Genomic DNA, 72,089 nt, shown 5'->3' on the forward strand with positions numbered 1-72,089 from the left:
TCATGTAGGATGCAGCCAGGGATGGTATCAGGCCTATGGAGACGTCTGTGTGTTGGCTTTGAAAGGGCATTATGGACCTGCTTCCTGATGATGAGGGGAGGGTGCAGGTGCTGTGCATGCACATGTTAACTGATGGGGGGACAGGAACATGATGTTTTCACTTCACCTGTCTGCAGCAGGTTGCCTATATCTATGCCGTATGTGTATGTGGTGTTATTAACCACTACTAAAGAGCAGGTTTGTGTGTTGCCTCTGGGATTGCAGACATATGTCTGGAAGGCCTAGTGATTGGCCTTGGTGGATGTGTCCAAGTTGCACTCAGAGACAGCCTTGGGGTAATTCACCTGTAATCTTATTTGCTTGTTCAGACCAAGGTGACATTGCTACCAATAAGGCACCTGCTCCTTCTTGTCCCTGTCCAGCAATTACTTTCACCTATTATGGTATTTGTGTATTGCTGCTATCCACCACAGATGTTTACCCTACCTTGAGGGAGATGATGCTGTTGTATATTGCTGAGTGCATACAGCTATGTAGGTGCTCACATAGTATTGTGGTGTGGGCTTGGACACTACTGCTAGTTCCAACTAATGGGACTGTGGCTGTAAAGCTACTTCTACCTGCTCTGAGGAGATTTATAGTCATTTGTGTAAAGCTTACTTTGTTTAACCCTGACGGGGGGGGGGGGCAGGGGAGATGGCGACTTGAACAGGGATAGCTATGTGGTCAGATCGTACCAAGGAGGATGACACTGTAGGAGTGCTACAATGGCTGCTCATATTGGTTAGGACCAGGTACAAAATATTTCCAGCTGTCATAGGAATGTTGACAGGCTGATCCACTGCATTGTCATTGATAAAGCCAAGGAATCTCTGTGCGTTCATGTTCAGGTGGCATAGGTCATGTACACTATGGCTGATTAGTTAAAAGTCCCCCAGGAGCAGGGTAGATGATCGAATTCTGACAGATTCCAGCAAGTTGTGATATGTGCAGTGGGTGTCCAGAGTCATGATTGGAGGTCTGTAGCTAGCTATGATTTGAGTAGGTGTTTTGTCAACTGTTAACTGCACTCGGGATGTCTCCTGTGTGTCATACTGTTTGGCCAGTCTGGAGGTGAGTATGTTTATGATAATGTTTAAAACTCTACCTCCTGTGGCTTTGCAGCCCTCCATTTGGGGTATAAACGTATGATGGCATGAGTAACCTAGAAAGGTTAATGTGTTCTCCACAGCTGCAAAGCAGGTGTCAATGACTGTACAAATGTCGGCATCCTACAGAACAAGGTACGCTTGCATTGACATAGGTTTCATGCTAAGATACCTAGCTCCTGTTAGAGCAAGACATCTGCACAAAGGCACACATCACTGGTGGGCAAAGGCCAGAAAATAGTGACACTTTATGAATCTAGCTGAAACACACTTAGTTGCCAGCAAAGACGGTTCCGCATTCACAGGTCTACTCTGCAGGATATGAAATCTGACATTCAAATGTATGCTATTATATTATGACTTCAGTCTTTAATGGGTTGCCAGTGATTAGCCAGACAATGCACAACTGTATGAGGCATTGACTACAAATATGAGGCAGACATGTGGTCAATCTGCAAAACTCTGGACAGTTGACAGGTATGGGCTCAGTATATAAGATATAGTTCAACACGCACTTCTGCACCTGTTGTTTACTATGCACATACCTTATATAAGTCTCTTACATATGTAAGACAAGCATATGTATCACAGTAGCATTCACAGGTGACATATGAATATTTACAACATCCCAGGTAGCTGGTCTATCAGTGTCACAGTCAGTATTGGACAACAGACACTCCAGTAGTAGTCATACATGAGCTGACCTTTGCTGGGGTGACTCAGGGACCAGAGCTGTGATCCATGTCACTGCAGACAGGGCAAGCAGGAATGGCCACATGTGCTAGACAGCAGCATGTGAGTCCAGCTGGTCTTGTTGCAACCTAGTGTTTAACTTCCTATTTCACATTACTGCATCCCCTCTTCTGCATTCCATTACAAGCATAAGTGATTGACATACCTGTTACAGTACATAAGAGTTTCCTCAGAATAATGCAGATATTTAGGTTTGTGTAGTCACAGTCTGTCTTTGTGTAGATGGGTTCAGACCTGTGTTGCATAGGCAGCAGCTTGCCTTTTGTAGGTAATCCACATGAGCAGGTGATGGCCTGTGCACCAATTGGTGCCACCCACTTGCTACTTCCATCCAGAACAGCTGTGTTGTCTTTCCATTAGCCAATGCCATAGCAACACAGTGCTATAATTGTCCTTCATGTGGACCTTGCCCCTTTTCCTTGCTTGTGTGGAGGACATTATGAAGGTGTGAGGGCTACAGCTTCACAGATGGTAGGTGAAAATACCTCTCAGAGAAAGACATGTGGAGACAGCCCAACAACATGGGGGGCAAAGCTCCAGAATTGGGTACAGATTATAAGTAAGTATTGCTTTTATACACATAGAAGATTGCTAGTGTGACTTGACATCTGACAGTGATATGTCTCTGACATACCTCTCAACTGTCCAGATGTCCATAGACTGCCCAGAGGTTTGCCTGTTATGTTTGGTCTGGTCCTCAGACAATTTCTGTTTTTGAGAAATCAGTAGGATAATGTGGGGATTGTAGTCAGTAAATGTTGACATGCATTAGTGTTTCAGACATGATATCCTTCAGGAATGTTATGTTACAACAAACCCTGTAACACCAGCAACTGTTTCAGTTTGTAACACCATTAGGTGAGATATGTCCCTCTTTTTGGCCCTCTGTCCTCAAGTATGTCAGGCTTTGTCCAGATGTCTTGCAGTAAGAGGTTCAGAGGTATGGTATAACATTATTTAGTGACTGCACTCCTGATATCATCCCAGTGACTTAGCAGACTCCTGGAAGTGGTATGCATCAGTGGCCATAAATATGGTCCCACACCCTGGACATTCTGTAACAATCTGTACAGTTGAGAGTTATGTATGTCTGGTCATTGTTAACAGACTACCAAGACTGTGTAGCAGTGTTGTGTGTAAATGTTTGCTGTGCTGAGTAGGGAGAATAGCAGATGTGAGTGTCATAGGTCATTTTCTAGCTGACTGTGCATGCTGCTACAGTTGCTTGTGGTCTATCAGGTGTATATGTTTGTAGGGGCAGATTGAGAAATGTTCTGTAACACATCAGGATTCCCAGTAGACTATGAGTTGGGGCAGTATATGTCTGTGTAGTGTATGACTAGCAATCAGGATATGTTTGCTCAGTCATTATATTCTAGACTTCATTTGGGGTACTGGTATGTTGCTGTGACTGTGGTGCAAATGGTTGTGGGTGGACAATTTCTCACCAATGTCTGCTTTTCCCTACAGTTCCATCCCTGTAGTGCATGATATATTTGGAAATACATGGGTAATTCCCCAGAGCTGATTTGAAGTAGTGCTGTGTTAGTCTTACTGTGGTTCAGAATGTGCTGGGAGAAATTGTCAGCTCTCAGTTTTTTTCTCTTCTATTACATGACTGCAGTCATACCTCTCCACTGTCCATATGTCTAGACACTGTCCTGATGCATGGCTCATATGTTTGGTCTGTTCATCCTAACAGTTGTGGGTTTCTGACAAATCACTGGGATGATGTGAGCATTGACATCAGTAAATGATGACAACCATTTGTGTTTCAGTCCTGGAATCTGTCAGAAAATATAAATCAAACCATGCTACTTTAGCAGACTTCTACGTGTATAACAGCCATATTTCATATAGGTCACTATTGTTTGATCTTTATCCCCCCACTTTGTCAAGATTTTTGCAGATGTCTTGCTGTAAGAGGTTGTTTATATATATATATATATATATATATATATATATATATATATATATATATATATATATATATATATATATATATATATTCACACACACACACACACACACACACACACACACATATTCATATTTTTATATAATATATATGTATGTATATATATATATATATATTTTTTTTTTTTTTTTTCCCCCTTATGTTAAATGACTGTATTGCATGATATGTTTGTAAAAACATTACAAATTCCTACAGCTCAGATGGTGTAGAAGAATGTTGCTGTGATTCTAGTGCACAGGGTCCTGGGACCAAGACTTGGTAGTGATGACTTTTTCATTAAAGTTAAATGACCATAATGTGTGATATGTTTGTAAAAGCATTACAAGCACTCACAGCTCAGATGTTGTAGTGATACATTGCTGTGACTGTAATGCACAGCATCCCAGGTTTGAGACTTAGCAAGGCTGATTATTTTGTTGCTGTGCAGAACAAGGGCTGATGGACACAGAGTGATTAAAGCACTTTTAAGCAGTTGTAAGTGGGTTTGCGTGGTTTTGCACTAAGCTAAGTCATGCTAACAGATGATTAAGTCCTCTACATTTTACTAATCAGCGCTTACTCCCACTTACACCTGCAGTAATTTTAATAAAGGAAAAGAAAAAAGGGTGATAAGAAAGTGGTGAAATGGGGGCATGCAGGGGGTAAAACACTGGGAAAACCAGCTAGGAATGTGCAGGACAGGTATAGGAAAGGACCATAGCTCTACATTTCTTCTACAGCAACAGCTGTGAATAATGTGTAGAATTTGGAATTTACAGCCTCACACCCCATGGGGAATGTTGTTGGTGACAGACATTTGAAGAATAATTTTTGGGTAGATTGATTAATTTCACTGTACATGGGGGCAAAAATGTAAAGCTATGTATGGGCCAATGATTTTTTTGCAGGCCAGATAGCGTTTTTTTGAAGGTGAGAGTGGGATGTTGGGAAAGGGCTGTAGGTATGTTTGGGAAGGTAGATTGGGTAGGATAGGCTGCATTTGCAGACAGACAAGACACAGAAGACAGCAGACAGGGGTGGTATATAACACTTGAGGGGGGTAAACACCTAGGATGGGGAGGGTGGTTGGGAATCAGAGACCCATGAGCCCCCAAATGGATACAGTGGGACTGAGGTCCCCACTCATAGGCAGTCACCACTACACCTTCATGGCCCTGAAGCTGACTATGCTGGAGGCTGGACAGGAGAGGCAGCCTGCCCCACGAGGTGCACCAGAAGGCCCTCCATCTGACGCAGTTGTCCATTCAACTCATTGCAGATGATGCTGTGCACCATACCCCAGAACTTGCGGTGGGTGACGGGGGGGCAGATGAGGCAGGACAGGCAGATCCTCTGGGATCTGCCTTCACAAACATGCTATTGTGTTGAGGTTATCCAAGATATATTGGTTAGTTATGAACAAAACATTTCAAAATTAGTTATAACAGCATGCATGGGTGTTCCAATTAACTCAAACCAGCAGATTTGAAGCAACTGCATAGCAAACAAAACACATGCGTAAATGGAACAAAAGTAAGCATTTTAACAGCATGCAAGTTACATTGAATGCAACAGGCCACCAATAATAGTATTTGAACAAGGTATATTAATATGCAACCAAGTAAATATATGAACAATAATAGAATGCATGTTCCAACAACAGGTTTTGAGAACAACCTACCTGTAGTATATGAATAATAATTATTGATGCAGATGAGGGATGGGTGGAGAGAAAAAACTCCATTAACAACTATATAGGCTTCCATTTTTCACAACAGTGCTACCCAATACTCTACAGGTCTACCCTCACTTTACATCTACTTATGGCCCATAGCTTCTGTAGCACATACATATCCATTAGACTGTCAACCTGTAATGGTATGGGGTAGACTGGGAGGACAATGGCTACATTACTGGATGGGGCTTGTCCATGTCAGGGTTACATAGTTGACAGAAAAGGGGGTACCCTGCACTGATGTTTTGTGAGTCTGCTACTGGCATACTTCCCTGGATTCCTATCTGTGTCAAAGTTATTGGCAGCAGTGACCACTAGCATTGACAGTGTGACACTTGAGGGACATGTATCGGGGAGAATGCATTGTGTATGTACCTATCCTGCTGTCATTTGCAGGCATATGGGTTTGGACAGTGGAGCAGTTGTACACAGTGTATTAGTATACCCTTCATACAGCTACTACGCACATTTCCTTACCTGTAAGACCTGTGGAGAAAATATCTGTTAACACTTTCTTTTTCTGAAAATATTCAGGATTTCTTTAGTGTATATATGCACACATATCAGTATCACTCCCTGGATTCCAATCATGTCTGGGTGTGCAAAATTAACAACTAAGCTATTTCTCATCACATTGAGCTACTGGGGAACTGCTGTTTCTTGTTGACTGATTTTTGCCTATACTCTCTTGGTTAGACAGTCTGACCTTGTAATCCTGAGGTTTATGCATAAGAGGTAGTGTACTGTGTAGTAAACCTTTGAAATAATATGATCTGGAAAGCAAAGGTTAACACAAGGCACTGTAACAGGGGACACACTATAATACATTTGACATTAGTATTCAGGGTTCAGATCTTAGTGCATAATATATGTCATATTTCATGTATATCTTGATTTACAGCTCCACAATCTACTGTTATGCATAATAGCTGGTTATCAGAACAACTTCTGTTAATTCATGCTGTCAAAGCCATATTTTTTGTGCAGAACCTGTACACATTCTATTTCTACAACATACCAGAATAAACACAACAGTTGGAGGTTTAGGATTTTATTATACTTATATGACACAGTTCTTTACTACTGCATATGCTGTAGATCACTATTAGTCTGGAAAAACTTTAATCGTTAGACACAGAACACAGTAAACAATTTACTATTTCTTATTTATTTCACTATATACTGCAAGGTAGATCTGTACTCACCAGACTGTCAGTGTAGCCTTGTCAGTCTGTCCGCATGGGCCTCAGCATTGCTAGTCCTCTACGCTGCAGCTGTAGGGGAAAAATCAAACATTATGCATACCTGTCTATCACATACTCAGGTTAGAATCTGGTACAACTATATCTGAGATACTTACAAACTACTGGAGCATGGTTGTCCCAAGCATCTTCAATTGCCCACTTCCTCTGCTTTAGGTCAGCATAGTGATGCCGTACCTGCTCACCAGTCCAGAGGATGCCAGTGGCACTGTTGAGATTGCGTGCCAGATGGTGCCAGGCCTCTGCTTTATACTGTGATCCCTGGTACTGGTACTGGTTGCTGCAAGGAGCCCGGCCATGACTCTGGACTCCAAAATGTCCCAGCGCTGCACCCAAAAGTGCGAGCCCTCACTAACACCTGACATAGTTTCTACTCAGAACAAGCTACAACAGAGTCTGGCTGTATTCCCACCTGCACTGTTTAAATAGGGTATTGGACCATTTTGAAAATGCTGAGCTCAGCTGAGCAGTGCACAAACACGCTAAGTTTGTTTGAGCAGTGCTTAAAGGGGTAATTGTTGAGCACTGCTTAAAAATGCACAAATTCACATAGCTGAGCTGACTGCTGCTTAGCATTTACATCTAATCAATTCTTAAACTGGCTAAGTATAGCTGAGCACTGCTAACCATTGCTCACGTTTCAGTTTTTTAAAAATATCAGAATAATGACTTAATTAATCATTACTGACATATTAGTAAGTGTATATGATTTACTTTACATGACTTCCCTCTGTGTGCTTTCTTTACATTACCATGGGGTGTGACTATACTGTATGGGACACTTGTGTATACATGGATGATTTCACATGTTATATGCACTCACACTTCCATTGTAGAATAGCTACACTACCCTGGTTGACAAATATAAATTACTACATAATTTAAAATAAAAAAAATAATTTTAACCCTGCTTTCCAATGTAAAAATAAAATGCCTGTCTTGGTACTTGAGCCGTGAATGCCTGTATGTAAAGCCAGGACTCTAAAAACTACACTATCGCAGCATTAGGATTTTTGCTGTATATTTTTATCTCTTATGGGAAGTTTAAGCAATGCTATCCAGAGGGCCATAATACACAAACCTGCTCAACTACACTTAAATATACTTCAGAATGGAAAAAAAATAAAAGGGATACTTATAAAACCACTTTATGTCCATGCCTTGTCAGTCACAGTCAGGGCAATTGTAAGGGGGCACATAGGGACAGATTTTAAATATTTCTCTTGCAAACTTGGAAAGTTGATAGACTAGTAGGTTTTGCATTAGCATGACTTTTTCGATGGATGTGGAGTCTTAAACACCAATGTTTGTCATTACTTAGTGACTCCAGTCCTTTGCTATGTGCCAGGAAGGGAGAGATATTTGGAGGAACACACCAAAAACATGAGGCAGCATACCTCTCAACGGTACAGATTTTTCCAGAATGTCCACCTTATTGCCTCATAGGTTTGGTCCATTTCTCATGTGACTCTGGTCTTCTAGCAAATCATTGGCAAATCACTCAGGGTTTAAGTCAGCACATAATGACAGACATTTGGGTTTCAGGCTTCATACCCTTCAGGAAATCTGTGCTAATGCAAGACAAGTTATTCTATCAACTTTCCAAGTGTATAAGAGCAATATTTAAAATGCGTCCCTATTTTTGGGGCTTTCTCCCCACACTGTTTATGGTTTTGTACAGATTTCTTGCTCTAGGAGGTTGAGAGGTATGTGAGGCAGGCATCTGGGCATTCTGTAGAAACCTGTACAGTTGAGGGGTATGGCTGTATGGCTCTTTTGCAATGCAGAGGGTGCATGACAGTGCCTGTCACACACCACCTGCATTGCTTCTTTTTGGGATATCTGCTTTCAGTGTCCATGGACAATGAAAGCACTTGTAAAGTGCCATACGGCACTTTGACAATGCAGAGGGTGTGTGACAGTACCTGTCACACACACCCTCCATTGCTTCCTATCCAGACTTCCTGCTTTCAGTTTCCGCGGACACTGAAAGCAGTAGCAAAGTGCCATACAGCACTTTGACAATGCAGGGTGTATGTTACAGAACCTGTCACACACCCCCTGCATTAATTTCTTGATCCCCTATCTATTTTAGTGTCTGTGGACACTGTTTTACTATTTTATTTGATTTCAGTGTCTGAGAACACTGAAAAGCTTTTAAACAGTGCAGTACAGCACTTTCTGAGTACAGGAGGCATGTTAGATGTATGTGCTCTACTTAAACACTCCCCCTGCACTCAGTAGTGTTCATGTTCTTTTAGCCTTAGCAGTAGCGCGCCTTCATGAATATGTAAGGTGCAATGCTGTTAAACCTAAGGGTAAATGGAACAGTTTGCTCAGTTTATTGAATCCTGGGGCTTGTCTATGTATTTTCACAGGTAGATATTAAATACTGCCAGATTCCAGCAGTGGGTATTTTACCTGGGATAGAGTCAGATGACAAGAAATTATGTCATTCTGCAAGCTATCTCAGCAGTAATATTTGAGATATTAATTAAAAAACTATCTGAGTGAGACACAAGATTCTGTATTCTGTCTTTGACCTGACAACAACAACAAGAGAAGATCCATTCACCACATCTGACTTGCTCTGCAATTAAGTTTCTAGGGGATAGTATCTCTCTTAGATATAGTCAGGAATATAGCAAAGCTTAGTTTAGATAGTTTTCTTCATTTATTTGAGACTGTCCTGCAATGTTGTTTTAAATATTTCCTGTGATTTTGAACTCTGATGTCACAATAAATATATACTTAGTATTGTATTGTTCTTTTATTTCTTGTTAAATATATTTAAACATTTCATAGTGGCTGATCTGTCTAAAGATATTTAAGTTCTGAGAGTAGTTGCATATTTATTTGGTAACACTCTTGGACACTCCTAATAGGTTCATAGGTTCATAGGTTCATACTAGGCTATCTGCCCGAGGGCATTTACAAGCCTAGCCCATCGTTTTGTGGCTTACGCCACCCCTTTAGTATGGGGAACTATACCCATTATTTTGCTGTGCCTCTGTCGAGCAGTGACACTGAGGTAATCCCTGGGGTATATCTGCGATCTCCCATCCATTGGTCAAGATTTCTCTTGAACAAGGCCAGCGAGGTGCTCTGCCTCACATGTACCGGGATTTTGTTCCACAGCATAGGGAGTCTTTGGGTGATGAATCTATCCCTCCAGCACGTCCTATTAATAGCTGTGTCGAGGTTTAAGTCTCCCGCCCTTGTGGCTCTGATGGATCTAGATTTTTTGAGGTGAAGCATATTCATCAAATCTGGGTTTGACATGGCCTTGTATGTTAGGCAAAGGTCACCTCTGAGCAAGCGGTGGCGACTGAATAGAGCTGGAGTTCTTTCAGTCGGGCAGCATAGGATAGATTTTTGAGACCCTTTATCCTTTTGGTGAGGAACCTTTGTGGCCTCTCCAGCTGCTGCAAGTGTCGGGTCAGATACATTCCGAATGGGGCATTGTACTCAATCATTGGTCTGATGAGTGATGAGTAAAGGGAGACTATAACCTCCCTTGATCTAGATGAGAATCCCTTCATGATAAGGTGGGCAATGTAGAAGGTCTTCCTAACTACTTTAGCTACATGGGTGTCGAATGACAGACTACTATCAACCTGGGTCCCCAGGTCCCTGATAACTTCTTCTGTGCTCAGTGGATTGCCACCTATTTGGTAGCTAGGGGTAACCTTGTTTTTCCCGAAGGGTATGACTATGCATTTTTTGGCATTTAACTTTAGGCCATGGCTCTGGCACCAGTTATCCGTTTCTGTGAGACCCTTCTGAAAGATATCTGTGTCAGATGTGTTTTCTACTATGGCCCAGTTTGCAGTCATCTGCAAACTTTGTCAGCCATAACCCTCCTGTGTTTGCTTGTACTTCGGAAAAGTAGATGCCAAACAAGAGTGGGCGCAGGACTGAGCCCTGTGGGACACCACTTGTGACAGGCTTTGAGTCTGACATGGCGCCAGCAACTCTGACCCTGTGGGTTCTGTCACTCAGCCAGTTTGCAACCCATCTTGTGATGTATGGGTTAACATTTAAGCTGATGAGTTTTTCAATGATACCCGAGTGGGGTATTGTATCGAAGGCCTTAGCCAGATCGAGGTAGGCTGTATGGACTGCCTTTCCTCATCAATGGCTTTGGTGACTGTTTGAAAAAGTCAACCACGTTTAATAGGCATGATCTGCCTTTGACAAAGCCAAACTGGGTTGGATCCAAAGTCTGCAAATTCCCTATGTCTTTATTTATGAGGTCCATTATGATCCTCTCCATGGCTTTGCAGATAAGGCTTGTCAAGCTAATGGGCGGTAATTTCCAGGGTCGGTGGAGGCACCGCCTTTGTGAAGTGGGACCACAGTTGCAGTGCGCCACTCCTGGGTACGTATCCAGAGGTAAGACTTTGATTAAACAGCTGTCCTAGCTGTGGGTTTAATTCCTCATTGAGTTCGTGGAGCACACAGCCGGGGACACCATCAGGTCCCATGGATGCTGTGTTTTTGCTTTGGAGAGAGCAGTTCTCACTTTGGCGCTGGAGATGTTTGGGGGCTGCAATCGTTTGGTATAGATATCTCTCCTTTTGGGGAGAAGTTTGCACTGAACCTGTCAGCCAGTATGTTGGCAATGTCTGTAGGATCAGTAATCTTCACATCATTTTGAACTAGTTCTGAGCATATCTGGGAGTTTCCTCCTAGGTTTCTAACATAGCTAAAGAAGGCCTTATGATTGTCTTTTGAGTCTTTAGCTATTTTTCTCTCGAAATTTGCTTTGGATGATTTTATGAGAGCTCTTAGTTTTTACTTATAGTGATCAAGGGTGTCTTACCTTTTAAGGATTTTGCTCTATCTTGTAGTAGCTTCCTCCTTTTGTTGTAGAGTTTGTTTATGGCTGGGGTCCACCAGACTGGACGCTTGCCTTTGGTACAAAGAGTCTTTGTTTTGCTTGGGATTGCCTTATCCATGCAGTCCTGCAGGTGCTGGTAGAAGGCATTTGTAAGTGATTCAGCGGCTTGAGTACTGTTTTCCGCGGCTCGGGGCCTTAAAGGAGACCACACTAGTCTTTAGAAGTGTGAAGTCGGCTTTGAGACGTTCTTTACTGTGGTCTTTTTATTTCAGGTGGGGTGGGATGAGGACCTCCAGCGAGATTAGTTTGTGATCTGATCTCACCAGTGAGGGGTATACTTCGGTGTTGAACATTGTGCTCCCATGTTCGTGATGATGAGATCAAGTATGTTATCTCCTCTTGTGGGAATGGTGACTAGTTGTTCCATGGCATTTGAGTTTATGAATTCCAGGAACTTTTGGGCTAGGGTGTTTGGGCTTGAGTAGTGTTCCCAGTCTATATTTGGGTAATTGAAGTCACCTAGTATGATGGTGTTTGGTGATACATTTATCCCCTCTAGTGTTTTCAGGAAGGCCATGTGAGGTTCCTGAGTTTGTGAGGGTGGCCTGTAACATGCTACAATTTGCAGAGCAGTCTTGCCTACGGTTAATTGCACCTGGATGGTCTCCGATGCATCATGCGTTGCCACCAGTCTTGAGGTGTGGGTGTCCTTGATGAATATGGATACCCCCCCTCCTTTCTTGGTATTTTCCTGATTTTGGGGCCGGAACGCATGATATCACCTTGCTCTTGGTCAAACTACCATTTGTATTAATAGTAACATTACACAATAAGATTGGACACCTTTTGTTAAGGGCCTTAAAGTAGCTGATAAGGAGCTGGCTGGTGGCAGTGATAACTACCTTATAGTCTGGGCAAAAAAGGCCATAGCTAGTTAACCTTGCCAGCCTTTCCCAGGTGTGTGTGCATCTGTGTAAATCAAATCTCAAAGAGTGTGTGTGTCAGCTTCTTGGGCAGGGACATGAAGCACTGGTTGGACAGATAGGGTGCTAGAGGTCTTGGCTTGGCCACTCAGCTGAGATTTCAACTCTATAGTTGTGCCAGTGGGGAGTCTTACTAGGGATCTGGAGAAAGAGGGAGAAACATTTTTCAGGAGGAGTAGATTTATACAGTATTAATATTTTGGATGTCACCCTCTATAAGAATTTTGAAGAAAGGCAAAATGAATATGACATTTATAGAACTGTGATAAGATTTTTATACATGGTGCCTTAGAGGATCCCCATTCTCTAGAACAGGCTCCCCATCCATGTGAAGTAGAAAACATCTGTAACCCTATTGAAGCATAACCTTGACTAATGGATGGGAAATCTGATATTCACCCCAGGTCTTCCCCATGTCTCTGCTAGACAGAGGCAAACAGTAATGCCAAAACTAACATACCCCTCTCCCACATAACCTCTAGAAAGTTCCTAACACCCCCTCTCCTAATAAACACCCATGATACATAGGGATAAATTGGGTTGAATTGCATGATTAGGCTTATAAAGGCCTTGGTGGTCATTAGCCTAGTATATACCTGTGAATCTATCAGACTATACTTAAAGGTCCTCTTAGAAATAGGGCTTCCCTTTCAGCTCAACTGTGCAACACTGCAGGTGACAACTGAGGTAAGGAACTATGCTCTGACAAAATGGAAGAAGGCTGATACTATGCACAGAAATGTTCACTTCTGAATCAGCCCTCGATATGTCAAGCCACAAGCACTACCAAAGCATCTTCAAATGCAGCTGATCTGAGTGGAAATAAACAAGTCTAAGGCTGTAACAAAGTAAGTAGTTAATCTAGATGCTCAGTATATGGCAATATCATTAATAAACTATTCAGACACCATGTCAGGACAGAGGTGTGCATTTTTTAAATGAAAGTTTTAAATATAATTGTGACAAGTTGTTAACATATATGGTATCATGCCACACAGTCACTAAGCTATTTATGCAATAGTAAAATTAAATTTGAATTAAAGGATACAAATTATTTTTGGAAAAAGGAGGGGTCACATAACAGTACATGTGATGAGTGTGGTATACTTTCAAGAGAAGTGGTCACATGCCATCTTACACCAGTTTTGTAAGACTTTCATTGGGTAATACAGATGTTGTTGCACAGGTGTAGCAGAGAGTGTGAGGTGGCCCACATTATGGCATAGCATCAGGAAGAAGAGAAATATATCACATAGCAATTCATTATAGCAGAATGTGCACACACATTGCCTGGTGTCCAGTAAGTTGGACACATATATCATTAAATAAGAGCAAAGGAAAGTATAAGAAAGTAGTAATTCACTAATATAACAATCAGAGGTATACAGAAAAGGCAAGCAACTTGGTATCAGTGGAGGGGGGGAGGTGGAACACTTTTTTTGTTGTAGGTTACATAGTTTATATATGAAAAAAGGATGATAGGAAAGGTGACAGGGAAACATGTTTAGAAAAGGTAGGGAGAAGAGATGCTAGTAAAGTAAATCCACAGATCTCATCATGAGGTGCTCCATGCCAGCTACCAAATGGGTCAAATTCATATTGATTGCCACCTTCAACAACAGATCCACTGATGGGTGCATTGCAGCAAGTGATCAAGTTAGGTGGCCTATTGGGGACAGTTTGGAGAAACCATCCCAAGACCCTGCCAGCTCTACCACCTACTGGAACAGCAGACAATTCAGGAGGGTTCCCTATTAGCTGATCAAAGACGCATTCTTTCGAATGCATCTTGATCGAACTTTATAGCACGAAACGGCAAAATACCAAGCGGCATATAAGAGAATTCTTTCTGTAGGAAAGAAATCACTTGGCCGCCTTTGGTATTTTACCTTCTTTGTTACTGTATTTTGGTCTCAGAGTTGGTATATTTAAGTGGGGGGTGAAGACCCCCCCACATTAGAAATAGTTTGTGGTGTGCATGTGTTGTGTGTGTGTTTCTCGGAACAGCAATTTTTTTTTCCCTGGAAAAAAAAATCGCTGTTCTGAGTGTTTGAGATTGTAAGCTTTCACTTACATGGGGTCGATGAATCAGCTTTCGCTTTTCTAAGTGTTCGCTGATTCAATATAGATCCTTCAGGAGTTGGGGGTGAGGGGCAGCAGTGGATGATGTGCTTAAAGACTACTGTGATCATTTTGATTTGTAAGAAGGAGATACAATGGGAAGTGTTCCATAAGTAGAAATGTTGTAGAAATAGCATAATATATATAGTACAGATCAGCAAAGTCAAATAACATCACCATGTTGCAGGTCTTTCTTACTTCCTGTACCAGCCAACATGGTTGACCTCTCACTCTGCCTTTGTTGAAAGAGAAAATCATGCATCAGCGGACAGATGCAATTATAGGTTGTAGGTGACATATGATAGAAAGCAATGCAAAGCTGCTAGCCCACAACAAGCTACTAGGTTGGAGAAGCCTAATGTGATACCCATACCCTTACAACACAAGAGCTACGTAAAGCACCCCACACATCCCGTCAGTGCCACGCCAGCATATTTTCCCTGAAAAGTGGCCACTAGCCTTGTGGGACAAATCTGGCCAACAAAGGAAAAATAAAATAAATATATGTGTCACAAGCACTGCCTGCAGTACACATACAATCCTTAACATTAGGCTTCTGGTTACAGTCTGGTGTATGTCAGAAAGAACAGACATTATTAGAAATAGTGCTCTGAATGACAGTAATAACACATTTTAGAACTGCACATTGAAAGAAAGCGCAGATAGTAAACACTTAATATACCAGTTTGGGAGTGCTTGCATAACCAATGCTTCCCACTGTTGGAGATCTTCAGGGAGGTGGCTTTGCATGTTATCATACTAATGGATGTATTGATAACTGGTAGTGGGGATTGCTTGCAGCTCTAGTAATGACATTTGCCAGATCATGGGATTGTACACCAACCAACAGGAAGACTTTTTTTCACACTGAGTATTCCCTTGATTCAAGACCCCCACCTCATCCTCCATTGACATGAATCTCACCAAAGTTGTTGCACTCCTTGGCACCTGTGCACATGTTTATAGCTGTGACCCGATTCATACAGCCTCCTGTGTGGTATACATGGAAATGTCCATATTTCTCAACTGTCCAGATTTTCACAGAATGTCCACATTTTTTACTCATATTCTTAGTTTGTTTCTCATAAAATGTTTAGTTTTCTGGATATTTTTGGCAAATCAGTGAAGACTGAATTCAATGAATAATAACAGGCATTTGAATTTCAGACTTCATATCCTTCAGAAAATGCATGGTAACAAAAGACCTTTTATTCTAGCAACTTTCTAAGTTTCCACAAAAAGCCAATAAATCCCTGGAACTGGAACAGAAATCCAAGCAAAGAACAAACAACTGACCAGGAAGCCAAAGACCACAGCAAATGAATTCAACAATGGCAGAAACTACTCCAATTCGCAGTTGTTGTGAAGATAAACAATCCTTTATTGGAAAACCACTGCAATTCATGATTAAGCGATTTCATCTAAACATATATTTCTTCAGAACCATGAAAACTCCTCTAAACTCTGAATTTAAAAGCTCAGAGAAGTAAAACCACACTTCCAGGAACTGCCAGTCAATATGCAGGCTGAACAAATCCCAGGAAAGATCTTAAAGATGTACACACACCAAAAAACACTTGCCATATAAAACCAAGTATAAATGGCTAAAAACAAATTTAGAATGTCAAAATACTACAGAAAGACATACCAGTTTTAAAAAAATTGCTCAGACTATGTTGGCTTTTCTTTTTAAGTTCACTAGCAATGGAAATATAGTTACTCAGTCCAGGTGGATTTGGAGCATCTAAAGCCAGTTGCCAATACATCTCACGATGTAGAAGTCTGTTTTCCCAATCGCCAACAAAGGCACCTGCCCCCACCTGTTCATGCCCAAAAAAAGTGAACTTCTTGAAACTGGAGCATGTACAAGCATGCCTAGTCAAAGCAGTTTTCATGTCCCTTTTGGATATACTATAATAGTTTTGGTATATCCTTTTGTTGAGTGCATTTTTAGTCTTATCAATATAGAAGGCAGGGCATGACATACATTTCACCAAGTAAACTAACCTCTCTGATCAGCAATTGAACTTACCACAGATGTTCATACTCCAAATTTTTTTTCTATTAAGTCACCTTCATAGCTGGTTTCAATAAAAGTGCACTGATGGCATCATCAACATTTTGTCATAGTCCAAGAGTCACTTTGTCTGGAAACAACTGGTTTCTCCAATAGCTGTTTTATGTTAGGCTTGTTCTTAAATGTGATTGAAGGGAAATCAGAAAGATTTTGTTTGACTCCCTCATTACAGTGTAAGATGGCCCAATTTCTCAGCACCACTTTTTGGTTGTCTTTAGAGTCCAGTGAGTAATGTAAAACCATACTGGTTTGGCCAAATGTATCCTTATTCTCATTTGTCTTTTCTCTCAACTTAATATTATCAAGGCCATACCTAATAGTAGGTGCATACATATTGTGTCTGTCTTCCCACAAATCTTTCTGAAGATTATCAAGAAGAGTTTCAGGATACCCTTTTTCCAAAAACATAGATTTGAGGGTGTCAAATTGTGTTAAGCAATTGTTATTGTCATATATCAGGTGAGAAATCCTTATACGTTGGCTTTTCACAATCCCCTTTTTTGATGGAAAGGGTGACAGATGGTGTACGACAAAAAAGAATTACAGAAGGTGGGTTTCCTGTAAATCTGTGTGTCCATACCAGCATACTTGTCTTTCTTGATTTCAATGTCCAAGTAGTGGATCTGAGCTGGGTCAGCATGGTGGGTAAATCTTAAAAAAGTGGTACTAGACTGCAGTTCATCCATAAAAGTATCCAGTTTTATCTCTGTACCTGACCAAAGGATCAGTAAATCATTCAAATAGCGAAAATACCACACACATTTTTTGAATAAAGGTAGCTTGAACAAAGTCATGAGTTCCTATCTCAGCAAGACAATGTTTGCAAAGGTGGGGACACATACGGCCCCCATTGCTACGCCTTTCAGCTGTTTGTAAAATTCCCCATCAAAGGTCAAAAAATTATTGTTCAATACAACCTCCACAAAATCACCAACCATTGTGTTGTCTGAAAGTGTAAGAGAACAAAACAGTGTAAGAAACTTCTCTGTGTGGAAGATTTTCAGTCCATATATTTCTAGTTAATCACTGTATATTAATCAGATCAGACAATAGTAGAAGAAGTAGTCTTTGTTTTTGGACCCATTACACTTTAGTGGGTTGTTTTGAGACTTCAGGGATACCATGGAGATTACTTGTTTTTTGTTTAAAGTGTAAGAGAACCATACTGTGTTACCATTTCACCGAACCATAACAGACCTTCCTCATGGGGAATCACAGTGTATAAATTCTGGATGCCACAAGTCACAAGCCTGCCAATATACCAAAACATTTGTACCCATAATGTGTGTTCAGGCTGTTCTTAAAAATAACTAAACTAGTGCTTGTTTTAATGTAATTTGGAAGTCTATTCCATGCATCAGCTGTTCTCTTAAAGAACCAGTTGGTACACTTCTCATTCCTACAGAATCTTCTATATCAGTGATAGCAAACCTATGACACATATGTCAAAGATGACACACACCACAATGTTTTGGGTGACATGCCAGTGATCACCAACACCCGAATTACCAAAGACACTGCATTTGCATTCATTGCTCACATGAAGTGCACTGAATTATTTTGTGTCAGGACCTTCTGACATGCCAAACCCAAAAGGTTCACCATCACTGTTCTACATAGTTTTTCTGATGATTCTTTACTACCTTTTGATAACTCCAAACATTCACAGAGGAAGTTATTTTTAAATACCCTATATACCTGAATAGTCTGCTCTTAAATATCTATATGAGACAGCGTACTAGTCTTTCATAATGGTTTACATTTTCACATCCATGGATGCCCTTGATATATTTCCACTGTACTCTTTCCAGTTTACTCATGCTTGTTTTCTGATAAGGTTTCCATATTGTTTTCCATACTTAAGTTTGGGTCTAATGTAACAAACAATGACTTCATCATTTCTGATTTCCTAGACTTTTTAAATCTTTTTTTTTATAAAACATATAGTTCTATAACTATCATTAACCAATTGGTTGATATGATTAGAAAAACTCAAAGATATATCTTCTCATATACCTAGGTCCCTAAATAAAGCTACAGTTTCAATCACTGTATGCTGCAGTTTTTCCAGTAACACATCACTCTAATTAGTTTTATACAGTGACTGTTTTGCTTTCACATAACCTGTTACTAACCGTCTGTGCCTTAGTTTAGATTTCAGTTTAGCAGAATTATCTAGCAACAAATTAAACTTTATATCTCCATGATCACTGCACATCAACAGTGGTAAAACTTGACATGAAGTAACAGTCATTTCTTTAGGAGCACAAACAAGGTCTAGTATGTTATGTTACGTGGTAGGTTTGTTTACAGTCTAAAGCATTTGCTGTTCCTGAACATACATTGTGAATAATTTCCTTTTCTAATTTGTTGAATCAATATTATTCCAGTCTTCTTCTTTCGGTGTTTTCCCAGTTAGGGGTCACCACAGCAGATCACCTGTCTTCTTATGATTGGCAGGAGAGTTTTATGGTGTCGAGTTGCCTGCCTAGTGCCCAACCTTCCACAGAAGGCACACACATGCACACACTCACGCCTAGGGCCAATTTAAAGTGTCCAATCCACCTACAGCATGTCTTTGGGATGTGGGAGGAAACCACAGCACCCAGAGGAAACCCACATGACTACAGGGAGAACATGCAGACTCCACACAAAAGGCACCCCAGCTGAGGATCGAAGCAGAGAACTTCTTGCTGTGAGGTGACAACGCTAACCTCTGCACCACTGTCACCACCCAATTTCTGGCAAATTTAAGTCACTAGCCACTATTATTCTTCCCATCTGTGTTGCATGTGTGATAAAAGGAAATATTGCCAACCTAGCTATCTGGAATTTTGTAAATAATTATATTTCATTTGTGAATATTAATATGATTTATATAGAAGTGTGAAAGAAGGAGACACTGTCAGCCCAGCTATCTGGAATTTTGTAAATAACTATATGTCAGTTGTGAATGTCAACACAATTCATATGCTTGTGTACAAATGTATTAGAGCTGTATGTTATGTGTATATCAAACTGCTGGTACAGAAGTGTGTGTGTGTGTGTGTGTGTGTGTGTGTGTGTGTGTGTGTGTGTGTGTGTGTGCGTGTGTGTGTGCGTGCGTGTGTGTGTGTGTGTGTGTGTGTGTGTGTGTGTGTGTGTGTGTGTGTGTGTGTGTGTGTGTGTGTGTGAAAAAGGTTTGTACATTACTGAGCTTGATTAGAACAGAAATGTATATAAACTACTATACCTGTGTAAATGTATATGTTTTAACATTAGGAACTGGAACTCATAGGGTTAACTTGCAAAACTTCAGGAAATAGTTGAAATTAAATTATTTTATAACTGTGCCATAAAAGACAGTTTCAATGCAGCAAGGAGACATAATGTCTAGCACTAAGGAGCCTTCTGCATTGTATTGTAAGTGTTTTATTGTTTTATGTCTCCCAGCAGCTGCAAACATTTGAAGGTTATGTATTTTTTCAGGGGATGCTAAATGCTGGAAGTTTCTAGCAATGGGGGTTTAGCCAGGGATAGTCAGATGACATCAGCCCCAGGATTCATGAAGCTTGCGCCAGGCGCAGGCATAGCGTAGGCGGTATAATGCCAAATATGGCCGAGCAATTCAGGTATGATCCAATTCCACGTGCACTACCGGCATACACCAGATCTGCGCAGCCCTCAGCTTAGGTATGCTAATCACCCCATGTGCAGTGCCACACCATGCAAATGAAGGTACATAGCGATACATGAAGTGGTGCAGGCATAGCGTAAGCCCACAGAAATGTAAACCAAAAAACACGGTTTACATTTTTCCAAACAGAACATCGGAGCTATGAAAGCGGACCAGACTCATGTATTACAAAGTTAACATATGTCAATGGCTAAATATGCAGCCAATGGCATAAGAAAAGGTGCAGAATACCTAAAAAACAACATTTAATGTCATGTCCACAGTAATGCAAAGTACAACCACAGGGCATGTGTGCGCAAACGGGAACACAAAGAAAATATATACAAATGTCATAAAATCGCAATGTAATACAAATCAGGATTTCACCATAATACTCAATGGTATGCATGGTACACCACAACCAAGCTGCAAGGGTTGCTAAGGGTCTGTGACAGTGTTTGGCGCGGTAACTATGAATTAGTAGTCAATGCCATGCAAATGAGGCTGGTAATACTGAATCGCAAACATCCCGCCAGATTAAGGATGTACCATACAGCGCAGTGCTACAACACCGAGGAGTGGCTCAGAGGTATACATGACATCAGCAGTGGGGTGTGCCACCGTAGCTGTAAGCACATTGGAGCAATGCAAATCTAGCCTGGCCGTTGCTAAGCAAAGCCGCAGGACAGGGGTGGGGAGGTAGGTATAGCATCGTTTAGTTGAGTGCACATATGGTGCCCGAAAGTGCATGTGTACGTGGATGAAAATGTGCCTGAAACCCGGTAAGCGGATGCACGCGCTGCGCACCATAGCACAAACAGGAAGGTCAGGGTAAGAAAATAAGGAAATGCTGCAGTAGGATAATTGGAGTACAACTGAGCAATTAACACCTATTAACTCACAGTGGGCAATCGACGGCAGCTGACAAGTCTGCTCACAGAAACCTGCAAAACAGGATAGGGGAGGTGTCAGATTGCAAAGAAAGGAAAACTGTCATAGCAGAGCAAAGCAAACCTGCAGTAGACCAGCAATAGAACACATTACTCAAGATAAGCCAAGTCTAGGAAAGTACAAATGAAAGCAGGCTGCTGGATGCATGCCAGAAAATGGTAGGTGAAACGTGAAGAAATGTAAAGGGAAGGGCAAGAGGTAATCCACGGCAGCCAAATGTAATTCAACACCAAAGGCACTACAATAGTAGTTCCTGTCATAAAACACATAAGATACCCTGTAGCTACGATCGTACACACACACCCTATGACATCATTGGTGTTCACAGCACAATAGTATAAAGTGTGAAAGCACCCTACACACACCTGTGTATTCCCAAACACTGCACCATAGGTGTAAACATATGGGGAACTTTTAAAATGTACATGTTGGGAGCTGCCATAGCTGTGATTCATCACCATGTGTTAGAGACTGACGGTGTTGTGGAGGATGATGCTGACAACCACCGCAGGCCTCGGAGGAGGAGAAAAGTGTTCAGACCAAGGGTAACCTACCAGGGGCTACATGATCTGGAGATAGTAGAGTGTTACAGGGTGGACAGGGACATCTTACAGCAAATTGTTGAGCTGTGCCGGCCACACCTGAGATCCAGATACAACAGAGGGGAACCCATCCCAGTGGACATGAAGGTATGTGTAAGCTTGCGAATACTAGCCACAGGTACCTTTCAAAGGCCAACTGGAGATATAATGGGGATCTCACAGGCATCAGCATCCAGGGTACTACACCAGTTCCTGGATGCCATGTTACCACATGCCAATGAGCATATATACTTCCCCCGAATGCAGGAGGAGTTGGCCAGCAATATGCGTCACTTCCACCATGTGGCACACTACCCGGAGGTACTGGGTGCGATAGACTGCACGCACATACATATCAAGTCACCACCCAGTGAGCATGGTAGGCGCTACATAAACAGCAAGGGATTTCACTCCCATCAACTGCCAGGTCATGTGCAATGCCCAGGGCATTATCATGGATGTGTGTGCTGGCAGCCCTGGAAGCTACCATGACTCGCATATCTGGTATGCCTCACAGCTGTATCAGGTATTTGTCAGGGGGGACATCCCACATGGCCACCTTGTGGGTGATGCTGGCTATGCACTGGAGCCATGGATGATGACTCCCATCAGAAATGCACACACACCCATGCAGGAATGCCATAATGAAGCACACGCACAAACCAGAATCATCATAGAGCGTGTGTTTGGGATGCAGAAATCAAGGTTCCGTTGCTTGGACATATCTGGTGGAGCCTTACAGTACTCTCCAGGCACGTGTGCCCACATCTTCATAGTATGTGCCATGCTACATAATATGATCCTGCGGAAACAGCTGCAGCAGGGACAAAATGGTGAAGGCCCTCATAGCCCACCGCAATTGCCAAGGCCATCACAGGCACAGAGGGATTCAGACCACGAACACCCTGTGCCAGCTCCAGTAGGCAGACGGAGGCATGCCAAATATGTCTATGCCTTGGCAAAGAGGGAAAGTATAGCACATACTCTGGCAGTGTAGGCCCCTATGGACTGACACACCTCTCCACCTGCACACACAGTAAAATGAATGGCACACACACACACGACCACCTGTAAATTGTAATGTATAGGTGGGCTACTGTGTGATTCCCACATAGGCAGCCCTCAACCATTGTACACACAACAGCTATTGGAACAAGGAATGTCAACACCTGAACAGTACACACACCTATCAGCATGTGTTGGCACTGTGTGTATAAGTTCCCAGGTACATCGGTAGGTACACGCCCGATTGTCAGAGGCCATACATCAACCACAACATAGAGTAACCAACTGTCGCTCAGTGGAGCAGAGGCAATTGCGGGATCCCATGTTTGTAATCACTGTTCCCCAAACAGTCTGCATGGATTCCCTGGTGCGTTAATGAGGGGCTCCACATCATGTAATCATGGATGTCGTGTCAAGGCATGGGGTGTACCCATGACAGGTATCTGTCACCCCAGCATGCTCCACCTACGGTCGTTTGAAGGTGTAGCACATTATAGTGTGTGGCTCACTGTGATATACATATCCAATGCTGGAGCACATCCATTACACATCACATGGACATACCATTAATAGGACTCTTCCATATGTAAACTAACTGAGTTACCCATGTGATTGCAGTATGGATTAACAGCCATAGTATAGTCCACATACAAAACGCCATAACATGTATGAAAATCCTGGATGCCCAAGTGGTAAATGCAGTGACCGTCGTGCATGTTCCCGGTCCCACGTCCTGCAAGGGATGTAACGTAATCCTGAAGGCACGAATAATGCATGTCGGATGCAGGTCAGCAGATCATGTTTAGCACACGTTAGCGGGAATATGCGTTGCCCAGTGCTGGTAAGCGTCATTTAAATATGACTATACGGATATGCATGAAACAGGGCTAAGCTTCTCTGAATATCGCGCAGATCACAGTCAATGATGTCCAGAACAGGTGAAACCAGCATTATTCACCCCTGTACTAATAGTGCCTGTTCTAAAGGGTAAAACGATCACTGCCAGGAGTAGAACACGTAATCATGTACACAATCACCTAACACTATGGTAGCCAAGATGTACCTACGGCAGGTGTGTAATGTGACAGGTTCAAACACAAACGTACGGAGTCCAGGAAACAGTATATATATATATATATATATATATATATATAGTTGGGAGGGTGACCTAATGGTTAAGGTGTTTGCCTTGCAAGCACAAGGTGCAGGGTTTGAGTCTCACAAGGGATAATTGGCTAGGCTTAAAATGGCTCACAAGGGCAGTTAGCTTAGTACTAATCTATGAACCTATGAACCTATATATATATATATATATATATATATATATATATATATATATATATATATAATACAGATAGAAAGGGTGATAGAGAGATATATGTTGATATATACGGAGTCACCGATATCTGCAAATATATAGATAGGTCAACGACATGTACACAACCATGGAGGTACAAATAAATAGGATACTGCCAACTACGGAATGTGTCACATACCGACACGCATAACCACGAGGCTGAAAGACCTAAAGAACACAGTACTGGAACACTAGAACCACAAGTAATATTATCATGATATGAAGGGACATTTAGTTACTGCTGCCGGTGTTGCGGTCCACGTAGGTACTGTGTTCAACTGTGTTTGTGATTGCCGTAGTCTGTGTATGTGTGTGTTGAGGGTGCCATGTGCGTTTCTGTGTGACTGTAATGTGTGTGTGTGTGTCTGCATTGTGTGTCTGTTAGTGTTAACTCGGAGGTAGATCATCACGGTAGGTGTGGTTATAGCTAGCTGTAGGCATACGGTTACCACCTGTCCCACATTAGGAGGGACAGCCCCTCCCTGGGCAGTTGTGTCCTGACATAAATCATTAAAAAGGGCAAATGTCAGAGACTGTAGGACATAATTATGTCCCATATATTATGTAATAGTTGCATTAAATAGTTATGCCTGTATGTAAGAAACGTAAATGATACATGAAATATGATAAGTAGCCAAAGTCCTACAAGAATAAGTATGTATTCAGGGTAAAAGTATGTGCTATCCTGTGTACTGACCATGGGTATGTGTCGGCCTGTAAACACCGATGTGTGTGTCCTGCAAATGTCCCACTATGGCCATTTGAAAAGGTGGCAACCCATGCCAAAGAGGTTCAGTTACCAACACAACTGCAATGAGTGCAAATATCTGGGACAGAAATACACTGGACAGCTGTCATTTAGTAACATTCCTTTACATATCACTGTATTTCTGGAGGTATGGAAGTATCAACCTCACCTGCATACTATATAGAAACCAATTAACAATGGCCCGATATATATGCCCGTAACAAAAGTCTACTAACTGATAGGTCTTTAATTAGGGAAGGAGCCCACACACATATATGGAATATGTAGAAATGCAAGCCCCACAAACCTGTATATGCTACGTACACCCACCTACATCCCCCACACATGAAACTATAGCAATACAGACTGTAATAACAGCACAAACATCCACTCACTCAATTACATCTGCAGAAGCGTTAACATACCTTGTGAGAGACACATTTTTAAAGGCGCCATGCGAAATCGTAGCCGTTGTATAATGGAACAGACGGCGATGTTACAGGTTTTGTTTGCAATAGTCCCTTAACAGATGATTGAGATGACAGGTACACTCACATGTAGAACCACATACTCTAGCCGTCACACACAATCCAGGGGGACATGAATCCACTATATCCGTGTCTCTACACATAGTTGCAATTACACACAACAAAACACATACAGGCCATCTCCCCGAAGGTAGGGCAAATGGGCAATGCCCAAGTGGAGAATTCAATTATACCCCACTGTTGCTGCATAGTTGGCGAATGGAGTAGCTGCACAGCTGATGTGCATGTAATAATTTTCTCAGGAACACCAATTGGCAGCAGGAAACCACATGTTGCAGGTATCGATGTATATAAGGATGACTTGCCAGACATTCAAACCGTATGCTCATACCATAGAACTGTTTAAACAGTGTAAGAGAGATAGTTACAAAAGTTCGGAACGCTAACAAGGTATGTAGAACACTCAGTATGTTAGTGTATGTATAGCCTGTTTTGTATTTAATTAAAAGTGTCCGCAATGCATAAAGTGGGAAAAGGTATTATGTAGTGATGTCTTGCTGAGCATAGTAACGCTTGTAGAAATTGTGTGTCCTGCAGTGGGCCACAAGGTAAACATCACAGACACCACAAGGGATGCTAATGGAGGGCTTTAAACAGAACAATTCCATACCACCCGCCATCAGTGGTAGGGTATTTCCAACAAGTACGTGCCATATCAGTGGATAGTATATGTTGATATACTGTCACAGTAGGCATGTGCATGGGCATATAACGACAATGACATGCCTAAGGTGGTCTTGCTGTGCAAGTATGCTTTGCATTATGGGATAATATGTAAAATATGTGTAATGTACAGTATTGTAGGTAGATATGTCAGATATTCTACACAGCATAACAGTCATATCATGCATACCAAAGGTATCATCTATTGGCATATACAATATACAATAACAGGATACATATGGCTTGTAGTCACAGGACACTGTAACAGCATGATAGCTAATCGAAATGGAAGAGCTACTCAATTAACCATGCACAAAGGACATGTAATAGCTTCACAGGTTCATAGTGGGGTACTATGCTGTCTGGCAAGTCTATTTGTAAGCCCAACTACAGTGTTTACACCAGCGGCACCTCTCTAGGGTAGTGTCCTGTCTGTGAACAGCAGAGCCATGTGTTACCTGCACCTCTGCACAGTACAGCCACTGCAGTGATCCCTGGCGTACATGTGTGTCTCCCATCCACCAAGTGAAGTATCACATGAACAGTGCTACTGAGTGTTCCCTGCGTGATGTACAAAGAGAATCATGTTCCAAAGCATGGTGAGTGTCTGGTTTGGGAATGTAACCCTCAAGCACATCCCACTCATCGTTGCGTGTGTGCACATATCCATGAGCATGTTGCTCTCAGTGGCTTTTGCTTATGTCGCTTATATGGAGTATATCCATGAATATTGTTGTGGACATGGGCCCTGTATGTTCAGCAGAGGTCACCCCTGAGTATGCAGTATGCAAATGTGTACAGTCATGGTGTCCGTAGTTCTGCCGCATACATCAACCTTCGGAGCTCAATAATCCTCATGGCGTGTTAATGCTGTGGTATGTAAAGCCATAGCTTTCTGTAAGGTACACCCTAAACAGGGTGTTGTACCCTTGAATGTGTGTATACATCAGGAGTTCAGAGGTACAATGGGTGCCTATGTTCCAGATACAAACCCAGTACAGATAAGGGTGGCCACGTAGAAGGATATCCACGCCACATTGGCAATATGGTTATCAAAGGAGTGGGTGCTATATACGTGTGTACTACGATCACATACAATGTGACATGTATGTAGGGGACTACCACCTATGTGATAGTCAGTGGGTGATTGGTGTAATGCAAAGGGGATGTTCATGCACCTTGTGTCATGCAGCTTGAGGCCATAATATTGATATCAGGTATCCGTCACAGTGACACCCTTATGGAGGGAGTCAGTATCAACTGGTGGATCAATCATGGTGCTTTGTATGCAGTTGTCTGGAAAGCTAGTCAGGGAAAGTCCCTCTGTGCTAGCCTGTACCTCAGGGAAGCATATACCGAACATGAGGGGCCCTATGACTGAGGACTGTGGTACGCCAAGTGTAACTGAAATACAGTAGGGACTATGGTATGCTACCCTCATTGAGTGGGTCCTGTCCATGAGCCACTTTGCATAACATCCTGAGACATAGGGGTCGATGTGCAGGTGGATGTGTATGTTGTCAATACCAGAATGGAGAACAGTGCTGAAAGCCAATGAGAGGACAATGTAGGCTGTGTGGACCCCCTTACTGTCATCAACTACCCTGGTAACTGTATCAAAGGAGTCCACCAGGTGTAGGAGCCATGCTCTGGCCCTGACAAGTCCAACCTGGGTGGCATCAAAGGACTGGAGCCCACCAATGTCTCTGTGAATGACTTCCATGATGACGTGCCCTATAGCCTTGCAGAACAGTCCAGTCAGGCATATAGGGCAATAGTCCCTCTGGTTCATTGTGGCACCACCTGTGTGGAGTGTGATAACTGTTGCTGTGTGCCATTCAGGGGCCACAATGTCTGATACAAGGCTATTACTGAATCTGGTGGCCAAGTGGGGAGACATGACGTTCAGAGGTTTGTGTAAATCACAGCCTGGGATGTTGGACGGTCACATGAAGTCAGTGTTCCAGGCCTTAGAGAGTGCAGGTTAGCACTGTGTAGTTGTGACCACAGGGACACCGCAACGTTCCTGCATGGATTGTGGCCCTGTAGGGAGTGAGAGGGTGTAATGTTAGCATTGAACCCATCAGCCAGGATGTTGCCAACATCACTTGGTTCTGTAATGTTCCTGAGTAACTGTCGTATGTCAGAGCAGATGTGGGTATTGCCATTGACTACTGACATACCTCCATAATGCCTTGTGGTACACCCTGGAATGTGTCACAGTAATGTTTACGTAGCTAGGTTTGGAGTATGTGATAAGGGATCCTGTAGCCCTACTGTGGCTGACCAGTGAGCTACCCCACCCATGGGATTGTACTCCACTTTGCAACAACCTCCACCTTTTGTTGTACATTATGTCTATGGAACTGGACCCCCAGAGTGGTGTCTGTTATCTGGTGGGTACCATCATGGCTCTGTTTGGAATAGCATGATCCATGCAGTCGTGTAAGTGCTAATGAAGTGCACTGGGGTATGTTTCAGCATTTGTATGTGCATTGTCCATCTGCACGGGTGTCATGACATTTACTACTGCTGTCATAAGATGTCTGTAGTAGGCGTTGTAGTAATCTTGTACTGTGTATGCCGTGAAGGGTGTGGTGCCAGGATGTGAATAACAAGGGTGATTAGCATATGTTCGGAAACCACCAATGAGAGGATAACCCCAGGTGTGGATCACCAGTCACATGTTGGTAGTGTCCATGTCTAGGATATTGTTGGTCTTGGAGGTGGTGTGTATGGGTTGATCCAGCCGAGTGGAGGTTATGAATCCCAGACAGCGTTGGCCTAATGTGTCGGTACATGAGTGGCTATCCCAGTTAAGTGTGGGGTAGTGTCAGTCTCACATCAGTAGTACCTGTCTGAACCCTACTGTCCAGTACACCAAGAAATGAGGGCTGGTAACCGTGGGGTATGTTGTTGAATCCGTAGCATGTTACAATGTGTATAGCAGTTCTGGCCACAGTTAGTTGCACGTGGATCACCTCTGATGCATTGTGCTAAGTAACTAGCCAGGAGGTGTGTACAACATAGTGGAATATGGGAACACTTCAGCCATGGGTGTTCCGGTCCAGGTTACATGACTGAAAGGTGTGGTCTGCATATACATGACTGAAAGGTGTGGTCTGCGTATAACCTGTCAGTGCAGGTGTGCTCTGCAGAGCCTAGAGGCAGGTCCCAGTCACTGCAGTGATATTGAAGTGGTCCATTATAAGGAGTGTCTTGCCTGTTGTGCGTCAGAGATGAAGATGTCAAGCATCGAGTCACATGACCCCATGTTTTGCTTGCCTGTTCCCATTCTGGTGGTGAATGTTATTGGAAACTGTGCAAGACAGGCAGTATAGGAGCAGCAGGAGCCTTACACGTTATCTGTACTCCCAGGGCTGACAGGTACAGGTCATCTATGCCAAAGCATCGTGTTTTGTTGACCATGTCAGTCAAAGCGGACAGATACTGGATGCCTGTGGAATGACAGCAGAAGCATAGGCAACTGTTGAAGTGAAACAGTCAGTCATTGTACAGTGGTATCAAGTCCGGATGAATGCATAATGCTCCCCAGGGCTTGGCCGATACCTTCAGGGCTACAAGACTGGTGAGCTATTGCATGTCCTTGCACATGTAGTCTGTGAAGTTGCATCTCAGGGCAGTCACACTAACATGGAGAATGACAGTCAAATTGTACCTGCTGAGGTGTGGCATGGGTGCATAGGTTATGTTGCAGAACCAGTTACCCAACAGCTAGATGTAAGCGACTATAGCCTTGTGTAGCTTGCTGAGTGGGACATCAGTGTGACCGCATACAGAGTCACCTATGACTGGTGTGTTGTGTATGTTATAACACCCTCTTGGCTGCTTGTGATGGGCACACATGAGTCTGTGGGCTATAAGTTATTGTTGTTGTGTTTGGTGATGGGGGCTGCCTTTGGTGCCTACACAGAGTATGGAGAGGTTCTGCAAAAGTTGCACTCATACTATGTGTGGCCTGTGGTGGTTGAGATCTTGTGAGACTATGTGATGAGTGGGGTGTGTTGCAAATGTTACACATCCCCACATGACTGTCAGGTTCAGTCTGGGTTGGTGAGAGCATCACCCCCAACATGGCTACATATGTGCATCTCCCACAGGCTATAGTGTCGTATGTTGGGAGGTGAGCATTAACTGTGTACATGAGACAATTGCTCTTTTGCCACATGTACGCCATATTCATCATATAGACAGGCAATAGCACTGGTACGTGACAGTTGGACATGCCTGTATATTCAACCATGTCTCACAAGATATGTGAGTTACGTGTGTACAACAGCTGTTGTACTGTAAGCAAGCTGGAAATGTAAGGACAGACAGTGTACTTGTGAGAAATGGTTTGGAATGGGTGCTATATTAATTAGTAGCTCATGAAGTGCTCACAAGTTCTGAACAAGTGCTGAGCATGAAAATGCAATACAGATAGGGTGTTGGATAATATCAACCCACAAGTGGTGACAACAGTCATAATTGGAGGCACTGCACTATTACCCTGCTGAGTATGGTCTGCAAGTCCATGAACCTTTATCAACGTAGATGTTAGCAGTACAGACGTAGATGACAGTACGGATGTTGGACTACATGTACCGTTGTATGTCACAGGAGTGTTCTACCAGTGGCCTGTTGACAGAATCAACACTACAAAATTGTCAGAGTGACATGTGCATATCACACCAGTGGCAGCTACAGTAAAACAGGGTTAATGTGTTGTACTCCCCCCTCATTGTAGCCAATACCACACAGACAAATGTGAGGCATCTGTGTATGTAAGGATGTGAATGGCCATGACCTATGAGCAATAGCTGTCTCAGTGTTGTGGACAACATACAGAATGGGCTTTGTGGGTGCGGTGTGTGACATATGTGCACAATCTGACAGATGATATTAACATTGTCACCGCTAGGTGAATATCCCTGTACCCATTAACTACCACCTAAGCTGCGGTCAACATTATGGACACTGTGTAAGGGATAGTGCTGTGCAGTTCACCTCCCTGAGTTGGTGACATCTCCAGGCCTATTAGGTAGTCATACGAGGCACCCATGTCATGACAGGGTGCCATCCATGAGCATGAAGATCATTGAACAGGCATACTCAGCACTCGGGTGACCAATATTGGATCAAATATCACCTTTAAGGGGTATTGGCCATGTGTGGATGAGCGATACCAGCCTTCACAATCCTCACCTCCACTATGCAGCATGCTGGCTACCTTGCATAAAGACATGTGCTACACTATGATGTTGGACATGCTACACGTACATATCCTGATCTGAAAGACATACGTCATGGACAGCCACCATCCTACTACTAGGATCGCCACATGCTGGACAGATCCCTGTGCCATACATATGACATACTTCCGCCATACCATGCAACCCTGTCCATCAAAGCTACACATGTCATCTCTGTCATACATGGTGTGATGACCGCATGGTAGATGTATTATCAACTGTCTGGCACTGATGCACCTCGCGATGGCAAAATGGCTGTCGGATACAGCTAGGAAACCTTGCCCGTACATGCTATAGTTTATAACCATCCCTGCGAATGATGTCCGGGTAGCCATTGTCCCATGTCTATCACATGTGCAACACAGGCGATCCGTGGCAGGATGTTGAACTGCTGTACAGTGCCGTGTAGATGTATATGGCAAAACACATGCATGTAAAGGTTTCCATGCATATGTGTGCATTGTCACTGCTCAAGTCTATTAAGGCAGTGTATGTGTTGATATGTGACATATACACAGCATCAAGGTCAACAGCATTACTGTGGATGCATCCAGGCACGCGCTGATAGGTAAGAACACCAGTGCAGGCAAACAGACATGCCCACATCAAGACAGCATTCACATGGAGTATGAACAATGTAATGCGGTGACACACATATATGGTGACGATATCCAATGCATAACGGGTGTCACATGTGTATGACACAAACATGTCAGTCATGTCAGTGTCATGATGATTTGCAAAGATAACTGTGCAGATGTATTAGATTTAATACAAATGTATGTGCAGCAGTATCTCTCTACATCTCTGTGATACTGTGACCTGTCACTATCATTATGTCTTACAGATAATGCCTCGTTCACGCCTGCCAGCGTACAGCCACCAGGAGGATGATGTCCTCATCCCGTACCTCCATGAGAACTATGAGGTGTTGTTCAGCCATGTGCCACAGCATGCCCAGCAGTGTGATGACCTGTGGCAGGACCTTTGCAGGAGGGTTAATGATGTGGATGGCCATAACCGCACCTACCAGCAGGTGCGCAGACACTGCATGGACTTGATACGACATGCAAAACAGAGTGCCACTGCAATCGCCAGGGAACAAGGTGGAACAGGTGGTGGGCCACCAACCCACCCCCACTCACACCCACCGAGGAGCTACTGGCCAGTCTGGGGACACCCTCAGAACAGCATCCGCAAACACTAGTTGCCATCGTGGAGGTGGGTGTCTCCCAACCAATGAGCTTGGAGTTGCCTGGTAAGTAAGTACTGCACATATGACTAATATATCCCATTTAGTTGCATGTATCACTGTACATTATGTAATGTAACATCATATGCAAGGTATGTTTACACACATGCTGCATACTACAGTATGCTACCCTGTGTATGCACACATGTGCATACTATATGCTATTGTACAGGCAAATGTGTTAACATGCACAGTGCACCCTGTGGCTGTCATACAGTCATGGATAATGTTCAAACTGCTGTGTCACCCCTATACAGGTACCTCTGGCATGCCACACAGACATCAGTCCATTGCAGTTGAGACTGTCATCAGTGTCAGGCATGTTAAAGCATAGATCTATTTGCTATGTGGCCAGTTAGCACTTGTACACTTGATGTTTGGTCCAGTAATGATATACAGGTCGCATCTCCCATCATTCACACTGGCTACCCATGTGCAATATATACAAACGAAATGATACACCGACATGAAACCACAGTATCTGTCATTGCTACATGTGTGGACAGCTGTGCATACAATGGTGGAGGTGTTGTATAATGTAGGCATATGTACTATACATTGGAACAACACATGTGTGGTACGCAAACAGTACCACACAGTGAGCTGGGATATGGGCAGCCCACAGGGGTCACCATTGTGTTATATGCCCCTGCAATGGGTGCACACATTGTGATGTGCCATCTGACATGTCCCAGACACGTAGTGTTCTAGCTGCAATATTGTCACACTATTCCATAACACATACCCCACATACCAAACATACAACCCGTTGTCTGCATAGCCCTGTGGATGGTGACATATCTGACATCTATGGGTGTATGTCATATGGGACAACACAGACATGTGAGATAGATGGCCATCACAAACATTTGGCCAACACATGTTCACACATGGCCATGGGGGATGGCCAGAGATGTGTAGCCACACAGTAGATGTGATGTGTATACACCCTGTTGCACATTGTTCACACATGGTCTGATTATAGCCTTAGTTGACTGATTATACAGTTGATGTGGTACACTGGACATCATAAAAGCCTGTGCACAGCTAGTGGAGGTGTCACTTAAGTCTACCATATAAGATGTGTTGAACATCACGACTGTGTCATAGCATGACAGTAGTCACCTGTACAGCTTCCAAAGACACTGACACCACATCAGGCCACAGATACTGTACATTTACCTTGCTGCTGTAGGACATCACCATTAGCTGTGCACCTCGCGTGTGTGGTACATCAATGTCATGTGGGACATGGTGAATTGACAAGTCTGCCATGTGTGGACATGGTTACCAGGCAGCTAGACTCTGTAGTAGTTGTGCAGGGGTGTCATCTGTAGGTCTTCCAGTGACCTGTCACATGACACAGCATGGTTTGGTGTGTATAGACCTCAGCATAGTGGGTCACAATCCACAGTTATGTCATGGGTATGCATGCAGTTATGGCTATGCAATGTGTGCATATTACGCACTGTATAGCAATATAGATGTCTCATGATGCCATGCAATGGCACAGTGTCTGTACTTCACACTGTATAGCAATGTAGACGGCTCACACTACCCTTCCATGCTCATGCACATTTGCTAAACATGCATTCTATCTGTAGGGCATACAGACAACACTGCAATGTGATGCCCATTACAATGCTGTACATGTGTCAGGACACCATTGTGTCAGACATGTATGCATGTTAATGCACATGTCAGCAGATTACATGTCAAGGTCACTTAGTGTATCACGGGGATGCATGCTTACTAGCATGATTGTGTGAACTGCATGGCTGCTGATATGGCACCTGCTTGCTGTTGTGTGCAACCCAGGGAGGTATGCTAACTAACACTATTAATGTCTGAGCTGCATGCCATCTGATGTATCACATGCATGCTGCATGCCGTCTGTCAAATCACATGCATGGTGTGTCTGTGTGTGTGTGTGTGTGTGTGTGTGTGTGTGTGTGTGTGTGTGTGTGTGTATGTGTGTGTGTCTGTGTGTGTGTGTGTCTGTGTGTGTGTGTGTCTGTGTGTTTGTCTGTGTGTGTATGTCTGTGTGTGTGTGTGTGTCTGTGTGTGTGTGTGTGTGTCTGTGTGTGTGTGTGTGTGTGTGTCTGTGTGTCTGTGTGTGTGTGTATGTGTGTGTGGATCTATTGTAATTTAGAGTCTTTCTTTGCATTCACAGGTGATGTAGGTGCGTTACCCTCCTGCGGTCCATCTGATGTTAGTGTCCCCACAGATACTAGCAGTGATGAACATATACATGAGGTACAGGCAGGGTTGTCAGGGGCTGAATCTGTGCCAATGGTTGCCATCCCAGCTATGTCCCCCTCTTCCCCGCACACAGTTCTGCTGACAACACATACCGCAACACCAGTGGCCATAGAGGAAGGACAGTCAGCGTCTGTTAGCGTGGATCAGGAACATGTGGTGGCTACAGAAGGTGTGTCTCCACACCATGGTGTCAGTGTAATGACTGCAGATGTGCCACACAGGCATGTGGCCAGTGCTGCTTGTAGGAGGACCTCTGACAGACATGCACCTGCAGGACAGAGCACAGCAGCTGGTGTCAGCAGATGCATGTTCCAGACTGTAATGGCAGCACAGGCACGTACTGAACGGCAGAACAGAGAAGGGCAGAGGCTGCAGAGGGCTGCTATCCATACTCTAAATGACAACATCCAGGCATTGGCAAATGCTCAACAGCAGATTGCTGATGTTCTTGACAGGTGATTGGGTGACATGGTCGGAATCCTTGACTGTGGCATGGCAATCCACGAGCGTGAGCTGTCTGCGCTGGAACATCTGGTAGGAGTGAGGCATAGGCCATGTGGATGTAGGCCAGCTACACCACCTAGTGCAGGTCAACGTGAGCGTGCCACCTCATATGCCCGCTCCCATAGTGCTGGTAGCAGTAGCAGTGCAGCTGGTTTTGCGCTGTCCACACACCAGGACACAGCAGGCCACGTGGACGTGGCCCTGGATGTTCCCAGTGGGGACACGGTTCCAGTGGACATGTGTCATCGGACAGTAGCCAATCTGTACCTCCGCCTGGTAGTGCCCGTGCAACCTCTGGCAGACACAGGTCACGTGGCCATGGCCGGACACAGTGAGCTGTACATCCTGGTCTGTACAATCTGGAGCTGTCAACAATACCACTGTGCAGGCCTCACAAAAGGCAGAACTGTGTGCACACATACACGCACACAGCAAAAACATCTGTAGGGCACTGCAACACCCACATGCATAACGACCACACATGTCCAATCAGATCACCGGCCCTTACCCACACACATGATGTCATCCATTGATGCAGCCTATGCCCCTGGCAAACATTATCACCCTGTGCATATGATGAAGCCTGTGCCGCATCCCTGTCATCCACACCATCGGTGCAGGGACATGCTCAAATGGTCTGATGCACAGGATGAACAGAATAGAGAGGGAAGTGTATATTACATTAGTTGTGTACTGTTGACATGCACCAGACATACCATGTAGTACAGGTTTATCATGCATTGTTATATGTTCACAGTATGTGTCTTGGTAACAACAGTAACAGCATGTTGGTAATGATGCCCTGGTTCCCTCCTTATGGTCTACTTGCATGTGCCAACAAGTAGCGGTGTTTGCAGTTTCCCATGTGTAAATGTGGAGTACTCACAGGCACGTATGGCAATATCAGCATGCTATACTTAGCCTCAACCCGATTGTTGGAAAGGCTAACATACCACAGATGTCCACACATCTACTGATCCAGAAGCATGTGGGCTGTTTAATAGGCTACAGTGGCTAGAGACGTGACATCCATACCAGGTCACATCACAGGTATGGTGACATGGTGCGGGTGGTGTACACAGTGGTCCGGCTGATAATAACGTTAGAGGCCACTTGATAGCATGAGGCCTCACTGTGTAGCATGCCCACACTCATGGGGTCAACGACACTATAATGCACACTCCATAGTGTTGAGGTGAGGACCCCTGCCTATGTGGTAATCACCCTCACAGTACTGAGCACCCACACGACACGACACAGAGAATGAACATGTACAGGTAGCCAGTAAGGCTGAGACCAATGGCATCAACAGGGTAGTAGACTGCATCATCATGAGGGGTTAGGGATCCTGTCTGCTCTGTATGGTAGCATACACCTTCACTCCATGCACCAGAGAACCATACATACATACACGCACACACACACACACACACTGTGGAGTCCACAAATGTCATTCACATATGGATAGCTGACATGTGTTTGATACACACACCACCCCTGCCTACGTCATGCTTTCCACACTGCAGTATGTACAGATCTCTACAACAGTGTACAGGGGTGTGTAACAATTGGGATGTATTCCCCACCATATGTGGCATATATGGTCACACAAGCAAACACACATGGCAGTACTGTGAATGATACACCTGCTATATGATGATACGTCTGACAGACAAGCAGCAGTATTGGCCGCATTATGTGTACCAACGCTACCTCTGGCAATTGTGCTGCTATATGCACATGGGAGGATGTAAGTGTTACAGGTGTCAAGTGACTTACAGTCAGTAACAGCCGACTGCTGTGTAGGTTTTATGTCTTCACCGTCAAGTAACAGTAACATAGCGTACTGTCTGCACATGTAATGGTAGGATGGTGTGTGACACACCTGTGAGCCGTCCCCAGCAAAACATCCATCTGCAAAGGTGGATCACCACTTTATGTACACACATCCATCCATACCTGATGTACATCCTACCGTACTGTCAGTATTTCACCACATACAGATGTCAATGATGGTGCTGCATTGCAACTGCATGTTGTAGTTAGGCACAGATGAATTACATACATCAGCTACTGCACATGCATGGTAGCTGCATGCACACCACTACATGTACATGTGTGTTGGTCCTACATGCCTGTCATGTAGCCATGTTTGTATGCATTGCAATTTGTGGACATGTGTGATGACATACATAACAGATGGACTGTTGTATGATATGATGGGTGTCATGGGTAACTAGTACAGAGGGAATGTGTCCTCGGTCAACATTGCTACCTCATGTACTATTAGCATTCAACAGCCATGGACCTACCTTCCATTTGCATGCGTGTGATTGCTGTAGCCACTTGTCTGCACGGAGGACAGCAAAAGCTATGCTATGTACATATGTGTTGTGTGTGTGTGTGTATGTGTGGTCCATGCACATATCCACTGCGATTACATGTATGTCATATCCAAACATGTGTGTTCTTTGGTGTACAGCGACATTCATCTGTCACAGCTGTGTAAGAACCAGGGCCCCTGTTATGTGTAGAGCCGACCTGGTCATGTACAGTGGTATCATTGCATTGCATAACACATGATGGAACCCTGTCAGTACATGTGTAGTCTGCACAGTTGCTGTAGACCTATGTACAGTCCACTGGTCATGAGTCACACGGTGTTGTGGTAATGTATGGCTGTGTGTTGCTGGTCCAATGACATGGTAATGTCTGAGGGCTACATAGTAGACTGTGGCATTTACCTCTGTGATCTGCACCTGAGACATCTGTGATGGCTCTTGAGTGTGTACTGGTCAGTACATGTGAGTGGCCTTCATGTACGTGGGGACAGTAACACCATACTGTGCCCTTCCATGTTTAGAATCCGTGTGCATGCAAGACAGCCCTTTGCTACTGCTAAGTGTGTGAGCATGCCCAGTATGCCGTTGTGTAGATGGACACACAGTACATTCCAAATGGACGTGTGATACTAAGTGTGTGAGCATGCCCAGTGACACCTTGTGTCGGTGATGTGCCTCTGTGTATGGGCATGGCCATTGACATCCTGTATAGCGATGGTGGTCATCCAGGCAACAGATGTCCATTTTCCACGTCAGGATGGATGCCTACATTGAACACACTGGTTGACTGTCTTGAAGGGTGCACTGTCTCTGGCGCATCTCGTATCTATGCAGTGTTGTAATAGTGCTCCGTAGATGGGTAGTTGTCCCGCTCACATCACTGCAGTGTGTTTGTCTATGTCTACCTTGGGGCAGTAATATGCTTTTAGACTGCTCACTCTCTATACATTCCCTATCGGCGTCTTTGCCTTTGCGGATGATGTCATCCACCTAGAAGTATGCCTCTGGGAGTGCTGTGTTCCAGTAATCTTGAGAGCGCATTCTGTAACTGCGTAATGCTGTAGTGTGATAAGGTAGTTAGTTGTATGTTCAACTCCCAGCCCTGCCAAGTGTGTGTGTGTTTCCAGCTGCCTGGGGACAGAGTAATGCTTTTAGATGGCTCACTCCACATACATTCCCTATCGGCGTCTTTGCCTTTGCGGATGATGTCATCCACCTAGAAGTATGCCTCTGGGAGTGCTGTGTTCCAGTAATCTCGGTAGTGCATTCTGTAACTGTGTAATGCTGTAGTGTGATAAGGTAGTGAGGTGTATGTTTGATTCCCAGCCCTGCCAAGTGTGTGTTTCGGGCTACCTGGGGACAGAGTAATGCTTTTAGATGGCTCACTCCACATACATTCCCTATCGGCGTCTTTGCCTTTGCAGATGATGTCATCCACCTGGAAGTATGCCTCTGGGAGTGCTGTGTTCCAGTAATCTCGGTAGCGCGTTCTGTAACAGCATAATGCTGTAGTGTGATAAGGTAGTTAGGTGTATGTTTGACTCCCAGCCCTGCCAAGTGTGTGTGTTTACAGCTGTCTGGGGATAAAGTAATGCTTTTAGACAGCTCACTCCATATACATTCCCTATCGGTGTCTTTGCCTTTGCGGATGATGTCATCCACCTAGAAATATGCCTCTGGGAGTGCTGTGCTCCAGTAATCTCGGTAGCGTTTTCTGTAAGTGCGTAATGCTGTAGTGTGATTACTCATAGTTACGTGTGTGTTCAACTCCCAGCCCTGCCAAGTGTGTGTTTCCAACTGTCTGGGGACACAGTAATACTTTTAGATGGCTCACTCCACATACATTCCCTATCATCGTCTTTGCCTTTGCGGATGATGTCATCCACCTAGAAGTATGCCTCTGAGAATGCTGTGTTGCAGTAATCTTGGTCGTGCGTTCTGTAACTGCGTAATGCTGTAGTGTGATAAGGTAGTTAGGTGTATGTTCGATTCCCAGCCCTGCCAAGTGTGTGTGTGTTTCCAGCTGTCTGGGGACAGAGTAACGCTTTTAGACGGCTCACTCCACATACATTCCCTATCGGCGTCTTTGCCTTTGCGGATGATGTCATCCACCTAGAAGTATGCCTCTGGGAATACTGTGTTCCAGTAATCTCGGTAGCGCATTCTGTAACTGTGTAATGCTGTAGTGTGATAAAGTAGTTAGGTGTATGTTCGATTCACAGCCCTGCCAAGTGTGCGTGTGTGTGTTTTCAGTTGTCTGTGGACAGAGTAATGCTTTTAGATGGCTCACTCCACATACATTCCCTATTGGCATCTTTACCTTTGCGGATGATGTCATCCACCTAAAAGTATGCCTCTGGGAATGCTGTGTTCCAGTAATCTCGATAGCACGTTCTGTAACTGTGTAATGCTGTAGTGTAATAAGGTAGTTAGGTGTATGTTCAACTCCCAGCCCTGCCAAGTGTGTGTGCATGTGTTTTTCCAGCTGCCTGGGGACAGAGTAATGCTTTTAGATGGCTCACTCCACATACATTCCCTATCGGCATCTTTGCCTTTGTGGATGATGTCATCCACCTAGAAGTATGCCTCTGGGAGTGCTGTGTACCAGTAATCTTGATAGCGCATTCTGTTAATGCATAATGCTGTAGAATGATAGACTAGACATTTAGGTGCTCGATTCCAAGGCATGGCAGGTGTGTGTGGTTGGCAGTTATACAGTATGTGTGGGTGGCTAGCTGCGGGATGTGTTCAGTTTGTTTTGTTGCTGACCTATATAGTGTCCACAGCCCGCATATTCTGCCAAGACACTGGGTTGTCAACACATACATTCGCCAATAAGTCTGGTGAGTAACTGTCAACAGCCCTACTCTTACCCTTGATACGGTCTGACCCATGTGACGCAGCATAACACATGTGCCTTGATAGTAACAACACTACATGATGCAGGTGGCACATGTAGTTTCCTTTTCATTCCTGTCTAATGCATTGCTGTCATGTGGTCCGCTGTTGTGATGTAAATGCCATATCTACATATGTATGTACATGTATATGTGTGTATGTGTATATATATATATATATATATATATATATATATATATATATATATATATATATATATATATATGTCCATGTATATATGTATACAAATAATATATATGATATATGTAGATGTAGAGGTGGACACAGATGTGAACATATGTCTGGGGACAATAGCACTATTGAATGTTTGTGCCGGATAATCTGTACGTGATAACCTGGGATCTTTATATATCTGCCATGGCATGGTGGTAATGCACATCGTCTGTAGTGTGCAGGGCCACGGGTTGTAGTCGTGCAGACACCGGTTATTTTGCTGCTGGGAAGACCATGGGACATCAAATATGGTGATGGTAAGGCACCCGTTGCCAGTTGTGTATGGATCTGAGCAACACTGAGCAGTGGTTAATAATTTGGAGGTTTGGTATGGGTCATATAAGTATTCATTAGAAGACTATACTATGCAGATGAGGTTGACTATGGTGTGTCACATTTATCACCAGGGTGTGCTGCTGGTCCCCGGAGCATATGTGTGTAGTCAGCCGGGTACAGGTCTCAAATATAGTTGACAGCATGGGAGGGGGCTTCAGGCATACTGTACGTACATTGCAGAACTGTGCCTCGGGAGTGCTCCTGCCTTAGCACACCTAAAATAGGGGTGTGTCTATACCTGCCTAGTGACATTGGGAGGGATGACAGCAGTGGTGGGGTAGTCAGGGTGTACAGGCTGCACAAACAGGTGTTGATCAGCACAATCAGCAGATGACATGGCCAGTCTGCACATGAACAGTACGTTAATGCAAGCAAGCAACATACACACAGGTTTCGTCCACACTCTACACCACCGGTGTATACCTACAGGGACATTTCATGACACAGTCCAACCAAATGACATGGGCTGCAGCAGGCAACATATGCCAACATGTGCAGGAGGCTGGGGCAGTGAGGATGTGTATGCTGCTGAACAACCCTTACTGGGGTGACATAAGACTTTATCGATCGAGGGTGACTTACTAGAGGCTACATGGGCTGGGGATGTTGGAGCACTATGGGGTGGACAGAGACCTCCTACAGCAGCTTGTTGACCTGTGCCTGCCACACCTGACACATCAAACAGGCTGAGGGAAATGCATCACAGTGGATACCGTGGGATGTGTTGGCCTAGGTGTACTAGCCACAGGTACCTCACACAGCACAACTGGGGATATCATGGGTATCACACAGGCATCTGTATCCAGAGTATTGCACCAGTTCACAGATGCCATGTCAACACATGCTAGTGAGCACGTACATGTCCTCAACACACGTGATTAGTGGACCAGCAATATGCATCTGTTCAACTACATGGATGACTACCCCGGGGTACTGGGTGCTATAGCCTGCACACATAGCACCACCCGGGGTAGGGCCTACAGTCACTGCAGGAGCATACCCTCCAACAGCTAGGCCATATGCGATGGCTGGGGCATGAGACTGAATGTGTGTGCTGTCTGCCCTGGAAGCTATGATGTGTCCGATATATGGCTTCTGACACAGCTGTAGCACACCAATGCCTATATGGACATCCCCTACAGTCTCCTAGTGGGGGATGCTGGGTAAACACTGGTGTAGTAGCTGATGACACCCATCAGCAATGCACACACACCTGAACATTCACACCATACTGAGGCGGATGCACAGGCAAGATATATACTTGTGAATGTGTTTGGGATGCTCGGTTCACAGTTCTGGTATCCGGACACATCCATTGGAGCTCTGCAGTATTCACAAGCTGCATGCATACAAGTTGTTATGGTATTTGCTAGGCTACACAATGTTATCCTGCAGTAACAGTTGCAGCAGGAACAGCATGGAGCAGGGCCATACAGCCCAACACCACTGCCATGGCCTGTACAGGCACAGTGTGACTTGGTGAAGGAACTACCTGAGTAGGGCACAGTTGGCAAAAGCCCGTGCACAGTATGACCTGCCCTTGGCAAAGAGGCAACACAAGGCATATGCACTGACAGAGTAGGTACCCACAGATTTCCCCTCTCTGACCTGCACACAGTACAATGGATGCCAAACATGACAGTACCTGTGCTCGGCCATGTATAGGAGGTGCACTGTGTGCATCCAACATAGGCAGCACTCCAGCACCATCCTCAAGTCCGGAACACACCCAGGATATGTCTATTGACCTAACAAGTGGCAGTTGTATTAGAATGTGTAGTTACCCATTGCTATGGTATGTATGTGAGCATACAAGTGACTGTGGTGGCCAAATGTTAGGGCAGCAGACAGTACACATCCATAGTGGCACCATGACCTCTGTAGCACATACGGGGGTCACAATTGTAGCTTGTAGTACACAGGGTGTCCTACCCACTGCAGATTATGGGCTGACCATCATGTGTGTCCGTGCAGCCCACACACATTCCATGCAGCTGGACAGATGTGGACCAATACAGACGAATGATATACGATGGCCTATGGATATGCCCAATGAATGACCCCAACCCCCTCAGACACACACGGATGACAGCAGGCCAGGCTGTGTAAGCTAGGACGTCCAACACCACTGTGCTGGTAATTAAATCTGGGAACTGATGTACCCTGGTATCCCTCCAACCAGCAATTTAGGTAGGTCCACACACTGACATGGAGTACCCGGCATACCAGTACAGTAGCGGCAGATGTGTACAACTGTTGGCTGTGCCCCCGTCACACCTACACATGTGAGAGTCATGTGCACCACCCACGGTGCTGTGTAGAACTGTGGTTGTGGTTGCATGTCCCCCCACACTATGTAGACATGTAGCAACTGTCAATGACACATGACCAGTAGCTACCCTGCAGACACAGCATGACACCTGTCTGTGTAGAACGGAGGGGTCAGCAGCACAGTACTAACTATCTGGACATGTGACACATGCAATACAGTTGACCATACTTTGCATGCTCACACACATGACGGTATGAAGGTATTGTCGGTCGACAACATGCGTAACAGTCATACTGAGCATGCTCACACACTGAAACACAGGACGGCCAGGCATGCATACACCAGTGGTCCGGACATATCTGCCAGTACATTGCTATACTGTTGGATTTTTGCGCTGTATGGTGTGTGTGCGGTCTATTATCTGTATATATGCCATGGTCTATTGTTAATTCACATGAGCTATGTGCACAGGGTACTTCTACCATCACGTGTATAGGGCGGTTCTTTGTTTGCAGACAGGCCGACACCTTTGGATACAGACTGGGTAAGGCACAGTCCAGCAGGTGGGAGTTGTTGTGCGTGGGTTTGCACAGTGTTAAGCACTGCTGACCTCTGGTCACAGCACCTTATACACGTTTAGACTCCACATTTCTTTGACAGTGGACTACTGGCATACTGGTAGACTAACACACTTACAGCCGCTCGCTCTCCGACATTTCCGCTTACATTTGTCACTCACGCTTGGTGTGTGCGATCCCTTGTGATGCGTATTACATTGGACTACATGACTACAGTATCGGGTATGTGTAACCATTTTCTGACGGCAGGCGTTCGACTGTACGGACTCGGTGGCCTGTCCAGTGATGTAATCATATTATATGCATGTTCCTCATATGATCTGCTCCCATCTGCCTGATACATGGGAACCGATACTCTACAATGCTGACATGTGACTTGAGTTTGTTAACGCAGCTGTCTGCCAAGTCATGCTACCGATACCTACTGCACGTTGACCACCTTTCAGATTGCATGACGGGAGACTGTAGGAGTGACTCCTTTTCCACTTTGCATGGGACAGTCCCTCATCACACAACTCATGTGACAATACCAGAACTCTCCACTATTCGGGGACACATTTCTGCAGAAGCAGGGACAGGTCAAGAAAAATCAGGGACACTTTTACAAAAGTAGTGCTATTAACTTGACACATTGACAGAATCAGAGCATATGACTTAATACACATATTCTGAAGTAACAGTTGTTTATAACTCTTACTTATTGTCATTAGTCAGTAAGTGTAATTCACCACCTTTCTTTCAACAGCCACTAATTTTAGGAGGGATTTAGAAGGACAGAGTTAGACTTTCAGTCAAACTCAGGGATGTACCTGACATTCAGTGACAGTTGAGTGGTATGTACAATACTCTAGCCATTGCAACTGTCCTGATTATGGGACCTTCTCATGTTGTAGGTATCTGTACTGGTTGCTTGTTACAGGTCTTGTATACCTGACACGTCGATATGTCATATGTAGTAGCATAAGCAACTATACTGCTGCTAGACTACGCTTTGATTCGTTCTGATATGTATATTTCTGTACTATGCATGGCTGTAGGTATGTTCTGCCCTGGTACATCTGACAGTTCTACAGAGCAGGTTCCACTTTGGCCATTCAGAATGGTGGTGGCCCTATAGACCCTATATGTAGAGCTATCACAAGTGTCAAGGCAACACATACCCACAGCCAGTAGTAAACAGACGACTTCCACGGTTTGCATACATTAAGGTTATTCATGTAGCATTATAATTGATAATACTGTTTCCTATTACATGTAGCTGTTACTGATACAACAAATTGATGTCTGACACCACTACACACACTATATAGCCTCCATTCCTGAACTCACAGGCCATGTGCCATAACTGTCATTTTGCAGGACACAACTGCCCAGACGGGTGTGTCCCTCGCAGGCATATGGGTGTTGAACCTCTTCTATTATGCTATCATCTACCCGAGGTGGTCAGAAAATTATGTACTTTCCGTCAGTAGCAGAACTCACATAACAATGAGTGTGAATGAACACTGTATCAGGAACAATGCATAACACCCTGTGGGACACATTTAGATGATTGGTTCTATTAACCAGACACATTCACAGTCACAGAGCATATGTATTCATTCGCGTTTGTTGAGGTGCATGCTGCTTATGACTCATACATGTTGTCATCTGTCATTACCTGTATTCCACCACCTGTTCACCTAATATCACTAGTTCTGGCAGTGTTTAGTTGGACTTTGTTTCATTCTGATACATAACTATGGACGTCCATGCTAATCGGGTACACGGCACTGTTTAGGTCTCTATGTATTCCCCCGATGGTTTACAGACTATCTGGTAGATGTGCCCTTCAGGTTTGGGAGGTGTAGGTGTATGCTGTGCCCACATAGGAATATTAATGACTTCCACTGGGTGGGCCTACTACATCTCTGCCAACCAGCACCTGCACACTTAAGCCCATTAATGCATGCCCATGGTCCACCTACCTGGCACCCCTCTACAGCAGTTATGACAAATACTTACTGCGAGTGCAGCTGGGGTATGAGCACACCCCTACACATTGCCCACTCTCCCCGTCTCGGGACACATGTTATACGTTTTGTCAACCCATGTATTATCACACTTGCACAACCTACTGTTCCATGTACACCTACATCCTGCTCGTAATAATGTCGCAGATTCACACGTACCCTGAATTTTTGGGGTCCCGCAAGGGACACCGTTATCTATGTTTAAAGTGTAGACCTTGCATAACTCTCCCACTGGTCCTTTCCTACTGGTGTTTTGGACAGCGGCAGTGTATTCATCTGTATTGCCTGTCTGTATGTCTGTCCGGCCTAGCTGGGTGATGTGGGGGGTACAACATTTATTTATTGGACCTCCCAATCACATATGCCCGGGCTGTAAATATGTTACTCCTAATTGCTGTGAAGTAACCTATTTATGTACATGTGTATATCTACACTGACATATATATTTTGTTTTGTGTGTATGTGTATATATCACTACCTGTTGTTTGTGTATAGATATCTATCTATATATAACCGTAGTATATCCTTGTGTGTGTGTGTGTGTGTATATATATATATATATATATATATATATATATATATATATATATATATATATATATATATATCCATATGAATATATATGTGTATGTAAATTAATATAGATATATGTATATATATATAAGTTTTTATCTATATATACATCTGTGTGTCCGTTAACCTATACATTTCCCGGACATGGACACTTACACATGCGTATTGGTCTCTGCTTCAACCGCATACTATTGCCATAGTCATTCTGACACCAACACTTCACTCCTGTGAACTTGTGCTCAGTATATTGCATGTTATGCAGCGGACAGATGTCACACGTTTTTCATGTCTGGGGTGCCGCTGCTAACTGGGATGTGATACAGTGTCATTCGACCTATTACTCATATGCGCAGCCTATTATTCCTGCTACTGTGTTTGTTTCTGTGCACATTCATATTATTACTGTTGATAGGATGTGTGTTTGTGTTACTGTGACTGTATGTCAACATACTGTTGTCTTCATGTAGTTGTGTCTTTCTGCTTTTCCCGGTTTGGGGTTGTCACAGCAGAACTCCGTTCCGCTCATGGGTGGCGTATAGGTTTTACGTGCCGGGCTGCCAGACCTGATGCACAACGTCCGACAATGATATGCCCATTCACGCATGTCTCCATGCAAATGGCGCTCTATCTGGGAATTGCAGCTATGTACTAGCTGACCTCCACGGGCCGCTCCATTGCACCTGGTGCAACATACCCTAGCACTCCTGTGTCCATAATCGCATATCCATAGTTTCTCCTGCACACCTGTGTTGAGTTTCCACACATAACAGCCATTATACACCTGATCGCATCCATGACACACCTTTACACATTGCCCTCTCATGAGCGTTGGGGCCCTACACACATTTTGTACCGCCTCATGTATTCACAGGCTCACCATCCATTCATATTTGCACATACGTGCCTTTCCTGGTGTTATGGATTACGAATGATTTGCGGGTTACAAGTGTAGGTGGTCACAACATGTACTACATTCTGTCTGTTTACAATGTTGATGTAGCACTTCAATGATGTTATGGCCACTGGTATAGCTCTGCCTCTGGTGTGAAGAGCGGTGCTCTACTCACACTTGTGCAGCTTTATGTGACATACGCTGTGAGCACTTCATAATTGCTTACTTGCTCTGGATTCTCTTCACAACCCTTATGTTTGCTTTCGTCTTTCAGCATTCCTTATACATATATATATATATATATATATATATATATATATATATATCTATGTATATATATATATATATATATATATATATATATATATATATATATATATATATATATATATATATATATATATATATATATATATATATATATGTGTGTGTGCATATATATATGTGTGTGTGTGTGCATATATATATATATATATATATATATATATATATATATATATATATATATATATATATATATTTATATATATGTGTATATATAGATAAATATGTAGATATATAATTGCATATTTCTGTTATGTCTGTGGATATTTATCTATACACACATCTATCTATATATATAAAAGTTACAGCTGTACAAGACAACATACATTTGCTATGCTAATAGCTGCGTACACCCGCACAGGCCCACTTGCATCTACTTATTCTGAGTTACATATGTTTACAGGCACTTCTTTGGGATTACATGTGCCTTATTCCTTATGACAGTACCACTTTGATGGAATCTGGTTAATGGACCCTTGCGAACGCGGTCACCTTTACATGTATAAATGTTGGCTTTACAGCACAGAGGCATTCATTACACAATTAATATGTGCTATAGTCGTACTTGAACCGGAAATGCCTTTACGTTGGGCGGATGCTGTAACCACTACACTATTGGTGTTCTGACTCATTTATATGTATACCCATGGTTCATAGCTACTCTGACATACACCTCACCGCTTCCCTTACACAGCAGGCATCCATTCTCCTGCTGGGAAAACCACAGTACTACAATTAGGACATTCCCTGTTTCCTACTGCTCTGGACCCGTGCTGCAAGTCTACTCACTCCAAGGATATTCATAACTCCTATGCTTATAGTCCTCGCACATACGCATGTTTGATTGTCAGGGTGTTCATGTGCTGGTCTGGGTTTAGGCTTGGCCGATTGGTAACTAGAACTGCCCTGGCACTGTTCAAAGATCAGACATAGCATATGGACAGAGTTTAACATTCCACCTGTGTTTACAGATGCAGGTGTTTGGGCACCTCTGACCACATTATTGGGTCGGCACTACATAATTTAGGACGGGGAGTGGTTCTACTACATAATGCAGGTCGGGGGTGGTTTCCACGTGTTTCTCTTCCCATTTGACCATTTCTTTCATTTATAGATACAATGAATATTATTCTGGATATCTGTTATAAATTCACTACAGGTATGTAATAGTCCTGTCAACAGATGTGACAGTTAGTTGGTGTACTTCTGTGTACAGACCTCTGTGATACTCAGGGACTCGTTGGTTGGTGTACTTCTGTGTACAGACCTCTGTGATACTCGGGGACTCATTTCTACAGTGACAGGGACAAGTCTATGACAATTCAGGGACAATCACGGACACTTCTACCATATTAGTGCTATTAACTTGGACCGTGTTGACAGATTCGTAATACTACTAATTTTCTGCAGTTAAATGCGTCTATTACTCTTCATTGTTGTAAGTAGTCATTCTCATTCAACACCTTTCCCCCAAAGGTCACTAGCTTTGTGAGTGGTTAAGGGGCTGGCCAGTTATTGTGCGAATGCTTTGACCATTGGTATCGTTGACATTGTCATATATACAGGTTGGGCTGTATTCTGGGGACTAGGGTTGCCACCTTTTCAAATGGCCAAGATGGGACATTTTCAGAACACACATCAGATTTTACAAGCCGACACATACCCACGGTCAGTACAACGGATGGAACTTTACTTACTTGCCTACAAAAAAGCCTATTGTTGTAGCGGTTTAGTTGCTTATTCTGTTTCTTGTAACATTTAGGTATTGTAGATACTGCAATAATTATTTTCTGCAACTATTACATAACATATGGGACATAATTATGTTCTACAAACCCAGGACATTTGCCATTTGTAATGTATTTTATCCAGACACAACTGTCCAAAGAGGGACTGTCCCTCGCAAAGCGGGACAGATGGTAACCCTACTGCAGACACCAGATTGTTTGGGCCAACACATAGCCACGGTCAGTGCAGGTTTAGAACATTCATTTGTTTCCTAGCTGTGAGCCTTATACCTTTGGCACTTTTGTTGTTTGCCTGTTTCTTGTACGAATTACGTTTATTCTATCCTGACGTGACTGCTTTAGGCAACTGTTACATGCAGTATGGTACATAGTTATTTCCTACGATCACAGGACATTTGGCATTTTATCATTGTTGGTCAGGTCACACCTACACACACATTAATTGTCCCTCACACAGTGGATCAGGGGGTATCCTGTTTACATCAGTGCCTTCATCACCCTTATACCATGTGCCACTATGCGAATGTGTGCAATATATTCTCTCGCTTATTCATGTCGGGACACGTGCGTCACGGGCAGGTGTTTGATCCTGGGTAGTAGGTTATGCATGACCATCTAGGGCTGGACAGTCTCATGCACCACTACTGCACATTCAAACTTGTGTCCAGATATCTACAGGACTGGACTTCGTGTCTTCCATTCTAATGTTTACACAGGTTACTTATACCTTGAGGGATATCCCAAAAATTGAACAAGACAAATACCGACCATTCTTCTGGCGTCATGAAAATGTGCTGGGGGTTTTACATGCAAGGGATACATAGTTTGCAATCTGGAAAATGCATAGGGTGACACTACCTACTACATATGTGTAGTGGTCACTATGTGTAGATGTGGCTGCACTAAACCAGTAGGCCAAGTATGGCTGGATTTAGTGGACGTTCAGGTATGGGAGCGGGTTGTGTGCTGTGGAGGGGATGCTGGGTAGTCCATTATGCATCCAGGTGTGTTGCATTTGATATGGCCAGTTCCATCAGGACCAATCTGTGGGTATGTGCCGGTGACATGTCTATATATTTGTATCGCACATTTTAATATTCCTATGTTTGTGAGATTGTGTTATACAGTATGGCCTGTCTGGTTGTATTGCAGATGTTTATACATGTTTTTGTGTTTCTTTCTGCTTCACCTGCTGCTCCCTCATACACCTCTGATTCACCTATTCTGCATACGACACAGTATCGCCTTGGAGGATTGTACCATTACCCATCCCCCCCACACACACATATTCCTGACACTCCATACATCACTGCTTTGGTTGTTGGCCCATGACACGGCCAGAGTAACACACTGCATACCCTACATATGTCAGGTACCTGTATGGTTGTGTGGACTACCCTGCCATGTTTGCTTTCCATATGCTTTACCAAATGCACATAGGTACACGCCCGTACTTAACTTTCATTACATGGTTGGTATACTCGGGTAATACCCATTCAACTGTGACACATCCTGACAAGTTCGGCTTGTACCACTGATGTGCGGATTTTGGCAGACTGTTCTAATCATTGGTAGGATGCCACCTTTTCCTATGTCCAGGATGGGATATATTCCGGACACATATCCGAATGTACTGGACAACATGTTCCCACAGTCAACGGTACAGATGATACGCTTCCATTCAGCCTACATGTTGCCTTATTGTTGTAGCAGTTTATATGCTCCTTCTGTTTCGTTTACATGCTTATTCTATTTCCTGTCACATTTGGTATGTGAAATACGGACATACCTTTTGTATGTGACTATTACATGCCTTGTGGGATATGATTCGGTCATATGGTCGCTAGATATGTACATTTATCATGTATTTTGTTATGGACACATCTGCCCAGCTGTGTACCCTCCCTCAAACTATGGGTCAGTTGGTGACCCTAACCATTGGGCTGGACATACCTATTGGCGGTGTGCTAACATATGATGCGTTTTACTTCCACTTGGTATAGCTATCTACACTGCGTTGGACTACAGGCACACGGTTTTCCATGTCATTTGTTCGCGGGATAGGGACCCGTTATTCCCTACCGTGCATTTGTGTTTGCTTCTTCATTTTGTGTTCGCAGGAACTATCTTGCATGCTTTGCATACGTTTCAGTATCCGCGGGCACTGACAGATGTGATTACTATCTTGCAAGTTGTTATATGCAAGCATTTTAGGTTGCACGTCAACAGCTGGCATTTCCACGCCTCCGTGCGGCATTTCGATACACCCTATGCACTCGCGCTCCTTTCCTATTCACATGGCTGTGACGGCGGCACGCCTTCATTAATATGCATTTGGCACTACTGCGCCATCTTCACGCCGCACTGTCGGCGCAAGCCTACCGCCGTCTTGACCCGAGCTTCATGAATCCCGGGGCAAGTGATGTCATGCTGCAAGTATCCCAGCAGCAATATTTGAAATAATAATTTAAGAAGTCTCTGAGGGAGAGACTGAGCATTTTGTATTTTGTCTTTAACCTGACAGCATCAGCTGGAAAACCCACTCACCACATCTGTCTTGCTTTGCTATGAGTTAGTAAGTCTAGGGTACAGTAATTTCTCTTAGATACAGTTAATGATATAGTGAAGTATAGATGTTTTATTTATTTATTTGAGACTGTCCTGCAATGTTGTTTTAAATGTTTCCTGTGATTTTGAAGTCCTGAAGTTACTGTGTTTGTTTACTGAGTATTTTCTTGTCTTTTATTATTTATTATTAAAAATATTTAAACCTCTCAATTGTGGCTGGTTTGTCTAGAGATATTTAAGCTCTTAGAATACTTGCACATCTATTTGGTGACACTATGCATGCCACTCCTAATAGCCTTGCTGTTGGTCAAACTACCATTTGGATTAATAGTAACATTACACAGTAAAACCGAACACCTTTTGCTAGGGGTCTTAAAGCAGCTGATAAGTAGTGGATTGTGGCAGTGAAATCTACCTTATAGTCTGGGCAGTAGGGGGCATAGCTAGTAAACTTATGCCAGTCTTTCCCAAGTGTGTGTGTGTGTGTGTGTGTGTGTGTGTGTGTGTGTGTGTGTGTGCGTCAGCTACTTGGGCAGGGACATGAAACACTAGCTGGACAGAGAGAAAGCTGGAGGTCTTGGCTTGGCCACTCAGCTGAGATCTCAACCCTATAGCTGTGCCAGTGGGGAGTCTTATTGGGGATTTGGAGAAAGAGGGAGAACCCAGCCCCAGACTCACTGTGTTCGCTGTTTGCTCTTAAGGGAAACTGCACTTTACTGTGCATGTACGTGTCATCCTCCCAGTGTGTATGTCCCCCACTGTTGCCAGTGGTGAGGATTGAGGCTCCTTGATTACTGGGTCAGAGGTGGGGCATCACACCAAGCAAAAAATGTATGAATTCCTCTAGGTCATGAACACTTGACTTTGGTGGTCTATACACTCCAACAATTGTTATATGTTCTATGGCTGTCTTTATTTTCACAGTTATGCAATCTACAGTATTGGTGTTGGCATTGAGCATGTAATAATCACAGGCCTCATAACTATCTTTAATCTCTATCATAACACCTCTTCCCGATTTCTTGATATAATGTCTGTTACAGTAAAAACATTTATACCCTATGGTCAGACCTTACCAGGGAGGCTGGCACACTGGGCGTGCAGCATTTTCTCATTTTGTAAGCATGAGGTCCAGTATGTTGGAGCTTCTAGTGGGTTTACTCACTATTTGGTCAAAGGTATTTGTATTTACAAAGTCCTGGAATCTCTGTGCCTGTAGATTTGAGACCATGCAGGTTTACCAGTCTATAGAGGGTAATTAATGTCTCCCATAACTATGGTGTTAGGTTGGATGATAAGCATTCCCAGAAGGCCCAAGTATGCATTGTGAGCTTCTTGATAAAGGGAGGGTTACCTGTAGCTGGCTAGGATATGGTACGGGATTTTGTCTACAGTGATCTACACATGGAAGAATTCCAGCACGGAATCCTGTTTGACCACCCCAGAGGTATACTTGTTATTGATGTATATTGAGAACCTCCACCTTTAGCCTTTGTCTGTGCAGTTAATCTTCTAAAATTGTGAAGGTACTGAAACCTAGCACTGCCAGGGTACTCTCTGCCGCTTTAAACCATGTCTCAGTAACTGCATAGATGTCTATATTCTTGAGTGTTAGATGGTTTGGAGGGAGTGTAGTTTTTTGTTTAGGCTCCTAGGATTGAGCCATAAAACCATGAGGTTCTGTTGGCTGTATGTTGCTATGACAGTAGTCCTGTCAATTCGGCATTGCCTAAAAAAGGCACTATGGAGGTAGATAACATTTTTCAAGTATTCAAAAGCCTAGAGGGGAAGGTGCAAACCATCTCTGACAAAGCAATGTGGCCTGTCAACCATGTCCTCCCAAGCTATCAAATATTGGATCCCCTTAGAATGACACCAGAAAGACAGCCAGTTCCCAGTTGTTGAAGTCAATCATTTTTTTGCTCATATTGTGGCATCTTCCTCGATGATGGTAACAGGATACTCATTGCTAGGCTTATACCAGCCAGAGACACATAGTCTGCTATTTCCATAATGTGTCTCTTCATATAGTCCAGGGAGGTATGTCTCAGGTCATTTATATCTTTGTGGACTATGATGGAATCACACTGGTACCTGTGGCATAATGACTTGAGTATGTGTTTGATTTGCTGGATTCTGACTCCAGATAACCAACTAATATTTATCTTCTGGTTAGAGGGGCAAAAGTATATCTTACAATGAAGTCACCTGTATTGAGAGTCCTGGGAAGTGTGCTTGTTTGCCTTAGGGGATTAGTGTTTTGGGCTCCACTGAGAGTGACTATATGTGTTGTGTTAGGTGTTTTTTTCTGTGTGTCTTTGGGCTTGCTGAGGCATAGCATTGACACTGGGTGGTCTAGATAATCTTTGTTGTTTAAGAAAATTGCTTTCAAGTGCCCCAGCATATGTTAGTCTATGTATGTATTGTGTAGTATGTGAGCTGAGTGCTGCATGCATGGTTTCAACAATCTGATGTGCACTTGTATGCAGGAGTTTAGCCTCCAGTGTCATTGTGTAGGTACACCTCTCACATACTGTATATGCTTCTTTAATAATTAGTTGGTTGCTACATTGTTTGAAGATGTCCATAACCACCAAGCTAAGTACAGAGAAGCTAGGAAATTGCATATCCATACTGTCCAGTCCTTTGATTTGTGAAGTACAAGTGGGTGGTGTATTGGGGTTAGGAGGCTATTAAGGGTGCTTTATTGTAGTTAAGCTGAACAATACTAAATTCTACTAATTGTAATGTTTACACAATACTGAATACAACTAAAACTGTAGGTATTGTCACTTGACTCCTAATTAACTGCTCTAAGCTTGTCGGCACACAATTGCACCATATTGCTGCTTTACAGGGTACATTTTTACGAACTGTTCTTTCTAGATGTTTGCTACTGTACAGGGTGCTGCTAACACACACAAATGCACAAAACAGTAAAAAAAAAAAAACAGAAAACTACTAATGATTCCTTTGGACAATAAAATTACTACATTATGAGTCCTTTTGTGTATTTCCATACTCGGACAGATGAAGTAAACACCTCCTGCCACAAGATGAATAAACATAGTTCTAATTAAAAAACACAGTAGAAGATGCCTACAAGTATAATGCTACCACAATCCACTTAAACAACTAACCTGGAATCCCTTGCTGATGTCAATTACAAGACAGTTTTGCAGCAGTAACAGTGAAAGAAAGAGCATTTCTTTTTAATAAAAAAATCAGTGAAATACCACATAAAGCAGGAAACGGTGGTGATCACTCAAAGGTACTTAACTTTGGCTGAATGGCACAGGATACAAGTAAAACACGTCTGGAATGTAGGCTAGGACTCCCAGCTTTGCTGAGCTCCAGGGAAATCAGCAGGAGACAATTTGTAGTAAAGGAGGTTTACACAAGAGCAATACTGATTTGTTGGGAGGGCACTCAGTATCATGGATCTAAGGAAAACAATGGGTAGGAAGAGTATACAAACCGCTAACACAACAGTCAATAGTAATGAAAAAGGGAACGGAGGGACTTTAGAAATCAGATTATAATAAAGGGTGGAGACAAGAGATATAACCTTATTATAAAGCAACAGCAACAGTGTGGGAGAGTTGGGAAAAACAAACAGGCTAGCTAGAGAGGCATACAATTAAATAAATGCAATATTGGAGCTCTTTCAGAAATGTCAGCATAATGTGTTAGCGGAGGATGGGGTAGACACAGAATGCAATTTTAATCAGGTAAAAGATACGCAGAATATAAAAGCAATGAAACAGAAACAATTCTCTCCCTGTTGAGTTTTTACTATAATTTAAGGCAAACTATGCAGAAATTTATCAGTAACACTTTTATGGAAAAAAGTAATAATACATGATTAAGGCACAAAATCTGTCAGGAGTACACAGTTCTACCACAACAATGAATTAAAATACAAGACTATGGGCCAGCAGGGTCTTAAATGCAAATGGATAGTTTTTATAATTTATTCTACTTGTGGAAATAGAAGTGCAAAATAACACAGAAACACAGTCTTTCCATATCTACTAATTAAAATACAAGCTTAAGCTATCAGAAAAAAACTTAAAAATGCAAACAGATGGAACAGAGCAGAAAAGTACAAAGTAGTACTACCATACAGGTCACTGAGTGAATCTCAAATATTTAATCAGATCTTCGAAACCCTAGTTGCTCAGACATCCATACCTCTCTAAGTCTTGAATAAAAAACATTGCATCCACATGCATGTATTCACACGAGTTGTTTCAGCAATACCCATATTTATGGGGACACAATAAAATTTGCTATTTAGGAGTATGGGTTAAAAAGGATTCTGTTATGGTAGCTAAGGATATGTGGGAAGAGACTAAACAAAAGATAATACAAAAACTGATAGAAACTGAAAGCTCTTGTTTATGTATATTGATAGTAATATACAAGCAGTGAAATATTTTAGTCCCTTTAGTTTTATGTACAGGTCAAGCACGTGTTTATCAACCAGAAGAGAAGTTATTGACAGTAATTAATAAATAGTTGAAGGATATTATTTGGGAGGGGAAGAGGGCAAAGATCAGGTAGGTTAAGCTGATCCTTCCAATGGAAAAATATGGTTTTAGGATTACCTGATTTGAAGGGATGTTTTAGAGCTACACAGTTAAAGCTCACATACCTAACACAAACAGAATGCTATAATTCAAAGTGCAATGCTCATGATGAAGCAGAGAGGAAATTCCAAAAATAAGGAGAAAATGGGATTTTGGATGCAGATCCTTAGGGAGAATAATAACAGCCATACAGAATATATAGGATCTGAATATGATAAATCAGCAAGCAAAAGAGAGTAGTGTTGCTGGAATTGAATTCATCCTCAAGTATTGGTGAGTAGCTTCACAAGGTGGACCCTGTTTTTCACAAAATCTCACTAAGACGACACTTATATATAGACTGTATTTTATATAGCATATATCATGGACAGACGTAGGTTAAAAATAAAAAAAAAAGATAGCTGGGTACACAAGACCCAAGGTAAAAAAGTGTCCAATCCTGGTAGGCACACTGGTGCCAGGACTGGAAAAAATGACAATGTAGAATCCTCAAGACACAGAAACATTTCTAGAATGGGGCTAGGCCAGGCCCAGGGGGTGGATGGCCTCCCCTGTTGTAAACGGAAGTAGTAATCCACAATAATCACAAAAACCAATAGGCCAAAAAAGAGTCATAAAGACAACAGAGTGGACTATTAAGGATAAGAAAGAAATTATGTACTGCTACTATTATGTAAGAAGTCCAGAATTTCCAGACAGAGAAATGATTAAGAGATAAATTTGTGGAAAGAAAATAATTGCACAAGAAAAACTGTCAGAAGCTTCAAATAAAATTGTGTGTTCATTAATACAACATATTCATGAAAAACATTATATAGACCAAGAAACCTTGGGCTGTTTGGAAAAAGAAGTGAGATTTTTGATAGGTATAAACAGAAATATGGACACAGGAAAGAAAGAGATCTGGTATGGTGGAACATTTATTAAAAGGAGAAAGCCAAATTAATCAATACAAAAGCTGCCCCAAAGATATTCAAAGAGAAACAAAAGGAAAAACATATTGATATGGAAATTTTCACAATACAGAAAAATAAGATCTCAAAAAGGGAACATAGAACAGATGGTTAGTAAAGCAATACCTATGACCAAAGAGCTCCCATACCATACCAAAAAAACTAGATGCTAGGATGCTTTTAATTGCTGCTCTGTAGAAAGTGAAACGTGCTGACAATGGTAGTTTTACCTTTTTGAGTCTTCTCAAAAAGTGGAGACATTGGTGTTTTTTTCACTATGTGGCAGGTGTTCCTGGACCAAGACAGATCATCAGAAATATGAACTTTGAGGAATTTGGTACTGCTTACCCTTTCCACTGTCTCGCCATTGGTCAGGAGCAGTGTATGGAGCAAAATCACAAACTGTGGCTTACAAAAAATACTATTAAAACCGAAAATATGACGGATTCCAAGCCATAGAAGATTAATTGTTTAATATAAAAATCACCAAATAATCACTCAATAAGTGCTATAGTCTCTCAAGGAGACTTTATCAGATAAAAAACTTCAGATCCCAATCCTCTTTATATAGTTAAATGCAAAACATTAATTACATTCATTAATTTAATTTAATTATACAAAATTTACTTCTTAAAGCTACACACTACTATAACTCCGTACAAGAAGTTTCCCTTCCCATCCTTTGCATAATATTGTAATATATAAACCACCTTGCATTTTGTTTATGACTTTATGAATTTCATTTATCAAATTAATTAACTCTACCATTGGTTTTCATATGATAACACCTCAGCTCTTTCTTTAAATAATAGTCTTAACGATACATGGTTGTTCAAACCAGGGAAAAGTGTGGAGTTTAACCTTAATTGCCACACTAGTTCTCTTTTTTAGGAGCATTCTTTGCCAGTCACCAACCCTGGGATTTATTTTAATTCTTTCTAAAACGCCAAAAGTAAACTTTTTAAAATTAGGACACACACTCGAAAAAGTCTGTGGGATTTCTTGAGTAAAATTAAGCAAGAAGTGTGGAAAAAGGATTTAATATTTTTAACCATTGCTGTAGATGACCATTTTTTCCACAATCTCAAGAGTGGAAGGACTGCAATACTTTCAAGATATGTTACATCTTTATTCAATCCTTTCTAGTGACAACATTTGTTTAGTGGTAGAACTTTTGGAATTGGATTTTCAGTTTAAAGGAGAGTACTACTAGCAAGTGACAGTAGTTGCTATAGGTGCGGCCTGTGCCTCCACCTTTGATGGAACTAAAGGATATGTTTTTGGATAGGGCGTACCCAAAAAGTATTATTGATTGCATTTTTTAAAGAAGTGCATCAAGGATAGGGAAAAAAAAAGTATCAACCCCTGTTGGGTAGGGAGATGACAAGACCAAAAGTGGCTGAGAAAGGTAGATATTATGAAAAAGCTTTAGTTTTAGAACAGAATAACTACATGAATGACATTACAGGTATAGTCACCAAAAATTGGAATATCTTTAGGGTGAATACAGAGTTTTTTACTCTTGTGGGGCATGAACCTATCTTTGCATACAGGACAGGGAGGAGTTTTAAGTAGTTACTAGAAAATGGACTGAATCAGGAGGGTATTGTTAGGAAGGGGACAATACCATGTGGATGTTGCACTCAGTGTATATACATTAATAAAGAAAAAAAACCTTGGTTTTGAATAACATTTTGCAAAGCAAGGTGTCATTTGTTAATGGCAATTGTGCCACTAGCAAAATTGTATACCTAGCCAAGTGTGAAAATTGTGCAGCATTCTACATTGGTAAGACTGAAAGGGCATTACAAATGAGAATTTATGAACACCTATAAGATATAAGTAAAAAGAGACAAATGCCCTGTATAAACTTTCGACTGTATGCCCTAAATTTAAAAAGTTTACTTTTGGCATTTTAGAAAGAATTAAAATAAATCCCAGGGTTGGTGACTGGCAAAGAATGCTCCTAAAAAGAGAAGTAGTGTGGCAGTTAAAGTTAAACGCCACACTTTTCCCTTGTTTGAATGACCACGTATCAATAGAAGCAATATTAAAAGAAAGAGATGAGGTGTTAACATAGGAAAACCAATAGTAGATTTAATTAATTTCATAAATGAAATAAATGAAATTCACAAACAAAATATTATGCAAAGGATGGAAGGGAAACATCTTGTATGGATTTATAGTGGTGTGTAGCTTTAAGAAGTAAATTTCATGTAATTAAATTAAATTAATGAATGCAATTAATGTTTTGAATTTAATTATGTAAAGCCCATTGGGGTCTGATGTTTTTTATCTGATGAAGTCTCCCTGAGAGACGAAAGTGCTTATTGAGTGATTATTTGGTGATTTTATATTAAAAATTCATCTTCTATGGCTTGGAGTCTGTCGTGTTTTTGGTTTTATTAGTATTTTTTGCAAGGCACAGTTTGTGATTTTATTTAGTATCGTGTGGTCGGACAGACACTTTCAAATGTGGTGAGATAGATGTTAATGAAGGGGAATTGGTGCATAGCATGGATCCCTTGTAAAGCATCGGTCCTTGGCTCCTGTCTTCAGGGAAAACCTTGAAATTACTCAGTTAAGGGAAGAAGTAGCTTCTTTGAAGGGAGACCTTACTAAACTTATTGAAATGCTTACCCAAACTGAACGTAAGCATTTGAACACCAATGAAGGCAAGCTTTCTTCCCTTAGGGGAAGTGGTGTCTGCATTGCTGCCTCAGTGATGTAATCGGAAAGAGTTGGAGGGGCTAGTAACAGAGGAATGGCTACTGCAAGAGGAGATGAATAAGACCTGAGAGAACCAACTTCAGGAGTTGCCCAATGATAGTGGTAACCATACCTCTCAACCTCTTACAGGAAAAAATCTGGATAAAGCCTAAAATGATGGGGGGGACAAATAGAGACAGATATTGAATATTGCTCTTACAAACTTAGAAAGTTGATAGAATAATAGGTTTTGCATTAGCATGAATTTTCTGAAGGATGTGGATTCCTAAACTCAAACGTTTGTCATTATTTAATGACTCCAATCCTCAGCTATTTGCCAGAAAGGTACAGATTTTAGGAGAAACACACCAAAAATATGAGGCAAAAATCTGGACATTCTATGAAAATCTGTACAGTTGAGAGGTATGGTGGTAACCGAAATAAAAGCAGAGGTGCTTATATTAAGAAAAGACGGGAACCACAATTAACAGCAGGTACTGTGGCTAAAACTTCTGGGAGAGTTTTCGGGACTAATGGGCAAAGCGATAAAGGAGACAAAATGCTTTTGGACATGGGTGAAAGGGGACTGCAGTGTCCTATGATGTTTAAGGACATTATGGACAAAAACTTTGTATTTAATAAGACGGAGGAAAACAAGGTACATGAAAAAGTGAATGTTGTCCCCGATGTTGAACTCAAAGACAGTCTGACATTGAGGGAAATGATTTTTATGTTGGAAAGGAGACTTTTTAGACTAAAAAGTGTACAAATGAGAATGAATACTTAACAGAATGTGTAAAATTGAAAATAGTGTCCCATGGGTTAAGGATGTATACATTTCCATATGGTTTACATTGTAATACTGACATCATTGATGATTTTATAAGTTTTATTGATGCTTGTAGAATGGAACTGATTTTAAAGATTATTAAGTGCAATGAAGGTACTTTAGAGAGTTTAGGATCTGAAGTTGATGTTTTGAACAAAGCAATTTTAAATGATTTGTTATTTCAAGACTATTATGGTTTGTATGAACAATTTTAAAAAAAAAAAGTTGAGAAGAAGTGTAATAATGCGTTTTTGAAAAAAGCAAAGAAAGCTTGAAAGGGACATTAAACATTATTCACATAAAAAACATATACAACATCAGGTATTTGGTATCAAAAAATTAGCAAGGTGAGTATAAGAATAGGGGATAACAACAATGAATGTCAGTCACAACCGAAAGATTCTGGGGGTTTGGGAGTTGGTCAGGCTAGGGATTTAGATAAGTTAGATTCATTTTCTTCAGAGCCACAGGATTTTCAGCTGATACACAATTCAGAAAGGTTGGCCAGCAGGTCAAAGCAGACAATGGATTCAGGGCAGTACTAACAGAGTTATCAGGGACACAATTACTACGGACAGGGGGTGAGAAAGAGGAGATAATAGAATTTGTGAATGATGGGTTGATTGATATTTATAAAGGGTTCAAAATCTATAATTATACAGATCTTGAGTTAACCAAAGAACATTTTTTGCTTTTTAAGAATTGGTTTAAATGTGTACCCACCTGTTCAGTTAAGATTGCTAATTCCATCATTGAATTAAAAATGTATGTAAGAAAACTGAACTTTAATGTATACTTTATGTCAACTTTAAAGATCAAAGGAAGGATGATGAACCCCTTCAGGGCAGGGTTGGTTTAAAAAGATATTTAAAAAGATATAGTACCTTTAACCTGCCCTTACATATAGTGTTGCAACTTTCTGAAAAAGCAGTCATGGAAGACACGTACAAATTACATTCACATGATAAGAAAATGTATTACAACCTCTCTAAAAAGGAAAAATACATTTTAAAGGGTAAGAAATAAGGGTGATGAAGCCCAATAAGGGTGGAGGGGTGATGATTTTTAGAGTGAACTATTATAATAACAAGATTACTAGGTTGTTGTACAACACAGTTTCCTATTCTTCAATTTCAAAAAATGAGATTTCAATTGGTTACCCAGCGAAATAACTCATACCTGGAGGAATACCTTTTAGATAAACGTATAGATTTGGATATGTATAATTTTTTGCAAAAAAAGAATCCTATGATTCCAAATATTTTTTGGAATCCCAAAGGTTCATAAGAACTTGTTAAAATTACCACTAAGGCCAATAGTATCCGGGAAAGGTTCTAAAACCCACCTCATGGCAGTTTTGGTAAACAGATAGGTAAAAGAGGTAGTACTGAATAAACCTCATTTGTTGAAAGACTTGTGGGATTTCTTGAGTAAAGTTAAGCAAGAAGTGTGGAAAAAGGATTTAATATTTTTAACTATTGATGTAGTTGACCTTTTTTCCATGATCCCAAGAGCAGAAGGAGTGCAATACTTTCAAGATATGCTACATCTTTATTCACCCCTTCTAGTAACAACATTTGTTTAGTGATAGAGCTTTCGGAATTGGTTTTGGAAAACAATTATGTGCATTTTGAAGGAGAGTACTACCAGCAAGTGACAGGGGTTGCTATGGGTGTGGCCTGTGCCCCCATCTTTGCTAATGTCATAATGTTAGGGTGGGAGAGGGAACATATCTTTTCCAGCCCTTACTCTAAGTATTCACACCTTTATGTAATGTTTCTGGATGATATATTTATTTTGTGGGATGGAGCAGCAGAGGAGATTCCAAAATGTCTTAACTACCTGAATGGTTGTTGCAACTATTTTAGGTTTACACACTTGTGGAGTGGAGAAAGTACAAGTTTTTGGGCACTAAGATCTCACAGATATCAAGAGGTTTCAAATCAAATATTTTTAGAAAAGAAACCATATGTAATTCATATTTATATTTTACCAGCAATCACCCACACTTCCAGAAAAAAAAGTTTAGTGAATGAATAAGCCATAGGAGTAGCCAGAATTATTTATTTTATTTATTTATTTTACATTTGTTTGCTGGGAAAGTCCAACTGGAACAAGGTCCATTTACAGCGGAGGCCCAGGGAGAAAAGCTCCATAACATAACAGTACAAATACAACAAATGACAAAAACATTTCTGTACAGAGGCATATATACAATCAAAGCTCCATGTCTTTATATGGCAACACATAATCCACGAATGACAGAAAATTTCTATACAGTGGCATATATACAATCAAGGAGATTTTTTAGACATTAGTTTGACTTGAGCAAGCTTGGTATATAGTTAGCAAAACTTTGAATTTCCTATTGGTAGTACAAAGCATAAACATGAAGGAATGGAATCTGGAAAATAATGCAATTCGGGAAATATGTCAAAGCGTGAGAAATAATTTGTAGGATAGTAGTTCCTGATAGGGAGTATTTGAGTAGTACAGAATATCTGAGGTAAGCAGTGAAGAGATGAGGTGTGGCAAGTTAGGAGGAGAGCGGAAAAGATGTTATGTCCTCGGTATACGATGCTCTTTGGGGGGAACTGATGGAATTAAAAGATATGTTTATGGATAGGGTGTACCCAGAAAGTATGCTTGACTGCATTTTTAAAGAAGTGTATCAAGGATGGGGAAAAAAGTATCACCCTTGTTGGGTAGGGAGATGGCAAGACCAAAAGTGGCTGAGAAAGGTAGACATTATGAAAAAGCTTTAGTTTTAGAACATAATAACTACATGACATTAGGGGTGAAGTCACCAAAAATTGGAATATGTTTAGGGTGAATAGAGAGATTTATGATCTTGTGGGGCATGGACCTATCTTTACATACAGAACAGGGAGGAACTTTAAGTGGTTACTAGAAAATGGGCTGAATCAGGAGGGTGTTATTAGGAAGGGGACAGTACCATGTGGATGTTGCATTCAGTGTATATACATTAACAAAGAGAAAACCTTGGTTTTGAATAACATTTTGCAAAACAAGGTGTCATTTGTTAATGACAATTATGCCACTAGCAAAATTGTATACCTAGCTAAATGTGAAAATTGTGAAGCATTCTACATTGGTAAGACTGAAAGGGCATTAAAAATGAGAATTTATGAACACCTATATGATATAAGTAAAAGGAAAGGGACAAATGCCCTATATAAACATTTGACTGTATGCCCTAATTTAAAAAATATACTTTTGGCATTTTAGAAAGAATTAAAATAAATCCCAGGAGTAGTGATTGGCAAAGAAAACTCCTAAAAAAGAGAACTAGTGTGACAGTTAAATGTTACACTTTTTCCTGGTTTGAACGACCATGTATTGGTAGGACCAATATTAAAAGAAAGAGCTGAGGTGTTAACATAGGAAAACTAATAGTAGAGTTAATTAATTTCATAGATTAAATAAATGAAATTCATAAATTCATAAACAAAATGTAACATGGTGCATATATTAAAATATTATGCAAAGGATGGGAAGGGAAACATCTTGTATGGATTTATAGTGGTGTGTAGATTTAAGAAGTAAATTTCACATAATTAAATTAAACTAATTAATGTAATTAATGTTTTGAGTTTAATTATGTAAACAGCATCAGGGTCTGATGTGTTTTACCTGATGAAGTCTCCCTGAGACATTTGGTGATTTTATAATAAAAAAATCATTTTTAGCAGTGTACAGAGTGTTTGCTTCTTCCTGTAGTCTAAGATGATGTCTTTTGTTTTACTTACATTCAGGTCAAGGTTGTTTCTTGCACACTAGGCAATCAGTGTGTTAACCTCTTCTCTGTATGCACTCTAGTTCTCTCTCCTCTCTCCTGCTGAGATCCATGACTCTGCTGTCCTCAGCAAGCTTGATGATATGAACCAAAAAATAGTGGAACCATTCTAACAAAAAAAAAAATAAAATAATAATAATAACTCAAAAAGACATCAAAATAAAACAAAACCAAGCTGTTTAATAACTGATGGACCAACAACACAGAACAAACCGGCATTAACAGTTAGTGCTTTCGTCTTTCATCAAGACTTCTTCAGACTGAATAATGTTATTGTTAAAACATAGTTTAAATAACAAGCTTAGTCACATGACATAATTACAAAATCCATGTTTTTAACCCATTCTTCTTCAGATATGCAACAGAGTCTTCTCTATTGTTAAGACCAGGGAGGGGTAGCAGGCATTTAATCTCACCTGCCAAGAATACTCACACCACCCCAGTTCATCCTCGCATCAAACATTTTATCAAAATGTATTACTTCATCTAAAACTAGAAAGCTGAAATTTACCCTACATGTACCTGGCCTGTAATGTTTTGCCAAAGCATTCCTTTCATCTTCCACTTCAGCAGCATGCTTATGCTCATAAATGCATTTGTACAACTCTCTGACCATCCGACCAACATAAAAAGAAAGACAACATTTACATAAAATCTAAATATACAACAAATTTGGATTTACAAGAAAATCCCGTTAGTCTTAATTCTATAAATATTGACAACAACCTCATTAGAGTGAACATATAAGAACTCACATAAATTGCAATTGAGAAATGTGCACATTCCTTGCTTGTTATTCAACACTTTAGGTTTGTTAAATTTAGCCTGAAAAAAAAGTTTTGACACTTTTGTCCTTTTTACTTACAAAAACAAGTTCATTTCCTATCGCTCTATTAATGTCATGGAAAGTTTTAATGATCTCCAATTATTTCTAATAATACCTTTAATAGTTTTTTGATCAACACTGTTACTTAATTGCATAGAAGTTCAATAGTCAATAACACTCAATTCCCCTTTGGATACATACTTTGGATTGCCTCATATTAAAAACTTCCTGAAAGGAGCAAGTAACCACCTTTTCTGGATACCCTGTACTTAAAAATTTGTTGCTTAATCTTAACCCTTCCACATAAAAATATTGGTCCCTCTTAGTAAGACTATTAACTCTCATTAACTGACCTTTGACTATGTTCCCTTTTTCTTTTTTTTTTGAATGCATACTGCTGTAATGCAAATAAGTATTGCTTTGGACCTCTTTTTATATATTTTAGTTATTAGGTTTTCCCCAGCTTTTAATACAGTGACATCTAAATAATTAATACTTGTTAAATCATAGTCACAGGTAAAATGCAAATAGGGGCAAGACCATTAAGATATTTTAGTAAGTCATTTAACATTTCCTCACCCCCTTTCCAGACCATAAAAACATTATCAATAAATTTTTTTTAAAAATTATACTAGCTGAATAAACACTTAATATGATATTCACTCTTTCCGAGCCTTGCATAAACAATTTTGCATAGCTCAAAGACAGAGCAGCTCCCATTGCTATACCATTGGTTTGACGATAAAAAAATCCATTAAATTAAAAAAAATGAAAACTTAAGATTAAGTCAAGCATTTCCATTAAAAGACTAATCATATTGCTGGAAAACAGATTTAGTTCAGTAATTCAAACCTCACTGTCTCCATGCCTTCCCTATTTGGTACTACAGTGTAAAGTGACTAAATGCCTAAAGTCACTAATAGGTTCATAGGTAGGTACTAGGCTATCTGCCCGAAGGCATTTATAAGCCTAGCCAGAAGGTGCTGGCTTACGCCATTCCATAAGATTAGTTCCCTGTGCCTCTGTCCAGCAGAGCCACTGAAGTGATCCCCGGGGTAAACTTCTGTTTCCCATCCACTTGTCAAGGTTTCTTTTGAAGAATGTTAGCGAGGAGCTCTGCCTAATGTAGATTGGAATCTTGTTCCAAAGCATGGGAAGTCTCTGGGACAGGAATCTATCCCTCCAGCACATCCTATTTATTGTTGTGGTGAGGTTTAGATCCCTAGAGCATGTGGTTCGAAGGGATAAGGTTTTCTTTAGGTGGAGCATGTCTATCAATTCTGGGTTGGACATGGCCTTGTATGTCAAGCTGAGATCACCTCTGAGTAGGCAGTATACAGCTGGAGTTTCTTCAGTCGAGCTGCATAGGGCATCTGTTTGAGGCCAGTGATCCTCTTGGTGAGGTACTTCTGTGGTCTTCCCAGCTGTTGCAGGTGTCTTGTAAGGCACATCCCAAATGAGGTGTTGTACTGTATGATGGGTCTGATGAGTGATGAGTAGAGGGACATAATGAACTGTTTTGATCTGGATGTGAACCCTTTTGTGATTAGGTGGAGTGAACACTAGACTAAGAATATGAGCTCACTGTACTCGGTTAAGTGAGCAAATGAGATGGACCCAGGAGGAGTGTTCTAATACAGACTTACAGGAGGGGCGGGCAATTCCAGAGTTACCAACACTAATACCAACACAGGAACAGGGAGGGTAGGTGAGGAGCTAACTGCCGAGAGATGCACAACACACTGTTCAATGAAACACACAATTAGGAAACAGAAAAAATGAAAATACAGTACTTTTAAAACTGCAAGTTTGTAATTAGAAGACTAAAATACACTACTGCAAGTTTTACTTAGCTTCAGCTTCTAATGCAGATGTTTGTAGCCAAGCAAGTCTCTCAGAATTTGAGCATAAAATTATTTCTCAAACTTTGTAGCTAGCACTTAAAGTACAGAGGAATCCCTCTAGGCTATTAAATATCAGATAACAAAGAAGTGATAACACCACCCCCTCTTATAGCAGAGACACACACAGCACACTGTTCAATGAAACACACAATTAGGAAACAGAAAACATGGAAATACAGTACTTTTAATACTGCAAGTTTGTACTTAACAGAAGACTAAAATACACTAAAGCAAGTTTTATATCACTTCAGCTTCTAATGCAGATGTTTGTAGCCAAGCAAGTAATAAATCAGACTGAGGTATTGAGACGTCTTCAAGTTTCTTAATAAAATCAAATGTGTCTCTAATAAAAGTACTGTTTGTTCAACTACTTTTTGGAAGTGTTTATCTACATATATTGCCATAGCTTCAGCCTTACTTTTAATACTAGATAATTAAGGCCTGAGTGGGCAATTATTCAGATATTTATGTATCTTGACTAGGCTGAAAATACGGCTTAATTTAGTATTCTCTGTTTTTAAATATCTTTTTAAAGAATCAGTTATTCTACCACTGTAAAACCACTCTTCGATAATAGAGTAAATTAATGAAGAAGCTTTTAGGGTCATAGGTTGGTACTAGGCTATCGGCCTTAAGGCCTATGCAAGCCTAGCCATAACAATTCCCTAGAAATTTTTTCCCACAATATTTACTTCTCTGGGCCCCTGTCTAGCAGGGCGACTGACATGATCCCCGGGGTGAATTTCCTATCTCCCATCCAATCATCAAGGTTCCTTTTGAAGAGGGCCAATGAGGTGCTCTGCTTGACATGTATGGGCAGTCTACTCCAGAGTACGGGGAGTCTCTGGGTCAGGAACCTATCCCTCCAGCATGTTTTGTTCATTGTGATGATAATGTTTAGATCCCTGGAGCATGTGGCTCTGAGGGATTGGGATTTCTTTAAGTGGAGCATGTCCAACAGCTCAGGGTTTGACATGGCCTTGTATGTTAAGCAGAGATTGCCTCTGAGTAGACGATATGCCACAGAGTATAGCTGGAGTTTTTTTAGACAGTCAGCATATGGCATCTGCTTTAGGCCTGTGATTCTTTTAGTAAGGTATTTCTGTGGTCTTTCCAGCTGTTGCAGATGTCTTGTGAGGTACATACCAAATGGGGCATTATACTCTATAATTAGTCTAATGAGGGATGAGAAAAGTGGGACAATGACCTCCTTTTTTCTGGATGAAAAGCCCTTAGTGATGAGGTGTGCCACGTAGAAGGATTTCCTGACTGTTGTGGCGATGTGGTTATCGAAAGTGAGACCACTGTCCACTTGTGTCCCTAAATCTCTCATCACACTTTCAATGTTTAGTGTCCTGCCACCTATGTGGTAGTTCATGGGTACATGTTTTTTTTCCAAAGGGGATGACTATACATTTCTTGGCATTAAGCTTGAGCCCATGGCTCTGGCACCAGGCATCTGTTTCTGTAAGGCCCTTTTGTAGAATATCCACATCATTTGAGGATTCAATAATGGCTCCCAGTTTGCAGTCATCTGCAAACTTTGTTAGCCAGAGTCCCTTAGTGTTGGCCTGTACTTCAGAGAAGTAGATGCCAAACAAGAGTGGTCCCAGGACTGAACCCTGAGGTACTCCACTTGTCACTTGTCTGGAGCTGGATTTGGAGTCGGCTACTTTTACAGTCTGAGTTCTGTCAGTAAGCCAGTTGGCAACCCATCGAGCGACATAGGGATTTATGCCCAGCTTAGTAAGTTTATCTATGATTCCAGAGAGGGGGATGGTGTTGAAGGTTTTGGCGAGGTCCAGATAGGCTGTGTGAACCTCCTTACCCTTGTCCACAGCTCTGGAGACCGATTCAAAGAAGTCAATCAGATTCAGGAGACAAGATCGGCCCTTCACAAACCCAAACTGGGTGGGGTCCAGTGTCTGGAGGTTGCCAATGTCTTTGTTTATAAGTTCCATGATAATGCATTCCATGCCCTTGCAAATCAGGCTTGTCAGACTGATGGGACGGTAGTTCCCGGGATCCAAGGTGGATCCTCCCTTGTGGATCGGGATAACTGTAGCTGTGCGCCACTCAGTGGGCACGAAGCCTGAGGTGAGGCTATGATTAAACATGACACTTAGGTGGGGTGCCAGTTCATTTTGTAGTTCATGTAGTACACAGCCTGGGATATCATCTGGTCCCATGGATGCTGTAGTCTTTGCTTTGGAGAGTGCTGTTTCTACCTGTGTGGTTGTGATTATCGGAATTTGGCAATCTTTTGGTATTGAGATGGGCCCTTTAGGTGGTCAGAGGGGAGTGAAGTTGGCACTAAATTGATCTACCAGGATATTGGCAATATCCTTGGGATCAGTATATTTAATGCCATTCTGTTGTAGCTCAGAGCAGATCTGAGCATTGCCATTTAAATTCTTGACATAACTATAGAATGCCTTGTGGTTGTCTTTGGAATCTTTGGCAATTTTATTTTCGTAACTAGCTTTTGAGGATTTTATGAGGGATCTCAGCTTCTTACTGAGGCTGGTGAGAGAGTTTTTTGCATCCTGGAATTTTCCTCTTTTCTGCAACAGTTTCTTCCTTCTGTTGTATAGTTTGTTTATAGCAGTGGACCACCAGATTGGCTTCCTTTTTTTGGAGAAGAGCATCTTGGTTCTATTTGGGATGGCACGATTCATGCACGAGTGGATGTGCTCGTGCAGTGCCTTAGTGTAGGATTCTGCAGTCGAACTTCCAGATCCCGTCTGCGTGGGTGTTGTGAAGTTTGTCACTTCTGACTTCACTAGCATGAAGTTGGCTTTCGAGAAGTTTTTTAAGGAGGTTTCCTTACGGGGGGGGGGAGTGGGATGTGGATGTCAAGGGTGATTTGCTTATGGTCAGACCTGACCAATGAGGGGGTGACCACTGGTGTGGAGCATCTATCTCCCATGTTGGTAATGACCAGGTCTAGGATATTGGAGCCCCTGGTGGGACAATGGATTAGTTGATCCAGGGTGTTGGAGTTTATGAATTCCAAGAACCGTTGGGAAAAGGAGTTTTTGTTTTACATCAGAAAATGATACTACTTTATAAAACTTTTGATCTGCTAATATTTCTAACGTTCTGTTCTCAAAGTCCTTTCCATCCAATAATACTAAAGCACCCATTTTGTCTGCTTTAGTTATTAGAATGCTGTAATTATTAATCATATTATAAAAACTTCTTTCTGTCTCACTGATAAATTGTAGTGTCTATAATGAGGCCTATTATCAAGCAATTCTATTAATTGCAACTCAGTAGTCATAAGAAATAATTTCAATTTTTTTTTGAGTGGTGAGTTAAAAACTCTGGGTGTAAAGAAGACATCATCGTTGTTAAATTTGTTGTTAAATAAAAGTTTGAGGTTCAATTTATGAACATAGTGTCTAAAGTCATTAGTCTCACATTTGTCCACCCTTCTTCTGGCCGAGACAAAACTCCAACCTTTACTTAAAATAATACATGCTTCATTACTTTAAGCGTAAGAAGAAAGGTTAACAATTTTAAAAGAAAAATCAACAGTACATAATGTATTCTTTGTTGGTTCCTTCTGTTCTTCCAGTTCCCTCTCTGAAACCCTCTTTTCCAAGGGACATTTTTTGCTGCTGCCACTACTGCCCAAATCCTGGTTGGTCACCCATCCTGTTGGTAAACCTGGATTGACTGCATTTTTGGGTCATTCTGAAAAGTTTGGTTGCCCTGGTTCTTCACATTGTTTTTACCAGAGTTACCTTCTTTGATATTTTAATTTGCAGAGTTTCTGTTGTTTTACCTTTGGCTAAATGCTCCAACTGCCGGACAGTATTCTCCTCAGTGCCTGCCTGTTTGCAGCATTTCCTGTTGCTCTTACTTCTTCGCTCACTTCCTCAATTCTTTGGAATGACTCATAACAAGAATATGCCAGGCCCCCCTCATAGTTAGCATGATCCTGTTCATATTTGTTAATCTCTCTTTTCTTAAGAATCTTGCTTTCTTTGATTAATCTCTCTTGAATAAGGCTAAAA

Source organism: Protopterus annectens, chromosome 1.part1 (genome assembly GCF_019279795.1).
Source record: "Protopterus annectens isolate FY-2018-M chromosome 1.part1, PAN1.0, whole genome shotgun sequence".
Lineage (NCBI taxonomy): Eukaryota > Metazoa > Chordata > Ceratodontiformes > Protopteridae > Protopterus > Protopterus annectens.